The 72089-nt window shown below is 34.4% G+C and overlaps 5 protein-coding genes across 7 annotated transcripts; 3 read left to right on the top strand and 2 right to left on the bottom strand.

Moving 5' to 3' along the window:
• Positions 1-1055: 1055 nt before the first annotated feature.
• Positions 1056-3701, bottom strand: LOC106344163 (alpha/beta hydrolase domain-containing protein 17C-like). Of its 2 annotated transcripts, none has more exons than XM_013783569.1 (5): positions 3192-3701; positions 2517-2553; positions 2093-2329; positions 1902-1949; positions 1056-1808 (listed from the first exon to the last, which is right to left on the bottom strand). In XM_013783569.1, exons 1-5 carry the CDS (start codon positions 3512-3514, stop codon positions 1158-1160), a joined length of 1296 nt encoding a protein of 431 aa, XP_013639023.1. In that variant the 5' UTR covers positions 3515-3701; the 3' UTR covers positions 1056-1157. The 2 variants fall into 2 exon arrangements, with proteins under 2 accessions (XP_013639023.1, XP_013639025.1); XM_013783571.1 differs by having other exon boundaries at positions 2522-2553; positions 3192-3492.
• Positions 3702-12056: 8355 nt separating this feature from the next.
• LOC106344936 lies at positions 12057-18951 on the top strand. The gene is made up of 3 exons (XM_013784227.1): positions 12057-12558; positions 12661-12811; positions 18945-18951. The coding sequence occupies exons 1-3, from the start codon at positions 12057-12059 to the stop codon at positions 18949-18951; spliced, it is 660 nt and encodes a 219-aa protein (XP_013639681.1).
• Positions 18952-26938: 7987 nt separating this feature from the next.
• Positions 26939-30127, bottom strand: LOC106343336 (glycerol-3-phosphate acyltransferase, chloroplastic). 2 transcript variants are annotated; one of them, XM_013782516.1, is made up of 13 exons: positions 29727-30127; positions 29307-29404; positions 29127-29213; positions 28949-29046; positions 28802-28859; positions 28561-28662; positions 28395-28487; positions 28212-28348; positions 28026-28104; positions 27821-27940; positions 27637-27750; positions 27382-27533; positions 26939-27287 (listed from the first exon to the last, which is right to left on the bottom strand). In XM_013782516.1, the coding sequence occupies exons 1-12, from the start codon at positions 30016-30018 to the stop codon at positions 27399-27401; spliced, it is 1413 nt and encodes a 470-aa protein (XP_013637970.1). In that variant the 5' UTR covers positions 30019-30127; the 3' UTR covers positions 26939-27287; positions 27382-27398. The 2 variants fall into 2 exon arrangements, with proteins under 2 accessions (XP_013637970.1, XP_013637971.1); XM_013782517.1 differs by having other exon boundaries at positions 28212-28322; positions 28426-28487; positions 29727-30125.
• A 1912-nt stretch (positions 30128-32039) lies between these two features.
• LOC106344935 (uncharacterized protein At1g32220, chloroplastic) lies at positions 32040-33190 on the top strand. Its single transcript, XM_013784225.1, is given in 8 exon segments — positions 32040-32073; positions 32256-32326; positions 32394-32510; positions 32563-32617; positions 32701-32846; positions 32848-32968; positions 32971-32979; positions 33069-33190. Coding segments are annotated over 8 exon segments (675 nt in total).
• Positions 33191-38307: 5117 nt separating this feature from the next.
• On the top strand, positions 38308-42006 carry LOC106295049 (inactive poly [ADP-ribose] polymerase RCD1). The gene is made up of 8 exons (XM_013730821.1): positions 38308-38561; positions 38803-38933; positions 39134-40322; positions 40431-40678; positions 41010-41089; positions 41173-41337; positions 41416-41511; positions 41611-42006. Exons 3-8 carry the CDS (start codon positions 39244-39246, stop codon positions 41680-41682), a joined length of 1740 nt encoding a protein of 579 aa, XP_013586275.1. The 5' UTR covers positions 38308-38561; positions 38803-38933; positions 39134-39243; the 3' UTR covers positions 41683-42006.
• Positions 42007-72089: the final 30083 nt, after the last annotated feature.

Raw genomic sequence — 72089 nt, 5'->3', positions numbered from 1 at the left:
CTATATGAATCAAAGAAAATTATTTTAATAGTTAAATGATTTGTATCTTATTACAAAGTTACCTCATCTGATCATTAACTATGTGATGATTATCTCCATCCGTTTAATATTAAGCGTCACTTTAGCATTTTTTGTTTTATTACATAAAAAAATGTCGTTCTATAATTTAAATGCAGTTTATAGTTATTTTAGCTCAATATTAATGAGAAAAAGACAAAAATAGCACTAGATCAAGTTTTTGTTCCCAAACTAGCACTCAAGATCAAAAGTCATAAAAATAGCACTTAATGTTTTATCAAAAGTCACAAACTTAGGGTTTAGAGTTAAAAGGTGGGGTTTAGGATTTAGAGTTTATGTTTTAGGGTTTAGAGTTTAGGGTTTAGGGTTTAGAGTTTAGGGTTTAGGGTTTAGAGTTTAGGGTTTAGGGTTTAGAGTTTAGGGTTTAGGGTTTAGAGTTTAGGGTTTAGGGTTTAGAGTTGAGAAATGAAGTTTTGGGGATAAGATTTCAAATTTTGAAAAATAAAAAAATTAAAATTTTCAAAGGATAAACTTAGAAATGTGCTATTTTGATCATTTTAGTTTTTGAGTGTTATTTTTGTGATATAAACTTAGAAATGTGGTATTTTGGAGATTTGTCCAATATTAATTGTAAAATGCATTGATCTTATAAATAAATTTATTTATCCAAAATATTATTGGTTAAATAGATGATATTAATAAAAATATAAATGCATATCAATCAATTTTTAATATATCTGAAAATGTTGAAGTGGCATTCTTTATTCACGAGGGAGTATAATTTTTGTTTGGTTACTATATTTTTAGCAGGGTGAATCAACTGGTTTGTTCTGAAGTTGATACAACTACAAAACAAGAGCGTGTGGAAACCCTGGACTCCTAAAACAGTTTTGAGTATTAAAGTTAGCTACCGGTTTGTATCTCAAGTCGATACAGCTACAGAAATTATAGGTTTCATCTTTAGAGCTGGAAACCATTAGAGACTTAGAGTCACCGGTTTTTTAGTTTCATTTGTGCTGCAGAAAGGGCTAGGTTAGGTGGAGCCAAAGAGGCTTTCTCTTCAAAACTAAGTGTTCCCATGAATCATCGACATCAATCTTTGAACAAAATCTATACAAAAAAATATCAAAGTACCAATATTACCCTTCACTCTTAGCCATCGTAGTCCTTCCTCTCGTCTCGCCCTCCTTCCTCCTCCCTCCGCCACAACAACACAGCCAGCTAAAACAACCAGCACAGCAACAACACTCGGGTTCAGGGCATTTTAGACATTTCCAACAAGAGCATTTCGGACATCTAGGCTTCCCAAAGCAACTGCAGCATTTAACCTTGGGAAAGCAGCAATTACTAACACAGCTCGGTTTCTTCCAGCAAGTGAAACACCCCTTCAACGACAGACACGAGCACTTGCAACAGCTACTAACACAGCTCGGTTTCTTACAGCAAGAGAAACATCCCTTCAACGACGGACATGACCACTTGCAACAACCGCAGCTACAATCGCAACTAGGTTTAGGACACCGAGGGCATTTCGGTCTGCACAGTCTAAAACTACAACATCCTTTGGATTCGTCTCTTCTACGGATTTCTTGCCAAATCTTCTTGAGACGAGATTTAGTGGTTGTATTCTCCATGTCTTGTATAAACCGATAGAGATGTCTAATGTATTCCGGATAAATCTCGAGGTTGCAATGTCCACCACCTTTTATCCAAAGCGGTTCATACGGTTCCTTTGCCATCTTCCATAGTCTGTTTCCGTGTAGCCAATTTACCACATCATCCTCTGTTCCCTGCGTAACCGAAAAATAGTAATAAGATCAGTAAAGTTTCATCAGATAGACTGAGAATTTAAACAAGAGACTTATTTTAAGCTTTTAACTTACGTGTATGACAAGAACCGGACATTTCACCTTCTTGATCTTGTTTATGTTCTGCAATTACACAACACTAATCACTAAAAGGATAGTACTAGTGCCACTTCCTAAACCGAGAGGGACAAGACCGGTTTGCTTCCAGTGCCACTTCCTAAACCGAGAATATAAAGCCCATAAACCAGCAAAACCAAAAACTTTACCGAATAAATGTCGCAACAAAACTTGAACTTGACGTGACAGAGAACACGAAGACCAGAGAGAATGCCACTATGAAGGACCACACCTCTAAGCCGAGGAAGCTTAGAAGCAAGGTGCAAAGTCGGTCCACTGCCAACGGATTGACCATACAAGATCAAATCTTCTTGCCCAACCCCATATTCTGTCTGCAAACACTCGTAAACCGCCTCAATATCCGCATATGTATTGTACTCACTCGGCTGCAAGCAAGCATACAGATTATAAACCACAGTTAGTCAAAAATGTAAGAGACTTTCCAAGGCTCGAGGAGCTCGATGCAGAACATCCCAACAACCTAAGAAGCTAACTAAATCACATTTTACACGGGAATAAATGTTCTCGAGATTAAATCTAACTAATAAGTATAATGAAGTAGACGCTACACACCTTACCGGTAGAAGCTCCGTATCCTGAATAATCATACCTGCATATAACAAAATTAAAATTCTAAGTATCGAAACAACAAATGGACCGTCACAAACTGAAGAAAACGGTTATAAAAGAGTAAATACAAATTGATGGTGGTAGCCTGGTAGGTGAAAAACTTTGAAACTGAATTAAAGGGTAAACAAAACGTCATATTCGCAAATCTAAAATGTCAATAAACCAAGGGAAAAAACATTTTACTAAAATTGTGGAGAATCAGAAAGAGAAAAAAAAAAGAAAAAAGGAAAAAATTTCGGGAACATCACCAAATCTGAGCTTTTGGGGCAAAGACGAGAACTCATTTCCCAAAAGCGTGAGCTTCTCAAAAATTCAGAAAAAAAAAAAAAAAAACAACAAAAAACTTATTGACGGAGTAAAAAACGGAGAAACTTTAATGTTTTTTATAAAAATAAATATATAAATCAAAAGAAAAAACAATCAATATTACGAAACAAGTACGCTTATTTTAATTCTAGTCATAGTCATTTATGAAGCTGTCTATGTGCAGAACTCCCAAGCATTAAAAATATAAACATTTCCAAGAAAATCCAATAAGCCAATGAGATGTTTTGCTCGACATGAAACGACGACGGGTTATGAAGAGTATGAACATCTGAGCGAAAGAGTGAGAGAGACCCCATGAGATTGACTCGGAGATTGACTTTGAGTTGAAGGAAGAGATCGAAGAGTTGTCCCAAGTCTGCGGCGTTCCCATGTGAATACAGAAGCGTGAGTCTCGCGTTATGGTTTCTCAGGTAAAAAGCTGTGACTTTGTTTCCACGTCTCGTCTTCACCACCCTGACGTCGAGCGATGCGTCTCCGGCGGCGGGAAAAGTTGAGGAAGTGGAGGAGGAAACGGCTGTGAGTTTTCCATCAGGTGTTGTTGTGACGTGGTAGGTGGGAGGAGAGGGAGGGAAAAAGGCGAACTTGGCGGCGAGGTGAGAGAACATGCACCCCATTTAATCACGGCGGAGACACCAAAGGGAGAGAGTGCATCAGTCAGCCGTTAAGAGAGAGAGAAGGGAACACAAAGATTGCAGAGGAAAAAATAGAGTGATGGAAATATAAAAAGAGTAAAGAACGGAAAATGTTTTTGATAAAGAGAGAAATTAAGCAGAAGCAAGAGAGAGAAAGAGAGGAAGGCTCTGAGCTATATGAAAGAGACCAGAGGAAGCAGAAAGATAGAGAGAGAGAGAGAGTGAACGTGCGTTTCCTAGGTAATTGGTTTATTCAAGCATTTTGCCAAGCATTTTGCCAATTATGAAAATGTTATGGAATGACAAAACTATGAAGAAAAAATTCATTAAATAGAAAAGTAAGTTTTAGTTGATTATTGACAAAATCAACATTTTTATGTTATCTATATTATTAAAATTAAAGAACATTTTGGTATTGTTTTTTTTTTCTAACGCTGAATAATTATGTTATTACAACTATGAGAAATATTACGGACGATTCTACGGCCGACAATTCTACTTGCGGTATGAGGATTCACATCTGACTGCTTCACCTGAGCTGGTCTATGGGATCCACGCTTGACGGTACTCCTTGCGTCATGCTGCAGATCTATTGTAAGTTTTTTTCTCCCTTAATTTGCATAATTTTGCATTCTCCGGGAATTGAAATTCAGACTTTCTGGTGTAGAAGCATTAATGAACCATTGGTCAAACCACTGGACCAAGGGGATTTCCACGATTTTGGTACTGTTTAGAAACATGAATAACAATATAAAAAAGAAGTATAATGTCTTATAAAAAAGAAGTATAATGTCTTTTTATCAATTTTATTAATATAATTACATTAGTTGTCTTTCTATATTTCAATTAATTCAACAATTTCATTAATTATACTTCATACGTTCCCGAAAGTAAGATTTTCTAGAGTTTTCGAGTTTATTAAGAATATAATAAATGTTTACAATTTAATTTACAATTTATTTGTCAATACACTTTCCAATAACTATCATCCAATAAAATTTAATCAGTTCAAATATTTATAATTAATGTTTCTCAAAAGTATACAAAAGTACATTAAAAATGTAGAAAATCTATTTTTTGCAACAAGAATAAACTCTAAAAAATCTTACTTTTGCAAACGGATGGAGTATTACTTTAACAATACATCACATCATTAATTATATTACCATAATAATAATAGAACATATTTTTATTTATTAGTTAATCAACATTAACTTTGTGCCAATTATAAAATCAAAAATGTAAAATAACTGGTTTTGCATAGGGTTAAACGTTCGGTTTAGTTTATTTACTAATTTTTTTTTTAATTTTAGTTTCAATAGGTGGAAAATTACGTAACCAAAACATAATCTAAATACATGTTTTGTAAATAAAATAATAACTTAAATAAAAATAATAAATATGTATTACATTTATTGTCACTTAATTTTTTACTCCATATAATTATTTTACTAAATTAAAAATTCTTTCTATTTCACTTAATTTAGTCAAACACATAGAAAGAGTCATTCTATTAGTTTATAAAATTAATTAGGCATGAACATTGGCTATCCATTTAGGTATGAGTTGTTCTTTTTGAGTATCGTTTTTTTTTGTTTAGAAATTAGGCTCCGCATAAATATTATAAATTTATGTGTGAGTTTTGAGTTAAGTTCTCCTGGGTCTGGATGAGTTCGGTTCTGATGTATAAGAACCTAAAAATATCTAAATAACAAATGTATCTGAATATTTGTACCAAAAATAATCATATTACCCAATTCGGTCCAAGTCATTTGGATATAATTAGTTATATTACGATCCATCTAAAATATATAACATTAATTATAAAAAAGTTCGATGTATAAAAATATAAGAACCAATTTTCATGCGGATGCACAGATCAATCTCTAGTTAAATTATTATATGATAATACCATTTTAAAATTTAAAATAAATAGCAATAAATTTTGTAATGATAAATAATTTAGTTGTAAATAAAAAGATACTATAATTATTTTATAATATTATAAGATGTTAATCTATTTAAAAATCATAATAAATAGATATTTGTAATACAAAGTAAAATATTGTAAATAGATTTTAATTATTTTCAAAATTTGTAGTAATTTGTTTAATTATTGATATTTATTATTTTCATATAATAAAGCATTTTAATTAATTTAGTATGTATTCCACCATTCCGCAAATTTTAAAATTTTCCGAAGCTTACTTAATTTTTTCCACCGCTTAACTATTTTTCTACGATTCCGTGATTAAGCGATGGTTACCAATCGTAGCCACTGTTTCTTCTTCATTTTTTTACTATTTTTTTCTCTTTCTTAAAATTTATTTTGTTAAGACATCTCCAACCCATTACACTATTTTGGTGTGAAAATTACAATATTTTGGTGTGAAAACTACACTATTTTAGTATAATTTTACCAAAAGTTTTTCCTACTCCAACTATAGCACCAAAAGTTACACCAAAAAATATTTTTTATTTTTTATTATTAAAATAAAATAATAATTATTTAATATATATAAAATTAATAAATTTTGTTATGTAATTATATTGAACAAAAATATATCACACATAATTTATTTTTTAAATAAATATTTACAATTTTAACATATAACAATATTTAATAAATTAAAATAAATTATTTCAATATATTTAATAGCTTAATTTTATATAATTATTTAACTATTTTATATGCATTTATTTTGTTACTAATAATTATTAAATAAATATTTTATTAATAAAAATAAGTAAGGGCTTTTTTTCAAATATAACCCAAAACAAAAAGCCAAACACAAAACTAACCTTTGATTCTTTTGAAACTTTCATTTGCCCTATTCACCCCAAAAGTTGGATTATTCACGGAAATACCCTTACTTTTTTTTTAAATGAGTGTTTTACTCTATCATCCTCATCTTCTTTAAGTATTTACAATATTGTCATTGTCATCAATACACCAACCACCATGAACAACAAATTTGAAGCTTTTAATGCACCTAAAAATCGATTTTCAAACCTCATATCTCATTTCATATGCTCAGAAACCTACATCTCTTTCACTTTCTCTCTATATTCATCCAAAAAACCCAAGATTTTGGTTTTAAACTTTTTAAGGTTCAAGCTCATGATTCGTGGTCATTAACAAGTGGGTCGGTTTCGCAGTGAAGTTATGTGTGCTAGGAAAAGATAATCAAGTTATCTTACTAGTTGAAGGTATGAAATCAATTTTTCCCCAGATCTGTTCGTCAGAAGACTTCCACGTAAGTCTTCTCGACGTAGAAGACTTACATGAAAGTCTTCTAATCAATGCATAGGTTAGTTTTGCAATTGACTTTATCTGTCTTTTATAGAGACGACTTCCCTGGAAAGCTTCCACGTTTTCTTTATTAATAAAAAATAAACCAGAACACTTCCCTGAAAGTTTTCTGGATAAACATGTTAGTTTTAAAATTGACCCGATTGTATCAGAAATTTGACTTTCTATAGAAGACTTACACAGAAGTCTTCCGTCAGAAGACTTCCATGTAAGTCTTCCTAACTATCGACAGAAGTATTCTAACTGGCGGTGCAAAGTCGTCTCAGATTACTTTTGCAATTGATAAAAAAACTTAAATATTTAATTTTAGTTCCGGAAAACGACTTCTATGTAAGTCTTCCGGAAAACGACTTACACGGAAGTCTTCCAAAATTTCATTCAGAGATTCTGGTCAAACCTTGGTTATCACGGAATACTTTCGTGTAAGTCGTCTACTAGAAGACTTACATGTCAGTCGTCTACTTAAAACTTAATATTTAAGTTTTATTTTCAATTGCAAAAGTAGGAAAATCACATATTTAAGTTTTATTTTCTCGTGGAAGACTTCCATGTAAGTCTTCTCGACAAAGTCAAATATCTGACACAATTCGGTCAATTGCAAAACTAACATGTTTCTCGAGAAATTTTTATTTTTCTCTTGGAAGACTTCCCTGAAAATCTTCTGTGGTATTTTCAAAAAAAAAATTCAAAAACAAAAATAATCCAATATTTATAAAGGAAGACTTCCATAGAAGTCTTTTGTAGAGTAGACTTCTTTGGAAGTTCTCCTTTGTAAATTTGCAATTGCAAAAATGACCCATACAGAAGACTTCCTGGAGGTCTTCTGTCAGATGACTTACACGGATGTCTTCTGTCAGATGACTTACACGGATGTCTTCTACCGTACTTGGAGAACTTGTATAAACCCATCAACAGTATAGGACCTTGTCAAATCTTTTTTTCACAGAGTCCATCAGCACCTTACTAATCTGGAACAAGGGTAAAGGCATTGCTGGTCGTCAGTCTGGCTCGGATAATTTGCCGTCAGGAGCTAGACAGCATCATACTAATCTGGCTGACAAGATCATGCCTCTTCTTGCTCCATCTATTCCTCCTGGTTTTGAGCCACACTCTTCAATAGTTGCTCCTGAGGTCTTTGAGCAGATGAGACTTTACATGAATTGTTCTGATCCAGAAGAAAGGATTATCAGCGAAGCAAAGATGAAGAAAACACTCAATGAGTTATCTTAGGACCCCATTGCTCAACGTTCTTGCTTGCGCCTGGAATCTGCTCCAAAAGTAGCACGGATGACATCTGAAGGCAGAGGGAGAATCTTTGATTTCAGCAGAGTGCAGCCAGAACTGCTCATTGACAGTGCAGAATCATCATCTAAGGACACTGCTAACCACATAGACCAAATGTCCAGAGATCAAACAGAAAGATACCAGAGGAAGGAGATAGTAGAAACGAGTGGGATGGTGATATCCAGTGACCACAGACAAGAGTCTGGCCTCCATCGTACAAGCGGCCAATTTGTTACAACACCATCTAATCTCAATGAGCCCGAGGATGTTTTGAAAACACCACACGCTTTGTCTGGTGGTTTTACTGTGGGGGCTGGTGATTTTCAATCAGGAGAACGTAGCAGCAGAAGCAAGAGCTCTCATAGGAGCAGAGCATCGTGGACTAGAAGGAACCAAAACAAGAGAAGAATCTCTTCAGCGGATCACGGCGAAGCTCACGTCGACAGGGAGGACGGAACTGGTAAACGCAAGGCAGATGAAGAGGGAGAAGTCTCCTCAAAAATGTCACGACACAACAAGGGTTTGATGGTTCACCTGAAACCATCCAATCCCCAGTGAGTACGCTCAGTTGGAACTGTCGGGGATTGAGGAGCAACCTGACAGTTCGACGCCTGGAGGAGATGTGTCGTGAACATCTCCCGGATTTTTTGTTTCTCCTAGAGACTAAAAACTCTAGTGATCACGTTCTGAAACTCCGTATTTCGTTGGGTTATGACCATTGCTACTTGGTGGATCCAGTGGGACTTAGTGGAGGTTTGGCGCTATTTTGGAAAGAGAAGTATGATGTCAAGGTTCTTTCTGCTTCAGCGAGAATCATTGATGCTGAAGTTAAACTTGGAGTACAAGTTTTTTATGTCTTTTGTTTATGGTGATCCCATACGTCAACCGCGGGGGGTTGGTGTGGGAGGAGCTTAAACTCATTGGATTGAATAAGAGTGGTGGGTGGTTTCTTGCTGGAGACTTTAATGAGTTGATGAATAACACAGAAAAGGTTGGAGGTCCTCCGAGACAAGAAAGCTCTTTCTTTGACTTCAGAGCTATGGCTAGAAACTGTAGACTTAAAGAAGTTCCAAGTTCAGGGAATCGGCTCTCTTGGGGTGGAGTAAAGGAGATCATGAGTAATGGGCTGAAAGAGAAAGTATGGGTACAATGCCGCTTGGATAGAGCTTTTGGTAACGCTGAATGGTTCAAGCTCTTTCCTCAATCTCACACAGTGTACCTGGAAAAGACCGGGTCTGATTATAGACCTATATTTACAAGTCTAGCTAACGCCGGCCAGAGGAGAACATGAAGATTCATGTTTGACAAGCGCTGGTGCAAGAAACAGGGGGTGACAGAGGTAATTCGACGAGGATGGTATAACAATGCTATCTCAGTGCAAGGCTCGGTATCTGAAAGAATTAAAGCTTACAGACAGGAGTTATGCAAGTGGAAAAGGCATGCGAATGTGAACTCCAATATAAACATAAAGAGGCTAAGGTGGAAACTTGAAATGGAGGAAAGCAAAATATCTCCTAACCTCGCTTCTCTCCCTTCTTTACGTTTGGAATTGGAGAAAGCTTATGATGAGGAAGAGACCTTTTGGAAGCAAAAATGCAAGAATTCTTGGCTGCAAGTTGGAGACAAAAATACAAAGGTATTTCATGGATGGGTGGAATCGAGGAGAATGAAGAACAAGATTCATTATCTCATTGATAACCATGGGACTGAACATTTCTCAGAAGACGCGATGGGAGAGGTGGCTGTGGCTTATTTTAAAGATCTCTTTCACTCGAATGGTTCAGCAGACACATCTGAACTCCTTGACGGCATGGCTCCTAGAGTCACTGAGCGCATGAACAGGAATCTCATCAAACCCATCTCGGATGCTGAAATCAAAAAGGCAGTCAAGGCTATAAAGAGTGACAGCACCCCTGAAGTCGACGGCATGACTGGGCTTTTCTTTCAAAACTTCTGGAACATAGTTGGCAATCATGTCACCCAGGAGGTTCGAAGGTTCTTGATTCTGGACAACTCCCATCTGACTGGAACTACACTGAGCTATGTCTATTACCTAAATTCCAGAACCCGAATCAAATGAAGGATCTGAGACCGATCAGCCTCTGTTCGGTGGTTTATAAAATTGTTTCTAAAGTGTTGTGCGAGCGGTTGAAGGTGGTTCTTCCTCACATTGTCTCACCAACACAAGGACATTTCGTTGAGGGAAGATTGATCTCTGATAATCTCTTGATTGCACATGAGATGGTGCATGGCCTGAGAACGAATCCATTGTGTAAATCAAATTTCATTGCCATCAAAACAGATATGTTCAAGGCTTATGATAGAGTGGAATGGGATTTCTTGGAAGCTTTGTTTCTCAAGTTGGGCTTTCATACGAAATGGGTTTCTTGGATCATGATATGTGTCTGCTCTGTCTCGTACTCCGTCTTGCTCAATGGACAATCTTATGGACATTTCATGCCTAAACGAGGTATCAGACAGGGAGATCCTCTCTCTCCTTTTCTTTTCATCTTGTGTGCTGAGGCCTTAGTGCATACAATGAGTCAGGTAGAGCAAATTGGTTCGATCACAGGAATGAAAATCGCACCAGGCTGTCCATCGGTTCAGCATCTCTTGTTTGCTGACGATAGTTTCTTCATGTGTCGTGCAACATTGACTGAATGTGCGGAGTTTCTGCGTCGGCTGAAACTATATGGAGACTCTTCAGGACAAATGATTAACTTCCAAAAGTCAGCTATTACCTTTGGAGCAGGCATTGATCCAATAATGAGACGTCTCCTGGCTGAATTTTTAAGTATTGACTAGGAAGATGATGATGGCAAATACCTTGGTCTTCCAGAGTGCTTCAGTGGTTCCAAACAACAGCTGCTGGCCTTCATTGGAGAAAAGATGAGTAAGAGACTCAAAGGTTGGTTTGCTAAAAAGCTATCATTTGGAGGCAAGGAAATTCTTTTGAAGTCTATAGCAATGGCTCTCCTTGTCTATGTCATGTTATGTTTCAGACTAGCAAAGCATCATTGTCAAAAACTTATGAGTGCTATGACAAGTTTCTGGTGGGATGAGAATGGTGAGAAGAAAAAAGATTCATTGGGTCTCTTGGAAGAAGCTGTGTATATCTAAAGAGAATGGTGGGTTGGGATTCCGGGATATCGAGGACTTTAATCAGGCTCTCCTTGCTAAGCAGGCGTGGAGAATACTTAACGATCCAAACAGCCTAATATCTCGAATCTATAAAGGAAGATACTTCACAAGGTCAAGCTTTCTGAAATGTGGTAAAGGCTTTAGACCTTCTTACGCGTGGAGAAGCATAATTTTTGGGAGAGAATTGCTCAACTGAGGTCTTGTCAAGTCCATTGGGAATGGAAGCTCAACATACGTATGGTCTCATAACTGGATTATGGATGACGGCCCTAGAAGACCTATCAACAAACAAAGAGACACTGATGTGAACCTACGTGTTGCATCTTTAATGGGGAGTGATGGGCAATGGGAGGAGAACAAGCTCCAGCTTCTGTTTCCGGTCAATGAGGTCAATCGAATCCTTCAAATGCAGATTGGAAACGTTGCTGATAAGGACATATGGGTGTATACACCACAAGGATTTTATACAGTGAAAAGTGGTTATGCCTTGGCGTCGAAGTTGAAAGAGTCTGAAGCTGTACGTGAAATGGAGTCATCACCAGGTGTTCTGGAACTCAAAAGACTCATTTGGAAAGTTCCAACGCTTCCAAAGATACGGAACTTCCTATGGTGAGCTGCGTCTGGTGCTCTCGCAGTGACAAAGAGGCTGAACTCTTGAGGTTTAAATTTAGACACAAGTTGCAAAATCTGCAAGTCTGCAGTAGAAAATATTGAGCTTGTGCTTTTAAATGCACGATGGCACAAGAAGCGTGGTCCATTGCAGGATTCTAGCCTCTCCCTTTTCAAATGCAGCTCTCCTTGCTGGAATTACTTACTGCTTATATTCAGAAGGTGTCCGACGAGACTGTTCCGTTAGCGCAGAGACAAGCCATCCCCTGGATTCTTTGGACGATCTGGAAAAACAGGAACATGATCCTGTATGCTGATACACAGGAGTCTCTGATCATTCAAATTCAAAAGGCGGTTGAAGAGGCCCGTCTTTGGAAGGAGTTGAATATGCAGCAACAAACTCCTGAGATTCTACACGGTCTGAATGAAGAAACGAAGAAATGGGATCCACCTTTACCAGGTTATGTGAAATGCAACATCCATGCAAATTGGAGAAACGCAAAGCTTCATAGTGGAGTGGCTTTCATTGTTCGTGATCAGAGTGGCATTGTCCTCCACCATGCCAGAGACGCTAACACTTTCTCTCCGAACAGAGCAACTGCTGAGCTTCGATGTCTGGTATGGACCTTACAGAGTTTGAAGGATCTGGGCTATCAGGATGTTGTGATTGGTTCAGATTTTTGAGAGATCGTTGAAGCAATAAAGAAGCCCTTAGACTGGCCCCTATTCAGAGTGCTCCTTCAAAAGATAGACACATTATGTGTTCTTTTCCGTTCGATAGCCTTTGAATTAGAGTCGTATTCTTCAAATCAGATTGCAAGAGAGATTGCAAAGAGTGTCCTTCGAGATGGCCGTTTCCAATCTTATTTGGCCTTAGGAGGACCAGCTTGGCTTCACCAAAGGATTTTAAGGGAAGCATTGTTGAACAGCTCGTATATCTTATTTAAGGTTGAGCTTTTTGCTTTGTTTCCTTTTCTACTTTGTAATCGTGAGATTGTTTCCCTCCATGCCTTTACCTTTCTAATGAAGAAGTTAAAAAAAAAAACAGAATATTTGTATTTTATTTATATATTTTAAAATTGATTATTTTGTGGTTTTTATTTTTTATTTATTAGATAATGAGAATATAACTATAGATGTGTAAAAAAATATTATGCTATAAGTTTTTTAAATGAATAAACTAATTCCAAATATTATTGAAATTATGAAAAATGATACTAAAGAAATTATGGACACTCTCTGATTTTATTCACATGTTTTTCGTATATGTTTATTAGATTAATTACAAAACGTTTATAATCAAAGTCTGAAATTGAAAATATATATTTTTATTTATTTTTATGAAAGAATGTAAAAGTTGAAGATATTAAGGGGTAAGCTTAATTAAATTATATAATACAAGATAAGAGCTTGTTGCGTTGCAACGAGTTTTGTTTGATGTTTTAATTTAATAAAACCCATAAAATAATAAATCATTTTATTATAGTATTATGATTGTTTTTTTTTTTGCATATGTTGTTTGAGATTTATTTTATAATTAAAACTCGTTTTCACCTATAAGTTCAAATTAATATTTATATTTTATAATCATGGTGCGTAGATGAGTTGTTATGAACTTTATACCAAGGATAAGAGAAAATACTATACATAAACATTTAAACTGAATACAAACCGAAACAAGAAATGAAAAATAAAAAGAGATGAAAGTTAAATACACCAATCGAATCAATGACAAAATTATACATGTTCTTATGTACTAATTTAATGTTTTCTTAAATAAGTCTCTAAAATTTTATTTTGCTAGGATTTTTTAAAAAAGGAACACATTCTATTTTATAAATCTCCTTTTATTTACAATTAAAAAATTAAAAAAATAATATTATATACTCTTTCACAATTTTGTTTAAAATTAAAAAAAAAATTACTGTCATATAACATATTACAATTATTTTCTCTTTAGAATTTCAGAAAAACAAAATATTGCTATCAAATAATAATTTTTAGTTATTAATAAATAATTTTAAAATTGCTATTTTTACAATTCGTATTAATACTAATTTTACACTTCTTTTGTTAATTAAATAATTCTTAGTATCATGTTCATCATCAAACACTCTCTTAAAAATATGATCAAATAAATTTTTACAATTCTCTTTTGGTTAGGACTTAAAAATATCATACAAATTTCTTCTCTTTAGTTTTTTTTTTATAAAAAATGAAAAGAACTATTAAATATTATTTTACAGTTTTGTTGGATTTTAGAACATTAAATTAATATTACATAATCTTTTACAATTATATTTTATCTAGGATTTTAAAAAATAAAATTTCTATCAAATAACTATTTCCAGTTAATATTAACCATTTCTAAAAGTTGCAATTTTAAAAATTTGTTTTTTCAATATCATTAATATTTTTACAATTTTTCTTGTTAATTAAATAATTTTTACTATCATGTTTATCATTAAATTTTTGAAGTAAAAATTACTATTAAACAAAATTTTAAAATTTTCTCTGGTCACGATTTAAAAAAAAAAAGAAAAATTAAGATTCTTAATTGGTTAAGATTAGAAAAAAAAATTATTTTAGAGATCTCTTTTATTTAAGATTTTAGGAAAAGAACAAGTTATTTTCAAATAATGAAAGTTTTTATTGACACATTCACAATCTAATTTTTTAATTGACACATATCACAATCATATTAGGTGAAATATTTGAAATTAATTTTGGTTTATATTTTTTAACACAAAATTATTAAAAATTAAATTTAGTTAATTATAATATAAATATGATTATTTTCACGTTTTCATTTTATTTAGACTTTTAAAAAGAAAATTAATTATTTATTTCTTTTACATTTTAATACAACTATTTTAGTTTTAATAGAAAATTATGTTTAATTATATATATATTTTGTCTTATACATACAAACATATATTTATCATATTTACACATACTCATGTACGACAATAACATCAAAATTAAAAGTTATTCTACCATCATAAGATGTATAATAAGGATAATAAAAAGTTGAGTTGATGACAAAAAAAAAAAAAAAAGTTGAGTTTTATCAAGAAATTAAAAGAAAATACTCAGGTAAATACTTTTCAGGTAAATACTATTGTGTTTTGTAAAAATAATATGTGCAAGCTTAAACCTAAATAAAGATGTGAAATATTTATAGATATTTTTTGTCATAATTTTTTAATATACAATTATCTATTAAAAAAGGAAAGTTATTTACTTATAAGAAAATAATAAGAGTACTTTTACAATTTTATTTTAATTGTGCTCTTAAAAAGTAATATTATTTATATTCTTTTGTTTTTTGTTTTTTTAACATCGTACGGCTGATCTATTACTCAAGCTTGAGGTGGTATTGGGAACCAGACCGGAATATCAAGTAATATTATTTATTTTAAAGTTAGTTTTTATTCATGTTTTTATTAAAAAAATTATTGTACTTGTAGCATTTTACAATTCGTTTTTGTTTAACATTTTTTCTTAAAAGTTAATGTTTATCTTTTATAATTCTCTATCATTAGTATCTTTTGAAACAAACATTATAATAAAAATAATAATAAAAATAATCATAATAATAATAATAATAATAATAATATTAATCAGACTATTAAATAATATTTATAATTAATTTTTAAGAAAAATCATTTTTATTATTTTAGTATATATATTTTTGATTGTGATATAGTTTAACACATATCATATTTTTAAATATATGACTACCATGTATCACAATCATGTTAATTAGCAATTTTGAAGAACCAAGCTTAATATAATCTTTTATAATTATATTTTTATTAAAAGTTTAGAAAATAAAAATTATATTAAATAAATTGTTTTCAAATCTATTTTTTAGGATTTTGAAAAAGAAAAATTTCTAAAAAGATTACTACTAAATATTTTTAAAAATTGTTTTTACTATTAAATAATTTTTAAAAGTAGTTTTTTCAAAACATGTCATTATTTATTTAAACACATGTCACAATATTAGAAAAAAAATTATTATCAAATAATCTTTTGCAATTATCTTTTGAATAGGATTTAAAAAAAGGAAAATTACTATTAAATAATATATATATATATATATATATATATAATGAGATTTTAATAAAATTCGTTTTTGTTAATATCTTAGTATATATATTTTTAATTATGAGATAGATTAACACATGTCACAATCTTAAATATATAATGTCTATGTATCGCGATCATATTAATTAGCAACTTTGAAGAACCAAACTTTATATAATAAGATCATTTATTGATAAGCTAGATTATAGGAAATTGTTTGGACTAAAAGAGGAATGAATTCAATTTTTTTTTTAAAAGTGATCATTTTTAATCATAATTAAAAAGTATCTGCACACCTTGTTTGGTATATTAATGCTCAAATTATTTTAGAAAATAATTTACTTCTTAAAAAAGACAAACATTAATTAAAGATTGATTTAATTAATTTTTAATGGAATTTAAATATTGTGCAAGTTTAAGGATTAGTTTATATTTGTACTAGTGTTTTAACAGATTAGATATAAAATTAATATATATAAATTATTTTTTCATGGTCTTATAGTTGTTTAACTAATCAATATATCTTTATTGTTTTTTCGGTTTATTAATTAGTTATTTTAGGTTTATGTTTTAACATTAATTATTTTGGAAATAAATTTTGGTATATTTTATGGTTTTTAATTTGAAAATGTAGTAAGTTCTAAAAGTTTGGATTATGTAGTTTTTCATTGATATTTAAAATGTAATTAATTAGTTGTTTTAGTTTAGGATCAAATTAGGAAATGATTTATTAAATTAGGAAAAGACGAAAAAATCTTAAATTTAGGGTTATAAATTATTCAGCGGCATTTACTTGTAAATAAATATTAGTTTTAAAAGTTATTTTTATTGTACTTCAATTTTAATAAGATAGATGATAATTCTGATGATGATTTGTTGTAACTTTCTATAAAATATTTTTGTCATTTTGTATATATATACGGTTAAAATTAGTTAAAATAAATCTTAAAAAGCTGTAAGACCGTTAAAAATGAATACAAAAATACATAACCACTAGTTTTTTTGCCCGTACGTGTGAGCTTAATCGTTTTACAAATATTTATTACTTTATATTTTATTAATTGAAAAACCATCATGATAACTTATTATTTATGTTTTCAAAAAAATTAGATCAAACATCAAATTATATATATATATATATATATATATATATATATATGCATTAAAAAAATTCATTAAAATATATATGTTTATTATTGTGTTGAAATTGTAACAGAAAACATTTACATATTAAAAATATTTTAGAAAATATATTTATACAAAATTTTTTTAGTTGATTAATATTCAATTATAAATTGTTTATATGTTATTTTATAACTTTAATAATTGAAAAAAAAATTTAAGATAACAACACAATGTATAATAATTAGAGAAATTCCCTAGGATAGCTCTTTTTAAGTTTTTGTCACAAAAATAGCATTCTATGAAAAAAATTACCAAAATAAATTTTATTAAAGGGTAAAAATATCTAGGGTTAACTAATCTAGAATTAGGGTTTAGAGTTAAGGGGTGGCGCTTTGGGGATAGGGTTTCAAATGTTAAAAAATAAAAAAAAAATTAAAATTAAAATTTTAAAATAAAAAAGGTCTATTTTGGTCATTTTCTTTCTTGAGAGTTATTTTGTGACAAAAACTTAAAAATAGCTATCTGAAAGAATTTCCCTAATAATTATTCTTATTTATAAAATTCGAATATCATTAATAAAAAATCGTTTTAATTATATAATTAATTATATATATAATTTATTAATGGTAACATTGACTTTAACCACTTAATTATTTTAAATTGTTTTATATCTTATTTTTATCTTTTATAATTGAAAATATGTTTTAATAATATTATTACTAAAAATTTGTTTTTGATTATATAGTTAATTAAAGATCAAAATTCTTTAAGATTATGTGTATAAGATTATATAATTAATTATAGATCAGAGTAATCTTATAAGATTATATAATTAATTATAAGATTACTTTGCAAATAATGGTATAGATAGATAGATTTATTCGAAAAAAAAATTGAATGAAAATAATGATTTGGTGCAAAAATAAATAAGGTTTCGTTATAATTTCCTAAAATTAAATTAACAAGAATCCGATGAAATAGGCTAAACAAATTTTTTGTTGTCAATAATAACTATACTAATTTAAACTAAACTCGATTCATAAAATATAATCGAGAATACAAAATCAACATAAGACACAGAAAAATTTGAAGCACTACCATGCTAATTTTTCCGCATCTGTATTTAGCTAATACATATTTGAATCACAAGGGTAAATTTAACAATGATTCCTAGGTTCGATTTCCCTCAGAAACTAAATTATTATTACTCGGCCCAAGTGGATTACACGGTGGATCGTAACATATGATCGATTCGCTTTCTGGTATTAGTCGGAAGATATTCCAAACTCGGATCAGGTAGTATGGTAGTTAATCCATTATGTAGCATTAAGTGTGTTCTTTCCGGGACCGACCGGATCAGCCAGGTTTATCAAAAAAAATTTTTTAACAATGATAGGTAATTATTAAGGAGTTTATAAATTAAAAAGATACTCGAAAGTGGAAGGCACAATTAATAATCCCAGACAAATTAAGTGGACATATAATAGGACTAAGAAACATCTCGTCACTTAATTGCCGTAGTTTTAATTTGATCAAATCTTGCTTTATATAGTGATTAAAACATATTATCATAATTATGTTTTTAACTGTCTTTACAAATTTTCAAAAACGGTGGCAGAGATTGTGACATTGCTAAACTTTTTGAACATCCTTTGTTCCGCTATATATATTAATCCACCGAAAACATGGCATAAATCGATTAATTGTCAGATAGTTACCCTTTTCCCTTAATACACAAACAGTTTACAAATGGTACCTTCTGATGTCCAAAAGACATTAATTTATTTGAAAAAACAAACTATTACGTTATGCAAATTTTGACTCATATTAAATTGGTGATTTATGTAGGTATTGAATAATCCAAAAATATCAAATACTTGCTTTTTTATTTACATAAATGTATGAGTATTACAGTTTCAAAAAAAAAAGTATCTTTAAATCTGAAATACATAATCTTATTTTTAAAATTAAATGGTGCAGGGGAGAAACCAAAGTTCTGGTTAATAGCAATTGTAAAATTGTTGATAGGCAAATCAAAATGACGGATGAAATAAGCAGTTATTGATTTCAAATCTGAAATACATAATCAGATATTACGATATCTCCTTATTAAAGTAGATATTCTCCAAATATTGTATATTTCCTTTTCTCTGTTATCTAGGTTACTTGACCTAAAACTCTTGTAATATAAAAGACGACTCATGTAAACGTGAATAAACACAAGGTTCATATCAAGTTTGGCATGATATCAGAGCCACACCCTAATTGATCCTAAGACTGCAAATCGTTTCTCTTTGATCTTCTTCTCTAATGGTGACTTCCACCGAATCCTCTCAATCAAACAAAGATGAGATCTCCTCATCACCTTTCTATTTGCATCCATCGGATCATCCTCATCACGTCCTTACTCCAATTCTTTTGAATGGAGACAAATATGAACGATGGGCAAAACTTGCAAGGAACAATCTTCGAGCCAAGCAGAAACTTGGTTTCATAGACGGAACTATTAAACAACCATCAGTTGAGTCGAAAGATTACAACAGATGGGTTACCGTCAACTCTATGTTAATCGGGTGGCTATACGCAAGTATTGAACCCAAAATTCATCATGCTATCTCTGTGGTGGAAAATTCTCAAGTTATGTGGGAGAGCTTCAAAACTCGATTCTCAGCAGGTAATGCTCCTCGAGTGCATGAATTAAAAGCTGACATCATCGCATGCCGTCAAGAAGGACAAGACATTGCATCTTATTTCGGCAAACTCAAAGTTATCTGGGATGACCTTGATGATTATGAACCTGCACTCGGGTGTTGTTGCAACAAAATCGACTGCTCCATCCTTCTCTCTCACAACAAGAGGTGTGATCATGAAACGATACATCAGTTTCTCATGGGTTTAGATGCTTCAAGATTTGGTACCACTCGCACAAATCTGTTGGGACGTCTCACTCGGGAAAAATACCTCACTGTTGATCAAATTTATTCGGAACTCGTCGCAGAAGAAAGACATCTCAGTGTTTCCAGAAGCAAAGAAGAGCGCATCAACGCAGTTAGTTTTGCTGTTCAAACTGGGGTGACTGCGATAAATTCAGTGGGTCGAGGTCGAAATAATCTACTATGCACACATTGCGGTCGCACCAACCACACAGTCGACACATGTTTTGCAAAACATGGATACCCAGACGGCTGGTTTGACTCGCAGAATGAAGGCAGAGGACGTGGTCGTGGCAGAGGAGGCCGCGGCAGAGGACGTTCAGCTCCACCTCGAGCTAATAATGCTCAGGTTACAACCTCAGCAACAGAATATCCAAATATTCCTGGTGTTAGCAAAGAAGCATGGTCAGCGATAGTAAACTTGCTAAAACCTGACAACTCATCTCCCTCCGAAAAACTGTCTGGTAATGTCGATTTTCTCTTAGACTCGGTAGCATCACATCACATGACTGGTGATGAGGATCTCCTAACAAATCTTCGTGATATATCTCGTTGCATTGTTGTGTTACCAAATGGTAAACACTCGTTCGCCACAAAAGAAGGATCAATTCATCTCGGAGGCGATACGATTTTGAGTCGTGTCCTTTATGTTCCTGATTTGGCATGCACACTTATATCACTAGCTCGTTTACTGAAAGAGCTCTCTTGTTTTGCTATATTCACTGACAAGTTTTGCGTTATACATAACCGTTCTTCGAAGATGCCGATTGGAGCAGGTGAAGAAGAGAACGGGGTTTATCATCTTCGCGGGGTTGTTCAGGCACGAGCAAACAAAGCTTCATCAGTGGCAGAAGCAGTTTTGTGGCATCAACGCTTAGGACATCCCAGCAAGAAAGTGTTGTCTCTGTTTTTGTCTACCTTAGAGGGTTTTAATGTTAAAGATTTTGATTTTACGGAGCTTTGTGATGTTTGCATTCAAGCAAAACAAACTCGAGATTCTTTTACCAATAGTACTAATAAAGAAGCCGAGTGTTTTTCTTTAATTTATTGCGACGTTTGGGGACCCTACAGCATTCCATCTTCTTGTGGTGCTTACTATTTTCTTACCATCGTAGACGACCACTCCAGGGCTGTATGGACACACCTCTTACTTGCAAAGAGCGAAGTTGCCTCGGTCCTTAAGAATTTTTTTTCAATGACCGAACGCCAGTTTGGAAAGAAGGTACAAATGGTTCGCAGTGACAATGGAACCGAGTTCACATGCATGAAATTTTATTTCGCTGCTAATGGTATTCTTCATTAAACCTCCTGTGTTGGGACACCTCAACAAAATGGAAGAGCAAAACGCAAACATAGACAAATTTTAAATATGGCAAGGGCTCTTCTCTTTCAAAGTAATTTACCTGCAAAGTTTTGGGGTGAAAGTATTCTTACCGCTGCGTATCTCATTAACCGTACTCCTACACCTCTCCTTGATGTAAAATCACCTTATGAAGTTCTTTACAAGTCCTTACCACATCACTCCAGTCTTCGCATATTTGGGAGCTTATGTTTTGCAAAGCGTCAAACGGCACGGACAAACAAGTTTGATGCACGAAGTAAGCGTTGTGTGTTCCTCGGGTATCCGCAAGGACAAAAAGGGTGAAAGGTCCTTGATCTTGAAACAAACTCTATATTTTTTTCTAGAGATGTTATTTTTAAAGAGACATTTTTTCCGTATGCGTCAAAAGAGTCAGACATGAGTTCGTCATCTCCATCTCCAGAAATTGTTTCTCAACCATCTCCACCGAATCCTATTATAATAGACGAGTTTTCTCACTCGCCACCTTCACCTGATATTGATTTCAGGGGGAGCTCTGCAGACACGACTATTACCTCTCCTCCGATGGCCACTACCACGATGGAAAGTAATGCCCCCACGGAAACATCACCTAATGAATCTCATGTAAATACAGTTCCAGCTGCTCCAGTAGTCCCAGTTGCTCCTATAACAGAAGAACTAGGTCGAGGCATGAGACAAAAGGAACCGTCAACACGTCTTAAGCCTTACGTTACCTACTCTGCCTCCTGCGAAATCAACCATGTTCTCGACGACACAAGCTCTGCATCGGCCTCTTCAGGTACATGTCTTTATCCTATCGCTAACTTTGTCAATTGTGAACGGTTTTCCAGTAAACATGCAGCGTTTTTAGCTAATATTACCCTCAATACGGAACCACTTTATTTCAAAAATGCTGTTCAGTTTGAAGTCTGGCGAAAATCAATGGGCTATGAAGTTGATGCACTTGAGATAAATCACACTTGGTCGCTTACTAAACTTCCTCCTGGAAAGAAAGCTCTTACATCCAAATGGGTTTACAAGATTAAATACAATGCTGACGGAACTATAGAGCGCCATAAATCCAGGCTGGTAGTCATGGGAAATCATCAAGAATAAGGAATCGATTATGATGAAACGTTTGCTCCCGTTGTCAAGATGAATACAATTCGAATTCTTCTTGAAGTTGCTGCTGATAAAAATTGGGAACTTCATCAAATGGATGTCCACAATGCTTTCTTACATGGTGATCTTGAAGAAGAAATTTACATGAAACCTCCACCTGGTTTTCAGCCTTCGGATCCTTCTCTTGTTTGTAAGCTACACAAGTCATTATATGGGTTACGCCAAGCACCTCGCTGTTGGTTTTCCAAACTCTCAACTGCGTTACTTAAATATGGATTTGTTCAGTGCCGGAAAGACTGTTCTTCACATACTCATATATGTTGATGATTTGGTCATCATTGGCAATGACTCTTCAATGATAACTCAGTTCAAAGACTATCTTCATTCTTGTTTCCGTATGAAAGATTTGGGTCAGCTCAAGTATTTTTTGGGCATTGAAGTCGCTCGTGGACCTGATGGCATATATCTCTCGCAAAGGAAATATTGTCTTGACATTATAGCTGAGTGTGGTCTAACGGGTTCTCGTCCATTTGATACACCAATCGAACAAAATCACCGGCTACCATCCGACAAAAGTCCTTTCTATTTAAATCCATCAAGATATAGGCGGTTGGTTGGTCGACTAGTCTACCTTGCTATAACTCGTCCAGAACTAAGTTATTGTGTTAATATCTTAGCTCAGTTCATGCAAGCTCCACGACAGGCTCATTGGGATGCAGCTTTGCGGGTTGTTCGATATCTTAAAGGCTGTTCGGGCCAAGGTGTGCTACTTTCATCTATCTCTGATCTTCAACTCACAGCCTACTGCGACTCTGACTGGGCATCATGTCCTACTTCAAGACAATCTCTCAGCTGCTATATAGTCCTTCTCGGCCACTCACCTGTTTCGTGGAAGACGAAAAAGCAAGATATAGTGTCGCTTTCTTCTGCCGAAGCAGAGTATCGAGCTATGACTGCCGCTGTTCAAGAACTTATGTGGATTAAAGAGCTTCTTGAATCAATCGGCATTTCTCACAAGACTCCCATGAAGCTTAACTGTGATAGTAAATATGCTTTGCATATTGCGGCAAATCCTGTCTTTCATGAGCGTACGAAACATATTGAGAAAGATTGTCATTTCATACGAGATGAAATCAAATCTGGCAACATTGTCACATCTCATGTCAGTACAACGAAACAACTTGCGGATTTACTCACTAAAGCTCTCGGACGACATCAATTTTCTTATTTATTTGGCAAGTTAGGCGTTTGTGACTCCACGCTCCAACTTGAGAGAGAGTATTACGATATCTCCTTATCAAAGTAGATATTCTCCAAATATTGTATATTTCATTTTCTCTGTTATCTAGGTTACTTGACATAAAACTCTTGTAATATAAAAGATGACTCATGTAAACGTGAATAAACACAAGGTTCATAGTTTGGCATCAGAAAACAATAAAACAAATTATTTCATTTTCTTTAGCTATTCACGACTAGCGATTGAATAAGTGAATATTTGCTTAACTTTTTAGCAAAAAGGTCAAATCAGAATCTATATAGAAAGAGGGTGAATTATAGTAGTAGCTTACATTGCGTGTATGTATATTCGAATAAGGCCAACTATGGACAATTTTTTTTAATCTGTGTTCATATTGAATAATAAAATCGTTTGCCTGTGAAGGTTTTGACGTTTTACGTCGTGGATTCCAACATCGATGCATCTGTATATTATTTTTTCAAGAAAAATCTGCGAAGGACACGAACGATTTAAAACCGATCGATAAACGAGTAAATAATTATTCCCAAATTTAAAACTGACAAGAACTAAAAAATAAATAAACATGGTATGTGAATGTGACACTATTCGAGAGGCACGTGCGATGCCAATCGCGTTTAATCAAGAAACTAACAATAAAAGTGTACAGACATTAATATGAGACAAATAGATGGGGTGGGTGGGATTCATTCACAAAATTTCTCATGCCATTCGTGGTTATGATTTCATCGCAAGACTAACTTCTCATAAAACAGCATCAACTACTTAAGTTCACATAAAAACGAAAAAGAGAATCTAGAGTTAAATCTAGTTGTAAATAAATAAGCTAGTTTGTTTTCACAAAAATATAGAGTCCAAATGTTACAAACCTTATCACACCATAGTTAATAGTAACAAAATTTTCTAATATATCTATTTATTTATATGTTTTTGTTACTATTAGGATTCTATATTTATTGTTATGATTTTCTCCAAAAAATTTCTTGGTTTTCTCCAAAAAATTTCTTGCCATCTGCAGTTAGATTTCATGGCAAGACTTAACTTCTCATAAAACAACATCAACTAAGTTACACATGAAAACGAAAAAGAAAAGAAACTCTAAGAGTTAAATCCAATTGTAATGCATATAAATAAATAAACTAGTTTGTTTGCACAGAAATATAGAGTTTGAATATTACAAACTGCATTGCACCATAGTTAGCAGTAATAAAATTTGTTTACCAAAAAAAGAAAAATCTATATATATATATATATATATATATATATATATGTTTATGTTACTATTAATACCACACCGCAACAGTTTTTTCGTATGTTGACATTCGGACTCATGGATTTACATTTTTAGCCAACGGAAATTACTAGCACAGAGCATTTTCTTTACTTATTTAGATGCAATTTACAAACAGTTTCCTTTGGCATTTTTCGAGAATTAAAAAAAAATTTGTAATCTTGCTTACAAAAACTAAAAAGGAAAATAAAAGAACCACTTTTGATTCTTGAGGTTGACGCGAAAGAGGTGATTGTACTCGTGATAACTGTACGTGGATATCAAGCTGAGAAAAGTGAAAACAACAGTAACTTTCACTTACCATCACAATTTAATTGTTCAGGAGAATAGTAGATCAGAACGGTAAAATGATTAGAATCATGGGATTCCTAGACTAATTTAACGAAAGTATTTAGCATAATTTTGTAAGCCGTTGAATGGCAATTTTGATTAGTATATTTAGCATTAAAATGGTAAATTCGCCCATAAATACTATATGTTTCTTTTCTATTTAAATACACACTCATATTACAATATACATAGGTTTTTACATAGATAAAAAAATATTTAATTTGTTTTTTCTAACCTGAGAGTCTGAGACATCATTTAATACTTTTCTTTAAAAATCTAAGTAATATTAATGTTATATAATATAATTGTATTGAAACTAACTAATATTGCATTATAAATTGAAAACATCATCCAAATTTATAAATCAAATTCTCTATAATATCAGTTAATATGCTTCACATAATATACTATTATCTAGTTATTAGTTAACATCTTAAACTAACAAAATATATTGTATAACCCAAATGGTCAAAATAGTAAAATTAATAAGATTTTGTATATAAATATGAAAAATCTAAATAAAACGAATCACTGAACTATCTTATGTAAAGAAACACAGAGAGCACTAGTTAGTTTATAAAAACATCAAACGATCAGCCTGAATATAGCTCCATCTTCGATTTGATAAAGACATATGCGTTTGAGTTTAAATAAAAGAAGAACGACAAAGAAGCAGAATAAGGTACGGTTTCAAATCAAAAAATTTGGCATATCTATATGCAGAAAATAAAGGAAAAGAAGAAACACATTGATCACACACAATTCTATTAAATCCTCATATCATTTTCACACTACAAAAAGATAGCCGAATATCACATCATCTTGAGAGAAAAACGGAATGATTATAATGATGAGGAGTTTGTCAAGTAAGTAAGCTTTGTTTTTGAAGATATATTAAATAATTTGACCACTAATTAACTGTGAAGAAAGTGTTAATTGTTGACTAAAACAGGCAGATGATAAAATTTTGAGTGGTGTTGCTGCCGCTTTTCCTTTTTCTAATCTGTAAATTACTCAGATGAACAGAATCCAATCTTGAATAGTCGTAGTAATATCGCCAGCCACTGCCATAATGTAAACTAATGGTAAAGAATAAGATAATAATAAACTTTAATACCTCACTGATTTTTTTTGCTTTTTTAAGCTTGAATGTTTGTTTCTGAAAATCAGAAAGTGAGAGAGGATAGTGGAAAGAAGAAAACAGAAAACGGACACGTGATACAGAGACAGAAGCTTGAAGGTTATATTGTGACATAAGATCCAAACCAGACCAGACAGTCCCACTCTGTCAACTTGGCAATTCACTGATAGTACAACACACTCCCTCTACGCGGTCTATGAAGTTATTATTAAGATCACAACAAAATAGTGAATGGCAAATATGAATAATAATCAAATTGCAAGAAGTCAATATAGATTTTTTAAGTTGGTTTTGGTCAAGATGGTGGAATAATTGAACAGATAAAGTTCCTTTTGAATAACTGAGTTAGAAAAACTGCAGAAGCATATTTGGCAGTTTACCGATCGATCACTACAAAAGCCCAGATATCTTTTTTTTTTTTTTTTGTTCAAAAGCCCAGATATCTATACCAGAAATTTTAAGTTGGAATAAGATCATAACGCATGAGTAGGAAGGAAGCAAAAAAAAAAAATGAATTATTCATCAGGCTCAATATAGTCGAGAGCAGAAAAAAAAAAGAATATTACATATGAAGAAAGTATATGTGATGATCTAAAATGAGCCTAGGAAGAGTGCATGTCGTCTCTCACTATTCATATGTACACAAACCCAACTTTTGTTCCCACGTTAGAAACCAAGATGGTAACTGTTTCTTTGTTTCATCAGGGAGAGAGGCTTCGTAATATATTTTCTGAAGATAGTGAAGTAACTTCCCTTACGACAACGTGTGATTATATCTGCATTTGTTTGTGTATCCTGCAGATACAGGAACAACCTTGTCTGGGGAACTTTCTTATATGATGTACATAATTACAAACTTTTGAGACGAAAGGTGTTTAGAAAGTGTTACCCGAACAACTTGAGAGCTTAATTCCAGGGTTGTGACAAAGATACTGTTGAAGTTGATGCTTCTATTCCTCTTCTGTGATTGATTGCAGAGTTCAGAGTCTTGTATTGTTCATCCACCGACTTGTACAGAGCTTGGCTGTATGCTTCTTTCGCCTGCCATATACCAAGCAAATATATCCATGAATGATGAGATGCACAATGGACTTGGAGAAACTAGATTAATACATTTGCTGATTTTAAAGTAAACAGACAAAACCTCATTCGGGTTGCTGCAGTCTGCCGTTACATCTGAGAAGCTGATTTCAGGAGCAATTGATAGTCCGGTACCATGGTACCCAACTAATCTTTTCTCTCCAATTTCTTTCTCAACCTGTAGATTCACAGTGAGTTAGGTGATGAGAGGGAAGTAAAGCAGAGAAGAAGAAAAAGAGTAGCAATACTTTGGGTGGAGGAGGCATTATGTCATAGCAAAGCAAAGACATTGGATAGATATGTCCAGGAGCACCAGAATGTTCAACTAGTCTTCTCATGTTGTCCACCGAAGAAGCATCAAAGGGTGCCTGAACAGTTGTTTTTATACATCAGTGTCTCTATGATATTCACCAGACACAGATAAGATCTGTGCATTCCATTAGGTTAACTTACAGGAAACCATTCCCCAGTAGAAGGATCCGGGCGGTCCCTTCCACCGCTTGGTGCAATCCATATTAGTTGGGAGCCAGACCTACAGTGTGGTTCATGCTACATTAGGAGAATAACATCAACCTAATTCCTTTATTTTCTGAGTCTTTACAAAAGTAATAAAAAAATTTCTATTATACTTCCTCTAACCTTAGCAATGTAGCCATCTCCTTTAAGCTTCGTGTGTTTGCTTTTCGTTTCATATCAACAAGCTCAGGATCATCGTTCATGTGCTTTTTCGAGTAGACACATATGAGATTCCTGAAAGCAGAAGGAATCCCGGAAGTCTTACAAGGTTGCTTATATTACAGTTCAGCCCATAAGGTAGCATACCATTGTCAAAAGAAAGGTTGTGATACGGTACCTTCCCATACTAAACGGCTTACAAAGAGGATCAGTGATGACTCGATCACCAGCCACACATTTCTGCAGCCACACACAAAAAAGGGATAAGTACAGAGATAGTAACGTATAGCTCAGAACAAGGCTCGAAGCTTACAATGTTCTCGCCTATGTATGGACATTGCGCTTCAAGTAACAAGGAAATGACAGCTGGATCAGCTTCACTTTGATGATTTGATATTAACACGACATTGTGTCCCTGATATCAACCAGTTAAACGTTATAGTCCTAAAAGAAAAGAAGTCAACTGTTGATGGAAGCAAAAGGCGTTAAAAAACTTCAAGTCTGTACACTAGTGCACAAGAGAGAGAGAGAGAGAGAGAGAGAGGGAAGAGGACCTGCCGAAGCTTATCTTCCAGCTCGGAGAAAATAGAAACATTTCCAACGTAAGAGTTTCTGCACAACAAATACATTTTAAAGGCCGTTGGTAGAAGATCCACTAATCAAACGAATAAGAACAAATAAGAGTGCAGATTCCAGCGTACTTGAAATCAATAAGGGGACTGATGTACATATGGACAAACTGGTAGTAGTCAAATGGTTCTCTCACAGCTTTATGATACGGATTAAAAGTATAAGGATCCTGAAATATTTAACAGCAAAGGAAAATCAAGTAACATAGAAGTCAGATGATTTTCTCCAAGATTGATGGAAAAGAAGTACCTCGACACCAAGAAGCATGCGATCGAAAGCAACAGACATGTTTGATATAACAGTCTTATCTGCCCCTGGAGCTCCGCTACTTAAAACCTATTGACATGAAAAGTTCAGTTCTTCAAACCAAGCAAACCTATCTGCACAGACTAATGAGTGATAAAAAAAAAAAGAAGCAAATTCATTTACGGCATTTTTGTAGTTCCAATACAATTCTTCCATCCCTGATGCAACATTGGGAGGCAACCTTCCAGCTTCTTTTTCCTTGTTTATACCAGAAATAAGATCTGCAAATGAAAATGCAGGCACTGTTACAGATCCAGAGACTCTCCTACGCTATCAAACATTTATTAGGCATTTCTTGGATTGCATAACTCAGTGTCTATGCATCAAGCCATTATATATCAAGAATGGAGCTAGATCAGAAGCACAATTCAAGAAATACGATTTCGATTGTACTTCTGTAAGGTATTGCAATCTGCGATAAGATAAAGGATTCGGATACTCTGAGCACAAGCAATCACCAGAATGTACAACCTCCAAAGCTTTCGATTTCGTATTAAGAACTAAGGAGTACATTCAAGTTCCTCGGAGAAGAAGAAGACTAACCTTCTTCAGTTCGCGCATCCAAGAAGGTACGGGAATGGTTGAGCTCACTCGCCCTCGTATTACTACTCTCAGTGAAAGAAGTGCTAGCCGCGACGACAGATTCCTTATCCTGAACGAGCTCGGACATCGCTCTCACACTCAGCGACGATGCGCCATGTGAACGAAGAGGCAGCTTCTTGGCGGTTAATCTGAAGGACACGAAGCCGCGACGAGCCGGAGAAGCGAGAGGGTGAAACGGAACCCTAGGCGAGGAAGCAACGGTTGCGGCGGAGGAGTAAAATGTGAGAGTCATTAAAACGTGATTTTGGACGAAGCAGTGAGAGAGAGAGAGAGGGCGTGTGTGTGAAGGAGATCGCTTCCTCACTTTTTTTTTTTTTATTTATCCCCCACCAGGACTCCTCTTCCTTCCCCCCTTTTCTTTTCCTCTATTTAGTGTGTATATGAAAATAGAGAAAATTACATTGCGACATACATCTATATACGCTATGACATATTTTGAGCACGTAGAGTACTTTCTTTTGTCAAAATGTCTAATATATCTTTTAACTTGTCGAACAAAAACGTAAAACAATAAACTCTATCCATTTTCATTTTTAACTCCTAAGGTAAATATAAAAAATATTTTAATCAACCTAATTCATCTCTTCTCTTTTCATTTCGTGTCGAACAAAAAATTCTATCCACTTTCATTATCGACGATTTTCAAATAAAAATCACGTCTATTCATCGTGTTCTTTACCATTGTTTTGTCTTAATCTTTTTCTCTACGAGGAACTGAAGAAAAAACCGGTGACGATGAATAGTCAAGCCATGGACACATGTTCCACCATCTATTCTAAACTCATCCATGACCATATCCATTTATTTATCTAAAGACCACATTTTTTTTGTGCACAAGACTTCACATATTTAATACTCTATATTTTATAAAAATAATTTTCAGATATAAACATTGAAATTAATTATAAATGCATTTTTCTTTGATTAACTATTTTCAATAAATTAAATCAAAAAATTATTCAATTTAATTATTTTATACATTTATAAACAATAAACAGTTAGTATTTAAAAGAAAATGCATATAAAATTCTAAAATCTATCTTCTTTAAACACTTCATAAACATTTTAAATGGGAGGGGACACTTAACAATTTTTAAATACTAAAATGTGGATATATGTAGAGTCAAGAAGAATGCATTTGATGTCAAAAAAAAAAAATAATAATAATGTAGAGTCAAGAAGACCAAATTTTCTTTTTTTTCAACATTTTGAAGACCAGATTAAAAGTTCATGTATCTTGTTTTTTCTTCCTTACTTCCTTCGTCCGTACTTGTTTCTAGCCTTTTCTTGGTTTAAAGAAGTCATATTTCATATTTGTGTGTACACACAACAATATCTAAATATAAATCATGTGATGTCAAGAACAAAAAATCACGTAAAGATTTTAGGGAATTTGCACTAGATGACTATGAAAGATTCCAACAGATCGACTCGAGAATCGTAGATCTATAAGCCATCGTAGACTTTTGAGACCTGAAAAATTCCAACAGATCGACTCGAGAATCGTAGATCTATAAGCCATCGTAGATTTATAAGCCATAGATAAGCGTACCTGAATCAAAGCAGTGAAGACGGCGAATACAACATACAAGTCGATGATCTGCAAAAAAAAAGAAAGAAAAGAAAACAAGTTCCATAAAGACGAAGAAGGATGCGCAAAAAGGGAAGGGAAATTCAACAATGGCGATTGGCGAACCTTGAGATTAGTCGGAGTAGCGGAATAAGCGGAGTGAATAGATCGGAACAGATCCTGAGCATCCTTACTTGTCGATTTCACCATTCTTCTCAATGATCGAATACAGATCTCCTAATCTTCTTCTTCTTCTGTCCTACTACTGCTTTCGTCTTCGTCTTCACGAGACTTGACACTCTTAACGAACCTCTCGTAATGGCTTCGCTTTACAAACGGGCCGATTTAAATATTTTGGGCCTTATTAATGAACACCCATCTGAACTAGCCAATAGATCCTTTAAACCAAATAAAAAATAAATATATTTTTCTCGCTTCATTTCCACCGCGTAGTTCTTCTTGCTTCTACAGTCTTCTCCGGCGATTTTCAGATACAACTTTCTGTTCAAATAAGTTCAGTTGTTACTTTTGTCAGAACAATGACTTCATTTTTCATTTTTCCGGCTATTTCACTTCTCCCATCTGCTTTATTTCGTCCTCGTTCTCTCTCATCACTCTCTCTGTAAACTACATTTGTTCATTGAGTTTCATTAACTCTATGCAATAATTGATAATTTTGGACAATGGGAGGCTTGACAGTTACCATCCTTTGTAGTAGTATGTAATTAAATTCACAAAACTAGCTAGAGACTCTGAATCCCTCAAATCAAAAAGATGAGAAATTGATCAAATTTCTCTTTAGAAAGCTATTAAGGATGTACTAAAGAGACGTCACACTTTCATTATATTGTGAAATAAAGCTCTTTTTTTGTGCTTGTTGTGTTTATATGTTATTTAAGTCTTGTCTTGTGTTAAGTGCAGTTATGATGAAGCTTCGATTGATATTGTGGCGGATATCAAATCTGAAAGGGTACTAAGGGAGAAGACATTATAACATTTCATGTCTTAGTTAAGATGGCATTTCTTGTCTTGTTTAGGTTGTACTTCTTGGAGGAAATGGTTTCGTTGGCTCAGCTATCTGCAAAGCAGCAATCTCCAACAGAATCGAGGTTTTAAGTGTCAGCAAGTAAAAGAAAGAGAGTATCAACACTAGTGTGTAACAAAATCTTCACTTTTTGAGCTATCAACCTCTGTTGATTCTTTAAGTCTGGTCATCCCAACTTCCAAGATTCATGGTTGGATCAGGTTACATGGGTTACTGGTAACCACTTCTCTTTCATTATACTATTCATATAAACGAATCCAAGTTTGGTTTCTTAATGTGTCTGAGTTTTTTTTTGTTAGGTGATGTTTTCTATTTGAATTGGAATGAAGTACTTCTCGGTGCTACTGTTATAGTTTCCACCATTGGTGGTTTTGGAAATGGAGAACAAGCTAAAAACTTCTAGTCATCATCTTCGTTGTGTTTCATTTCAGACATCTCTTATCGTGTGTGCATGGGTTCTTAAGTTTGTCTTGCTCACTGTTCACGACTACAATCTTTCGCCAGTTGTTCTATCCAGCGGTTATTTCACCGAAAAACGTAATGCAGAGGCAGAACTTCTATCCAAATACATAACTCCGGTAAATCAATAGATTCAAGCCACCTTCTTATCAGAAACCCACCTTGTGTTTTTTTATGATCTCTTAACTCCTTGTTCTTGTTCTTGTAGGAGTTGTGTTGAGATCAGGTTTCATATACCGGAAACGAAAAGTGAATGGATTCGAGGTTCCGCTTGATCTGGTAGGGGAACCACTAGACAAGATTGGTTTAGATGACGTCAACTGTGTTTAACAGAAGTGAAAACGATGTTACCTTTCACTTAAAATTCTTAAAAATCCTCTCATATAGATTATATTGTTAGCTTTCTTGTCCGTTATGCTTCCATAGTGTAAATTAATTTTAATTGACTCATTATCATTGCAATCAAAGTGAAGAATAAAAATCAGAAACGCATAACATTAAACTAATTCCAAAACCAGAAAATCGTTTGGAAATTACCTCATTTTCGTCCTTTTTCACGATATGGAAATCGACTACACTTCGAAACGATATAAAGGAAAATCAAAGTGAAGAAGAAGAAGAAAGAACATTTGGAGAATAAGAGAAGTTAATACATATTAGGGTTCCTAACTCGCATTGAAACTAACTTGAATTATAAATTGAATTACAGCTCAATTGATTTGATTTTTTTGGCTGAGGGTGAGCGTGCTTTTCATAGTTTATATGTGTTTAATTAAACACTAATGTTGTCTTCGCTTAAACACAGTTGATGTCGTCTAAATCACTGTGTAAAATCTGTAAATTTTAAAAGTTTGTGTATTTAGTGGATACAAAAATTAAACACTAATATCATCTTCACTTCTGTTAAACATAGTTGATGTCATCTAAATCAATGTGTAAAATCTGTAAATTTCAAAAATTTGTATATTTAATGGATACAAAAATTAGTTTGTGCATTAAATGGAGATCCAAAATAGTTCATATATTTTATGAGAAAATGAAAATTAGTTCATGTATTTTTAACCACATGTTTGGTTAAACATTAAATTCATCATCACTTCTGTTAAACAGGGCGTCTAAAGCGACGTATAAAATTTACAAATTTTAAAATTTTGTGTATTTAATAGAAAACAAAAATGAGTTCATGTATTAAACGAGGATCCAAAATAATTGTGTATTTTATTAGGAAATGAAAATTAGTTTGTGTGTTTTTAAGGAATTTTTCCTATTTAAAAAGGTTGTGCAACATTATCTAGTCTCGTCATTGTCCTCCTTAATGAATAGATGGAGCTTGAATCTAGTGGACAAAATAAAATATCTAAAAATGTAAATGAAAAGTTTTGAAAAAAGATATTTATGTTTACTTAATACTTATTTTGGTGCAACATTGGTGACATTAGAATGGCAATAATCACGAACCACAAAGTTTGACTGAATCATTTAAATTCAGATTTTTCTTTGTTATTTTCGTAACCTTCTTATTGTTGCAAGACATACATGCAATATAATACCAACCCTAATTACCGTTTACTCTACAAATGGTTGTCTTAATAATGCATTTCTCTTTTTATAGACATTATAGATCCTAAAATCTACACTAAGTATTTAATAGTGATCAAAAGTTTAATCTGGAGAAGAGAGGATGATGTGGGAAACAATATGTAATCAGATTTCAGTAGGCAAAGATGAATTTTATTGATGAATAAGACTGAATACAATAAGAGAAACGAGATCCAATATTACAAATGAAATCCATAAGAGAAAAGACTTAAAGCGAAGTGAAATGAGGTCGATGTGTGTTAAGCTCTCTCTAGGGTTTTCTCTCCGTCCCTTTCCTTGTTTCTGACGATCTCCTTTTATAACCAATCGATCTCGAATTTCTCTCAACTTCCCCGCGATCTTCGGCTCTTCAAATCGATCAGGACTCACTAGCATGGATTGGGCTTTTTCGTAGGTCGCACTGCCTGAATCATCCAGGCCCGATCAAAGTGTTGACCGAAATTGAGTCCAACATACATAATATTCTAGTAAAAAAATTTTGGCCCTCTTTTTTGTAAAGGGCTAAGGCTTTTTGGAAATATATATAAAAAGATGGACTTGCACTAAAACAAATCTTGGTAAATTTTTTGAAAGATGTCTAAGTATTATATGTGTTTATCACTAAATGTTTTAAAATATTTTATTAGTCATTAGGATTTTTGATATTGATATTTCTGGACAATGCCTCTAGTGGTCTTTTTTGTATCTCTTAACAATTTTCAAATCTTCGTCACTCAAACTTGTTAGAGCCAAATTATTACTAGATGGTCTGTAATATTTCAGATGACAAAATCAGTATCACTTAAAACTAACAAACAACATTTGCAATACAAAATTTATTAACTTATATTTTGAGAAACTCTTCAACATCAGATCCTTGAGGGTTTATGATCACATTGGATATGTCAAATGCATTTGTTATTTGGAATTTCCCTGCAAATATTTATAAACGACATCATTTATAGATGAATGATCACATAATTAATTATTTAGCCTAATTAATTATAGCTCACATACAAAATTCTTTTACTTTTGTAAACATTTATTTTAGCAAATCTCACCAAAGTCATGAATTTAGTTTCTTTAGATTTTTGGTAATCAATTAAGACTTTTTTTTAGCAAAATGACTCTATGGACAACATGACACATTTTGATCACTGCAGATATCCATATCCAACAATAATAAGATGGATTTTCAAAAAGATATATACGACTTCAAAATAGATAAGGATTTAATATTACTTTTGTCTCTTAAAGATAGCTGATTTTTTTTTTACTTTCTTTACCATGTACGTGAAAAATTTGAAGATCTCCAATATTAATAGCTTCACTGATAACATATATAATTGCCAAATGTTAGAGATTAGCAAAACATATATGTTTTACAATGATTATGCTATAAAATATATTGCTAATTAGAAAAATTGCTTTCAAACTTCCACTAAAAATAGATTCAAATGGTGTATGATAAAAAATTATCATCAAGTTTGACAGATGAATCGGTGACTGTAGTATTGTTGGTGAAGTTAAGCTTATAATTATGGCTTGTAGGTCTGTAGTTTCCGAATAGCTGATGCAGCTGATAATTCATCAATAATCTTCCATATGCCAACCTGAAGATGCTTCTTTACGTGAGGTATAAAGATTTTTTTGCATGAGCAGTATATCTTAACACCCTAATAAACTCATTATGGTTAATAACAGATAAACAATATACAAAAAAACTTAGATACGTTTTATAGGAAATATTTAACTTGGAATAAGAACAATACATAAAAAACTAATAATGAAACTTACACTTTGATCTGCTAAAGTTCCAAAGAATCGCTACCGAAAGTTGTGTGTTTGAACCCATGAATAGATAACTTTAATCTCTATTCACCATGCAGTTTTGTATGGTTTGAGATCTTTCAAAAAAATTATCTCGTTAGGAGAAACCATTGTCATTTTTAATGTTTTGATCTTTTAAAGTCATATGAGAGCTTTTGGTGAAGTTATAATCCGAGAAGCTGTATTTATTTTATTGCCTTTAAGAACAAAATATGTTGCTTGTTATTTGTTAGATTGTTCGATGATATACATATTCATTATACTTTTTAGGGACAAAATATATTGTTTGTTAGCTTGTTCCGGATGATTAGTTATTTTTAGATATACTATGGTGAAAGAAAGAATCAAATTATTCTTTAATCATATATTGTTTATAAGTTTGGTAATTGTTTGAAAGATATGTTGTTTTGATTTGTTAGCTTAAAGATTTTTATATCGTTTAAAATAAGTTGTTTTGATTTGTTAGTTTTAAAATTTGTATATCGTCTTAAAATCAAGTGTACAATATTATCATAAGTTCATCAACTAATCATCCGGAATATTGTACCAATACTAGTTTGGTTAGGGTTTATATTTTTATATTGTTTAGAAATCGATTATAAAATATTAATATAATTGAGATATTTAAGGAACATTTATGACATACCGCATGTAGATTTGTAGTTCCCGCCTATTATATTAAATAAACATAAAAAAATCGATTTGTTTGCGATTTTGGTTAATGGAAGTTATAAACGATGGTATAATTATAAGTTTTTTTAGTTTAAGTATATTGACTACCATATAAACTTGTATATAAAGTGCATTTTTATGTTAAGTCACAACATGTTTAATTAATATTAAACATACAACAATAAATTTTAAATACGACTTTAAATTAATAGATTAAATATCCAACATAAAAAAAGTTAAATAGAAATAGAAATAATATTTTATTTCCTTTTATTTATGATAATCCATATATATAAATTAAATAATAAAAATGTTACAAAATATACTATTTATGATATAGGAAAACAACAACCGTTAAAAACCCCGACAAAATTTTGAATAACCGTTATAATAAATGTACTGTTGGAATACACAATCTATATATTTTGCCGCCAAAATATTTTACATTAGAAATTTATTTTAAATATTTTTATTGTTTAAATATTTTCAATTTTTTATATTTACTATTTAAAAATCATCTAAAAATCTCCCAACTAGTAAACAAAATCATTTGCAAAATCACTAAAACTTCATTCATTAATAATCAGTAAATACAATGTAGATCTCTATGCAATTTAAAATACTGTTATTTATTTCTATAGTTATCCCCTTCGCTTCACAATCTAATCATGGTCCTTATCAGTCTACACACGTTATTTTATTATGTTTGTCCCGTTACATTACAAATTTACAATTAAATAATTCAGCAAGGCCAAATATCCAAAATAGGACATTTCTAAATTTATGTCACAAAAACAATCTTCAATAACTAAAATGACCAAAATAGCGTTTTATCTTTTGAAAATTTTAATTTTTTTTTATTTTTCAAAATTTGAAATCTTATCCCAAAATTCCACTCCCCAACTCTAAACCTTAAAACCTAAATCTTAAGCCTTAAACTCTAAACCCTAAACCCTAAATCCTAAATTCTAAACTCCACCCCTTAACTCTAAACCCTAAATCCTAAACTCTAAATCCTAAACTCCACCCCTTAACTCTAAACCGTAATGTCTAAATTAATTTACCTTTGGGGTATAAGTGTATATTTATCTCTTTTAATAAAATATTAAATGTTATTTTAGTTATTTTTATTTTTAAAGACTATATTTGTGACAAAAACTTTTTTAGTGCTATCCTATTCCGCGAGGGTTTGTATATTTTTCTACTCAATGATGATATATTATTCCATTTATTTATTCGACCATATCTTTTCTCCGTGTATTGACCGACTTATAAACATATCACCGTCCAATCAAATATCGACTTTGACTTTAAAATAGGTGAACGACATGTGATATTAAAATACCTACTTGATTTGCTTTCCATCCAAGCAAATTTTTGGTCAGGAGAGGAGGAAAGATCAGGAATCGCCGACTTAACTCTTTTTTTTTTTCTTCTTCGTCCTCAGAATCGCCGAATATAAATGATTCGAAACAGTTTCTTCTTCGTTATCGCCGGCTTAGGGTTTTCTCCTCTATAAGCATATCTATCTTCTCTAGTCGTCTTATCTCCCTCCGTGATTTGTCGTTTAGCTTTCGAAGAAAAACCCTTGCCTGAGCGATCGATCCGAATATTTCATCAGGTTAATTTTTGTTTTCTCGTCAATTGTTTCTGGTAGATCGGCTTAGATTCGTGTGATTCAGAGACGTGTTTGAGTCGTTTGGGTTTAAATTGATGGATCCTTCGTGTCCACGATCTGAGTTTTCACGAAAGAGAATCTATGAAACTGCGATTTGACTTGTTTTTGGTTTATTGATTCTCTGAAGAAGCCACATGTTAAAAAAAGATGATGACTAAGTTTTTTTGTTTGGCTTGTATTGCAGGAACTTTCTTGCCGACGGGTGTAGAAACTTACTAAGACGGTGGCGTTTCTTCTCTGATTGTGTTTATTTTATATGACAAAGAAGATGAACACACTTGTCTCTATCTATCAGACTCTAACTGTTTCCGTTGGGTGAGTTTCAAGCTCATTATTCTTGGCTTTACTGTTCTATCTTCGCTAAGTTTGCAGCTTTTCATGTTTTTGATTGTGTGTGTGCATCCGAATGTTATGTAAACTGTGGGGAGTTTTTTCTTGGACTCTATTTTCCTACTTATAACTTATATAATATTGTTATCTAACACTCCTTGAACGTTTCCATTTCTTTTATGCAGTGTTTTTTAATGCTGTCGGCAAGGCACTATCTTTAGGACTTACAGCGAGTTAGAGCTACAGTTGACTTTTTCTTTCAAGGTTATAGGTTTAGCGTTGTTAACAACTAGATATGGAAGTCAAGATCGTCAAGGGGTTGGATAGTAGATGTGAAAATGGTTTCGGTAAGAAGAGGAAGCGCCCACCAAGCTATGCTGCTTATGTTAATGGAGTATCGTGTGCCAAGCTGCAAGATGTTCCCCCACCGAACCCGCAGAGCCAACTTCCTGACAAAAGAAGGAAATTGGAAGGTGAAAACAAGATTTGTTCTTCTGAGAATCGCTCTGGGAAGTCGCTTGTCAGATACTACACTTACTTTAAGAAGTCAGGGATCGCAAAGCGTGTTATGATCTACGAGAAGGGTGAATGGAATGATGTTCCCGCTCATATTATCTGTGCCATCCAGAAGGATTTAGATGAAAAGAGAGCAGCAATTGAGTTTGAGTGGTGTGGTCATCGTTTTCTCTTGGATTTCTTGCACATGTATAAGCTAGATTTGGAAACAGGGTCAAAAACTCCGCTTGCATGGATTGACATTGGAGGCAAATGTTTTTTCCCTGAAATTTACGAGAGCGATGAAAGGAACTATTGCTGCCGTCGTAACTGCACTGAAGATTTGAAACGGTCTTCTTCGCATGAGATCAACTTGCGCCTTGAGATTGATGTTAACGGTGGGGAGTCACCGAGGTTGAATTTGGAGGAGTGCAGTGATGAAGCTGGTGACGGTATGGATGATGTTCCAGCAGAGGATAGCTGCAGCCGTAAGATTGGAGCTGCTGTTTCGAAATGGGATGAGACGGATGCTGTTGCAGTCTCTGGTCCTAAGCCTGCTGGAGCCGAAGGACTTGATAAAGATGCTGTTCAAAAGATGTTTGCCATAGGTACAGCTTCTCTAGGGCCTGTAGCCGTGCTTGATGTTGGCCGCTTTTCCAGTGAGATTGCTGAAGCTCGTCTAGCTCTTTTCGAGAAGCAGGTTGAAATCACTAAGAAACGTCGAGGGGATGCAAACGTTAGATACGCATGGCTTCCTGCAAAGAGGGAAGTCTTATCTGCGGTTATGATGCAGGGACTTGGAGTTGGAGGAACATTTATTAGAAAGTCCATGTACGGTGTTGGAATACATCTAACTGCTGCGGACTGCCCTTATTTCAGGTTTACCCTTGCTATGTTCACTGATTCTTCCTCATACTAGTTTAGCTCTACTTATATTTTAAGCTCCGACCTTCAATATATATACGTTACTGAAAAACTTGTTTCCAGTGCTAGGTACTGTGATATTGACGAAAACGGAGTACGATACATGGTTTTATGCCGTGTAATAATGGGGAACATGGAGCCTCTTCGTGGTGACAAAGCGCAGTTCTTCTCTGGTGGAGAAGAATATGACAATGGAGTGGATGATGTCGAGAAACCAAAGAATTACGTTGTGTGGAACATCAATATGAACACCCATGTATTCCCGGAATTTGTTGTTAGGTTCAAGCTGTCTGTTCCCACCAATGCTGAAGGTGATTAGTTTGTTTTCTTTTCATGAAATCTTCTCACAAATTAAAATCATAACTGATGACGCATTGAAAGGGAGACGGCTTAGAGATCTGGCTGAAGCTCAGGTCTCGACTTTGTAATTTGAGAAAGAAAAAATAAATAATCCATTGTCTGTCCCTTAAATTCTAACGACCTCCGGTGTTATTGAACACATTTGGTTTTCAAGAGACACGTCTGTGATTTTCATCATCCGGGGGTCGGATGGAGATACTCACGGGCTTAATGGGTATTCCGTTCCATCACATACTGTTTTGTGATGTATAAGAAATCGATGACATACACTGGTTTCTGCAGGTAATTTGGTTGCTAGGAATGATAACTCGGGTGTAACTTTGGAAGGACCAAAGGATGTTTCTCCACAGTTGGTGTCACACGTGAGTTTGGTTCTTTTTCTGCTTTCTATGATGTTATCAAAGGGATTGAACAACTATACTTTGGTTTGTTTGTTTAAATACAGGGACCTGAAGGAGGTTCAGGGAGCGGGAGCGCAAACAGTGTTGGTTCGAGCACTACGAAACCCAACTCTCCACGGATGCCTTTTCCTGTTGTGTTTGCAGCAATCTCACATAAGATTTCAGAGAAAGACATGTCTTTAATCAATGCTGACTACCAACAACTGAGGGTAGAAACTGATTTGGGAGAGTTTTTGCTATATACATCTTGAGAATTGCCTGAAAGCTGGAGTTTCTCTGTTTTGCAGGGGAAAAAGATGACGCGAGCAGAGTTTGTGAGGAAACTGCGTGGGATCGTAGGAGATGATCTCCTTAGGTCCACCATAACAGCTCTTGAAAACCAGGCAAGTTTGTTAGTAGTAGTGGAGATTTCGTTTATAGGATAAGGGAAATCATAAGCTAACAAGACGGCTCTCTATTTTTTTGGGTGTGTTTGACTTCAGCCAAAGTTGACGAATGATATTCCGGGAAGCATGAGAGAGGTTGAACAAGGTGCAGGCGGGATGATGATATGATGATGATGACGAATATCAAAAGGAAGCCGCTTTTTATCTTACCCCTCCCTTTGTGGTTGTTAGTTATCCTTTCGACTTCTTTATATAATGTCTTTTCTCTAACTTTTAGTAGACTTTTGGTTCTTACGTCTGTGTTTGGGTCGGGGGGTTATGAGTTGAATGTGCCGACTATTCTGTCGTGAAAAAAAAAACGTACTTGTCATATTGATGTCGTTGGGTCTTTCTTTTATTAGTTGCAAAACCTTGTTGTGGAAGTCGTTGACTGTTGAGTCTATTGTCCAAGTTCTCTTTACTGTTATTTATAATTCTTCGGTTTACCTTATACTTAGTTGGTCCGCTCTATTGGCCGGGTGTATAAATTTAGGAAAATATTTTATGAAGCATTTTTAAGAAAATATTCGAAATCGAAAAAGTATTTTTTAAATTTTATGAAGCAGTTAAAAAATAAAAATAAAAAATATATATATATATATATTCTAGATTGAAAACAATATTATAAACTAACAAATATTCTTTCTGCTTCATATTAAGTGTCAGTTTAGCTCATTTTTTTTGTTTCACAAAAAGTGTCATTCTATAATATCAATGCAATTTATACAATTTTTCAGCTCAAAATTAATTGTAAAATGCATTGATTTTATAAATAAATCGATTTATCTAAAATACTATTGGTTAGATATGTGTTATTAATGAAAACATAAATACATTTTAATGAGTTCTTTAATATGCGTGAAAAATGTCTAAGTGACAATCTTTGTGACACGGAGGGAGTATAATAAACAGAGTAGAATATATGTTTGTTTCAGTTCATAATTATTTTTATATGATATTATCAGGTGTGGCATTTTGATGTTCTTTATTTTATTGTGAGGAACACGTTTAGTTCATATCATTGTGTTATGTAGTAAAAGATGGTTTATTTATTTCTGGTTTCGTGGTTGAAAAATGAGAGATTATGTGTAAAGTAGAACACGTAAAAGTCTATTCGAAAAAGTAAATTAGTATTTTGTTTTTGTTTTATGAAAGATTTTGTCCTACAACTATTACGTTATTTCTGTTGTTATGTATTCAGTTAAGTTACTTTTCAGTAGTATTTGTAATGCTGAATTTCTGATATCACATTTATATGTTTGTTAGTCGGTGTGGTCCGAACGTAGTTTTATATTTACAGGATTCTGAGAGTTTGAACAGAGGGATCCTTTTTGAACTGTGTAGTTGTAAATGCATTGCAGAAATTTTTATTGTTTTCGAGCTAAATGTGGTGGTATTACAAATGAAGAACATTGGATATTGATGAAGCCATAGCCTTGAAATCATATAATGTTTTTATACAGATGGCATTTTGGATATTAGGTGTAGTAGTGACATGATCCATATTATTTCATAAGTTTCCCTTCATGTAGGAGGTAGAAATAGGTGACCCTTGACGTAATATTAAATAATGGTCTTTGCTGCTGATGAGTGATTAGTAGGGCTGCTAGTCTGGTCTGAATCGGTGGCTTATTTGTCCGTCCTACGGGTAGGATATACTTTACTTGTGATCTAAATTATTATTTTTTGCATGATTTTATGGTTTGTGTTTTAGGTTTGCATTTGCAAGTGATATGTATGATAATGATTTTTGTCTTTTGAAAAGTTTTAGGTGAGTAAGAATTATATATGATAAGATATATTTTGCTTGGTTACAATAGTTGTTTCTATATTAAAAAATTGTAGCATTGATATGTTGTTAGGGCTTCAAATGGTCTTCATGTTATTTTTTTTTACAAAAAAATTGATCTCATATTTGGTGCGTTTATTTGTGGTTTAAATATTTTGCTTCATGAAGGATTATGTTGAAATCATAGTCTTTGGGCATATTATTAGGGTGGAAGTATTGATTATTTGAAGTTGCATTTCTTATTAAAGTAGAATGTTATATTGAATGCAAAGAAGGTAGTCAAACAAAGCTAATCAAAATCAGAAAACGTTGAAACTGGAAAGTATGAAAATTTAGTAGTGGTCAATGAGTGTAGGCACTTGTTAGTCACCGTAAAACCAACTCCAAGAACTTCTCCATTTGCTTAAAGTAATAATCACTACATCGATTTCACTGATTATTGAGATAACACTTTTTTGATGGCATTATAAAAGATCATATATAGTTCCATAACACTTCTTTTTCCTTATAAAGACATTTTTCAGCTCCAAACATATCAGTTGCCACCGTTCATAGAAATCCATAAATTTCATGCATTCCTCGTGCTCTCTTGTGCATAGCAAAATTGTAGTATAGATATAATTACCTATACCACAATTGATGTTTTCCAATATGCGAAGATGTTTTAGTACTTGTTGCGGGTTTGTTACAATGTCAATTTTTTTTTTCTAATAATAATTCTTGTATAGATTAAGTAAATATTTTCTTACTTAATCTCGTACAGTGAGTTTTACAGTCATCGATCTGAACTGAATGGTTTTGGGATATTTTAAATCCTCTATGTTACAATTAAAATAAGAAAGCGAAGAAAAATACTCTGACTAAATATTTAATCATATGTTTAAATAGAATCTTAGACGGCGGTCTTTCGTGGAACTAAGTTCTCTTTTAACTTTTCTATAATATCACCTTTGTATACTTTATAATATTTAATTTCTGCGTTTTGGTAGCTCCCACGCATTGCCGCTACCTCCTCCGAGAATCCCAATAGCTGATGAGTTAATCACGCTTCAAATCGACTTCAGATTCTGCCATACTTATAATCAGATAGTGAGCCCAAGTACCGCTCCGGATAGGCCTGAGTGAAAATAACATGCAAATTTATAAAACTTGCAAAAATAGCTTCAAAACTTGAAAAATAGATTTAGATTTGTTAAATATATTTTAAGCTAGAATATTAGCAAAGCAAAAAAATAAAGTTTGAATTTATAAATTTATTTTAAATAAACACAAAATGCACATTCATATTTGACACATGTAAATTTTACATTTACTGGGAAGGATTTGAAAACCATGGAATAAATATCTGTAAAATAATATAAAATCATAAGAAAAAAACATAAAACAAAAAAAGTTAAAATCATATTTAGTAGACTTTTAATAAAGTCTGTTTACAATTTATGGCTTATGAAGTCTACTATCTTTAAATTTTAAGCAAACTTCATTATAAGTCTATTTTATCGAATATTTTTTAGATCTGAAAATTCTATACATTTGGAAATGAGAAAATAGCTTTAAATATGAAAGAATCAAAATAGCATTTATAAGATAAAATAGTAGTAAAATAAAAACATAGAGTTTGAATCAATAACTTTATTTGAATATAATCATAAAAATATAAATTTTAAATATATAGATCTAAATTGTATATTTTTAGATTACTTGTAGTCGGAATCCAGTACTGAGACTTCTTCGTCAATCCTTACCTTCTCTAATCCCAACATTACTTCCACAGTGGTTGATTATTATATGGTGAGGAATTCGGTAGACGATCCTCTTTCTTTGTGATATAGGGGATTGTCCAAAACAATATAATTGAAAAATAATGATTAAACATCCAAAACGATATAATTGAAAAATAATTTAAGATTGCTTATTATAGTTTTTGATAATGATAAGACATCCTAAACAATACAATTTAAAGATTAATTTATGTAACCCAATGTATTATATATAAGTATAATTAATTTTCTATGTATTTTTATAGATTGTTAAAGATAAATTTATGTAGCTTGGATATATTATATATAAGGTTATCGTTATATATGACAAAAATGTTTATAAGATATTTTTTTTTTTTGACAAATTTTATAAGATATTGTTCAATAAAAAAGTTTTTACTTGAGAGTTTGGCTAAGTAACTAATATTACATACAGTTTATAGTACTACTTCGTAACATACTTTTAGTAATTGTTATTTTAGTTTAACAATTTGTGTTAGCTATTGTAGGTTTTGTTGTAAAAAAGAAGCTATCGTAGGTTGTTTGTTTGGTTACCAATTGATCTGTTAACAATATATATCCATTAGGTTAAATATATTTTTTAAATACGTAAACTGCTAGCTAGATGGTAAAGATCAGTAAGCCCCAAAATTTGTGACCGACGAATTCTAGATAAGTCGGCTAATTTAATAAGTGAGCTCATTATTAATTTAGTAGATTTTATAGGCCGTAGAGAAATGTCTCTGATCAATTGGGCTATACAAGCCCTGTTCTTTTGATAAACACTGCATTTAGCGTCAGCGTCTCCAAATATTCACATCAACTGCTTTGTAAAAAAAACGCGGACAGTGACGACGAAAAAAAAAATGTAGCCGTAACAGTAAAAAGAGTCGCCGCGGTGAGTCGTGATTGACGCTAGAATTTCAAGCGATCAAATATCATAGGAAATTTGACGCTGCGTCTCGTTTATTTAACACCGGCTTCAGTGGTCTCTGCAATCATGCTTTTAAAGCAACAAAAATTATAGGGCTTTTGGAGACGCTGACGCTAGACGCAGCGTTTATCAAAAGAACAAGGCTAACTCTCCCACAGATATATAAGTAGAGAGGTCCACGTAGTTGTAAGATATTTACCCGAACGAATCTAGAACCTGTTTATTTCAGATCACAATAGCGATAACTATGAATATTTATTTCAGATTCAAGAAATCATATATGGAATATTTACTTTTTATAAAAAATTAAAACGAAGATCACAAAAGAGTATAATGAAAGGTCCTACTTTATGCAGAAACCTCCGCCCACTCTCCATTGATACTATCTTCTATCCTTTTCACCATCATCGCTTCCTTTATCCTCCACTGCCTTCACCCTCTTCCTCTCCGTCATCGCCGCCGCTTTCCTCCTCCTATCGTGCCGCACTTGTTTCAGATGATTGTCTTCCTCTCATAGGCGAGAGCTCATAAGCAAGGGGAGTTTATCTGTCAAAGTTTTTAGAGTAAATATAATTGTGACAAATGAAATGATGAGGTTTAGTGAATCAAGTCTCACCTATTTATATCTATAGATTCACCGACTGGAAGCAAGTTGAGAGCATTGAATGAGAATCGTGCAGGGAGTGGGAGAGATAAACTTAAAAATAACTTTAATGACACAGACTGAATCCGGTTGAATTCCGTAACGTTGCTAATTTTCCAATGCAAGAGGGAAGAAATCTAGTCGATTCGACACGACGACAACTTAGACCGGGGATTGGTCAGACATAGTTTTCCTCCGTAACGTAATTTAGGCTCCATTATCGGTTCAAAAATGATTAGTCACGGTGTTGAAAATAAAGACAAAAAATGTTGGGCATCAAATATTTTTGTTGCAGTCCAAGTGACTAAATTGTCCAAGCCCAAAATCAATTGTTTCGCCAAACAAAAAAACAATTCAGAAACTTGGACACGTATCGCTCTCAGGGCCATCGACTTACTGACGTGGATGCTGACGTGTCCTCACCAGAAGAGAGTTAACTCTTCTTTATATTGTTTTTTGTGCTGAGCGAAAGACATCCTAATTTTGGGAGTTTTTCAAAACCAACCCACTTTTTCAAGTCAAACCTAAAACCAACTTTTTTTGTCATTACTATTCATCAATGAATTTTTCATATTATCTTTATGTTTTTGAATTATTTACAAAATTGTCATTATTATTTAATTTTTTATTAATTTCGAAATTAGCAAAAAACCAAATACACCCTAACCATTTCTTCTTATTTACAATAATGCAATCATCATCAATTTTTCCAATCACCATGAACCACCATTTTTGAGCTCTTAAAGCTCTAGAATTCAATTTTCAACCACTTTTTTCTCATTCTAAACCAACAAATCTTCATTTCCTCTTATTTCCTCTACATTTCCATCTAAAAAACTCTCATAACTTTCATTTTCATAATCACAAACTTCATATTTTCGAGTTTCTTCATTAGTGAATCGTCAAAGGTGTTTCTTTTTGCTCATATTTAGAGTTTGGAGGGCTGAAATGGTTGGAAACTAGCTTTACACCGGAAAAAGGTAACTATTTACATGATTTTCGTCAATTTTCAGATCTATGCCGCGATAGTAGACTGTTTTCTATGTCTACGGCTCTGTGTAGACCTACGATGCAGTCTACTTGTCAACACACATGTCAGTTTTGCAATTGACCAAACAGTTTTTTTTTGAAACGCAGACTTTCCCAACAGTCTTCGTCTTTATCTTTGACAACAAAAACAAAAATTTCAGTAGACTTCCCAAAACGTCTACGTAAAAGAGGTTAGTTTTGCATTTGACCGAACTTTTGTTAGTTTTTCAAAGTAGACTTCATCGGATGTCTACAAAATGAAGACTGTACGAGAAGTCTACAAAATGTTAGTTTTGCATTTGACAGAAACTTTGACTTCGTTGAATAGGTTCGTTTTGTGTTTGACTAAAAAGTTTAAAAAGTAATCAAAAATTTATTAAATTGTAGACTTCATATGCAATCTTTTTATCTTAGAAAAAAAAATGTAGACTGCGTGTAAAGTCTACTTATTTATTTTGGTCAAATGCAAAACTAACCCATCGGATTTGAAAGATACTTCACGTGAAGTCTACACACTTGTAGACATTCATTTCAATCTACTCGTTGAAAGTCGTCAATTGCAAAACTAATCTCTTTTAAAAAAAATCAAACATGTAGACTGCATATGAAGTCTACTTCTGAAAGTCAAATCCTGGGTGAATTCTTGTCAATAGCAAAAACTGACATTTTTAAAATGTAGACTGAAATGGAAGTCTATTTGTATAAAATCATAACCTTTTTTTCAAATATAAAAAGCAACCCGTAAAATTTGCAATTGCAAAAACCAACCCAAAGAGCAGACCTATTTGACAGTCTACATTAGTAAACTGAAAAGAACGTCTACATCTTTGTAGACTGAATATTAAGTCTAGATAGAAAAATCTATAAAAATGTGAATTTGTGTATTATTCATTAAGTTTTTTCAAGATTTTTTTTGTTGACAGGGAATGTAAGTTAATCCTACTGGTCTTGGGTGATTTTGAGAAAATAATATGTTATAATTATGAAATTATCAACTTTTTGGTTTAAATATGTAGTTACCTACTGGTCTTGGGTGATTTTGAGAAAATAATATGTTATAATTATGAAATTATCAACTTTTTGGTTTAAATATGTAGTTACCTACTGGTCTTGGGTGATTTTGAGAAAATAATATGTTATAATTATGAAATTATCAACTTTTTGGTTTAATTATGTAGTTAAGTAATAAGTGTAGACGTCTTTGTAAGTCTAGTTGCGTAATTGGAGGTTATGTGAAACTTATGTTGAATTTGTAATCGTAGGTTATGTGAAATTTATGTTGAATTTGTGGATCTTGAGTCGCTGTTATGTGCGACTCTTGTATTATATTGTTTTAGAGTTGTGTGAACTGATGAACCTATGTTAAACTTGGAGATCTTAATTTTTTTTTTGTATTTTTTTGAAGTTATTTAAACAAGTCTGCTTTATAAAGGGTAGTTTGATACAAAAGCCAATACAATGTAGTTTGGTACAGAAGAACAATACATATGTCTATTTCAGTATTAGTCGTTTGAAATCTACTCCAAGTAAATTACATAATACATCAGTTTGATACAAAGAGAACAATATAATGTAGTCTGGTACAAAACTACAACACCCATGCCTATTACAAACATCTACATATATTCTCTCTGAGGATAATTATCAACAACTTCATCTATCTTCCAATTCTAGCCAAAAAGTGGTTGCACAATCACTGAATCTGTAACTTGTGGACATGCATGCTTGATTCTTATAATAAGCATGCTTGATTCTTATAATAAGCATGCTTTAAGACAATCTCGTTTATCTACAAAAGTACATTAAACACACATATTTAGAGAATATTGATCTGGAAAGTCAAGGTAACACCCATATACGTAAATAGAAGAGGCCTAGCAGAAGCATTTTTTTCTTCTTACCCACATGATGGTTGTTAACCGTGTGAATTCATCAGGAAAAGAAGCTCTTCGCACTAGTATTTCAGACCTGCGACCATAATATACAGCCTGTTGTAAACGAGACAAACAAGGGTATTGGTGCATCAATGCCAATAAACACTCATAGGCTAAACAAAAAAACAACATGGATACAGTTACAACCTTTTACCTTTGAGCAGCTTAGAATGAAGCACATCCCCTATGCTTGTGATAAAGAGAATGAAGCACATCCCAAATTTTCCTGAATGAATATACAAATCAGCTGAGATACAATCACTAAGAAACCATTGTCCAGACACAACGAAGTAACAATAGATCGAGAAAATGTATACACTTACAACGATGTCCTCAGTCCTCAGCTGGTTTGTGGCAGTTATTCTCGCCTAAACGTACCTGAAACTGTGGTTACAGATTTTGAAACTGTCAGTTTTCTCCATAATCAATACATTAAATCAGAAATAAAACTGATTCTGAGAAAGAGGGTAAGAGACTTATGTTTGAATCCAACTCCATCTCCTCCCTCGTCTCTGAGCCAAATCCATCTCCTCCCTTCTCTTCTCACTAGACTCCATCTCATCCCTCAAGTTTGAAGCTCGAACACACAGCAAAACTCCATGGAAGTCAAAGTTAAGCTATGTCTCCTCACCGCCGCTGCTCATCTCCGACTCACCACTCTCGTCTCTCCTGAGACTTGATGTAAAGTAATCAGACAAAAGGTGCTTACATTGGATTTTAAGGAAAAACCCGAGCTTGATACTGTCTAAGAAAATAGAGAGAGAGAGATAAAGAAAGAGAGATTACGACTGGAGAAGACAAGGAGAGGGGTGACTAGGTGGACGGAGACAACATGGATATAGCTGACGGATGGGAGAGGATAGTGGTGATGGTAATGATGGTGATTCAGAGAGGACGGCGAGTGGGAGAAGAAGGAAGAGAGACTCGATAGGGTCAGACCGCCGAAAATCGCCCATTCTAGAGAGAGAGAGACCAACGGCGCTAGGTTTTATGTTTCTTACCAAACTCCAAAAAAAAGTATTTATATGTCGGATACTTGATTCGGTTAGGTTAAAACGTTTATGGTTTAATTTTGGTTAAGTTTAATTATTTTGGTTAAAATCTGGTTAGCTAAATTATTTTCGGTTTGGTAGACTTATTTATAAGTAGACTATAATTATTTTTTTTCTTTCCCTTATCTTTTATTATTTAAACAAATATGTAAATTATTTTTAAAAATGTTATTCATTCGTCTAGTAATTTATTGTTTTAATAATGTAAATATATGATTTACTATTTTTTTTAAAATAGTTATAATATATGATTTCACATTTTTGTTCATAAAAAACTATATTTAATTTTAAAATAATATTTTTTGTAATCAACTAAAGTAGACTGAAAACAACGTCTACAGTGAAGTAGACTTTATTGTGAGTCTACGAAACTCTAAACCACAAATCTCAAATCTTAAATGTTTTGCTTGATAATTGAAAAAATCTCAATTACTGTATCAAATATCACAAATATCAAACACTAATTTTCAAATTCATGTCAGTAAAACAAAAAAAATCTCAATCTAAAATCTAACCCTAAGAAATCTACCACTAAAAGACATAACATGTTATAACTTTTTGTTTCTAAACTATGAACATTGTCTAACACATGATAACCAAATTAGTATATATTCTTCAAAATTGTTTAATTATATGAAATTTTAATTTATTTACTTCATTTTTTTTACAACAAAAACATTTACAGACTCAACTTGACTCTGTAAACCAAATCGGTAACTCCGCATCCATGTGAACGACGAAAGACGGTTGTTTCCTAGCACTGCATGCTAAGCTATCCGCCCGTAGGTTCTCCGTCCGTGGTACATGAACGATGTTTGAGTTGAAGAAACTTCTTTTTAAGAGCTTAATGTTTTCCAGATAGCTTTCAAATGCTGGCCATTCTTCTGGTTCCGAAACCATCTTCACCAATTGAGAACAATCCGTTGCAAACGTCACCTGAGACTGTCTTAAATCTTTCATACATTCCATTGCCCAAATTAAGGCTTCCACCTCCGAATGAAGAGGTGAGAGACATGCCCTTACATTCCTTTCCCCTAATAAACCATCGAAACCCGGTAAAGTGATATACCATCCTTGCCCTGAAAATAAATCCTTATCTTTCCATGATCCATCTATGAAACATCATCTTCCTGACGTCGCTAATGTGGAAGTGGTATGTACCTTATGCCCCCTCATTGGATCATTTACTACTTGTGCCTCAGCCCAGAGTGATGATTCTAATTCTGCCAATCTAAGTGTTTCCCTCGGATCAATATCCAGGTTGCTAAAAACTTTATTATTCTGACCTTTCCATATATACTATAATATCCATGCAAATTGATGGTCATCCATCTTTGGATTAACACTCCAAAAAAGATGGTCCATATTAGCAAAAAACGAATTGATAGGAAAAATATTGGGATGCGATGGTATCTTAGATAGAGCCCATACTTGACGTGCTCGAGGACATTCAAAAACACACAAGATTTATTAATTCCTCGGGATCTCCGCATCGGGCACAGCATATATCCCCTTGTATCCCTCTTGATTTTAGATTTTTCATTACCGCTATACATCCTGAAAGGAATTGCCATAAGAAGTGTTTTATTTTCGGGGGACATCGTACTTTCCAGCAGAAAGCTTTTAATGTATCCTCCGTGGGCCCATAAAATTCTGGTGGTTTTTCTTTATCAGGGTAGACCCTTTCTACTTAGTAACCTGATTGGACCGAATATTTCCCATTGTTGTTAAAATGCCATCCATTTCTATCCTCCATCTGATTTCGACTTAATGGGATACTTTCAATAATTTTTACATCATGAGGATCCACCAAAACTCTGATTGCCTGTAAATTCCATGTTCGGGATTCCTGATTAATGAGGGAATCCACTGTGAGATCCGGGTAACTGTGTTGAAGGTTTTTGTTTGCTGGTCTCGGGCGAGTGGCTGGGATCCAAGGATCATTCCATACTGATATAGATGAACATGTGCCCACCCTTTTAATTAGTCCTTTACAAACCAGAGATCTAGCAGAAATAATACTCCTCCAGCCATATGACGGGGAGTATGAGCGAATCGGTTCCAGGGGTGAAGCATTCCTATAGTACCGTCCTTTGAAAACTCTTGAAAAAAGAGTATTTGGCTTCTCAATCAGCCTCCACAATTGCTTACCAAGCATTGCTGTGTTAAAATCAACAAGATCCTTAAAGCCCAGTCCACCATAATCTTTAGACACACATACATAATTCATTCCATGATTTCCAATGCATACCTTTTGTACTTCCTCCTGGACTCCACCAAAACTGAGCTACAACACTCGTTAACTTTTTTACTGTAGCCTTCGGCAACCGATAAACAAACATAACATGGTTTGGCAGGGCCGTAACCACCGACTTAATAATTACCTCTTTTCCTCCTTTAGTAAAAAATCTAAACGTCCATCCATTAACCCTATTATTCAAGCGTTCTTGTACAAAACCAAACACTTGTACCTTAGATCTTCCAAGACTTTCTGGTAACCCTAAGTAAGATCCCATACCTCCTATATTTTGAATTCCCAAAATATCTCTCAATTCTTGACGACTAGCTTCTTCAATCTTATGTCAAAACTGAATTGAAGATTTCTAGAAATTAATTTGTTGCCCTGAGACAGCCTCATATTCCTTCAAAATCCTGAGAATGGTTTGACACTCCTCCTTATTTGCCTTACAGAAGAAAAGACTATCATCTGCAAATAGCAAATGAGATATTGCTGGACAAGCTCTTGTTACCTTTAGACCAGTTAATTGTTTCACTCTCTCCGCCTTCTTAATATTCACGATTAGTGCCTCAGTGCACGTAATAAATAAATACGAAGAAAAAGGATCCCCTTGCCGTAAACCCCGCTGTGGGATGATAAGACCTCTTGGTTGACCATTGAGAAGGACCCTATATTGAACCGAAGAAATACACTCCAACATTAAGATGATCCAACGAGGATCAAATCCCATCTTATGAAGAAGAGCCTCAATAAAGCTCCACTCTATCCTATCATACGCCTTACTCATATCCGTTTTGATCGCCATAAACTTATTTTGACAAGACTTATTGGTTATCAGTCCATGAAACATTTCCTGTGCTATAAGAATATTATCTGATATTAACCTGTCCACCACAAAAGCCGATTGTGTCTCCGAAATTTGCCGTGGTAGGCAAATTTTCAATCTTTGACACAAAACTTTCGAGATAATCTTGTAACCAACATTACATAGACTAATCGGCCTTAGATCCGTCATCCTTGTGGGCCTCTCTATTTTCGGAATCATATAGATATTAGTAATATTTAAACGTGGATCCATATTTCCTGTGAGGAGAAAATTATTCACCATCTCAACCACATCCTTCTTAATAACATGCCAGGAATGTTGAAAAAAAAAAGATGTCATCCCATCCGGACCTGGCGCTTTCTCTGGGTGCATCATGAATAAAGCTAGTCGAACCTCTTCTTCTGTTCCCATTCTCAATAAAATTTGATTCATTTGGGGGGAAATAAATGGAACTATCTCTTCCAAGAAGCTATCAAATTCCATTGGGTCCGTGGAACTAAACAAACTTTCAAAATAATCGACGGCCACCTTCTCAACTTCGTTCTCTTCGGTTATCCAATTACCCAATTCATCATGGAGCTCCACTATTTTATTACGAACCCTAAGCTGCTTTGTCAAAGCATGGTAAAACTTAGTATTGCGATCTCCAGACGAGTGCCACATATTCCGGCTTTTCTGATGCCAATATTCCTCCTCATCCTTATAGGCCTCTTGTAACTTCCTGGAAACCTCAAGAATCTCTTCTTGTGATTTGCTATTATCCATTTGAACTTCTTCTAGAGCCTGTTGAAGATCTTTAATTTTGTCCTTCCCATATGGCTGATTATCTTTTCGCCATGAAGATATCTCATGACGACAATTACTGATTTTTGTAACAAAATCCCCTGTTTGTCCTCCCTGACTTTCCGTCCAGCCTGCCACAATTGATTCCATAAGATCCTCTTGTCCAATCCATCTCTTATCAAACCTGAACTGTCCCTTTTTTTCCTTGATAGATTATCCTCCAAAAAAGCAACCACGGGGAGATGATCAGAACCCACCATCTTCAAATATTCTGTGTAAGAACATGAGAAAAGCGTATGCCATTCCTCATTTGCCAAAGCCCGATCCAAACGACATCTGACCATCACTGCTCCTTTTCCTTTGCCCTTTCTTCCTTGCCAAGACAGTATATTACCTCGAGCCGGAAACTCCAGAAGTCCACTATTCCTTATCATGTTGTTAAAAGGAATGAAAGAAGTTGTACATCGTAGGGAACCCCCATCCTTTTCATGATTCCCAGTGATTTCATTTTGATCTCCAATAATAAACCAAGGTTCCGATCGTGACAATCCAAATCTAGTTAATCTCTCCCAAACCTGCTCTCTTAGCTCTTGTACCGGTTCCCCATAGACAAAAGTAAGGAACACTTGTTTTCCTTTGACCACCGCCTCGATATCTATCATTATGTTGCTAGAATATAAAATTTTAACTTGAAATTCATTGTTATAAAAAAGAGCCAAACCACCGCTTCTCCCATTTGGATCCACAGTAACCAACCTATCATATCCAAAATGAGATTGAAACCTTTGTACGAAATCGAAATCCTGTTTCGTTTCAGATAAAAATAAAAAATCTGGTTTATTTTGTGCCATATTTCCCGGAGATAACTTATGGTCCAATAACTTCTTAGTCCTCTACAATTCCAGCTTAGTATTTTCATATATAATAATATATGTATTGCTTCATGGAGCCAGAAGATGCAGGTTTAATGAGACCCATAAATATTTTAACATCAATTCCCCACTGCCACCATAGCCTAACTGCATCCAAGTATTCGTCAATCCCATATAAAACAAGCACCCACTTATTTTCGCACCACTCCTCCACTTGGATAATAACTTTTACTAAATGTGGATAACATAAACCAAGAAATGTTTTCTGAATCTCACTGTAACAGCAAGAACCTAAACGCACTTGGGACATGATGAACCTTAACTTATTCCTTAAATTATTCCACATGAGACATCTTGTGACATCCATTGAGACATGAGACATAATTAACCTCAAAGTATTCCTTAAATTATTCCACATGAGACATCTTGCGACTTTCTTTGAGCCATGATACGTCCTTTCCATATTCCCTAAATTATTGAACCTTAAAAAAAAAACAAAGCTTGTTTGTATCTTGAACAATGTAAAGCTGATATGCAATGATCCAAAATAGTGACCAGAGCCTTTCCGTTCTTAACCGATTAAGCATAAACCTGCTATCCTTACAACCATATCCCGCAAAAGCAACCATCTCCAGACACTTGTATGATCTTTGTGTTTGGTTTAAAGGGACCAAACACATTAGCTGCTGTACAGTAAACCCATTTTGTAGCACTTGATAGAAACGCAGAGGTGCAAGATCTGACCAAAGAAGACCAAATAACCATAATTCAAATCCAGAACAATACCAAAAACCAAGAAGACCAGTCTTATTCCAACTCAAGATCTTATAACATGATCTAATAAAACATGGAATATAATAGAAACTCAAATAAAAGGAACTCAACGAAAAGCCAAAACCAAAACTAACAAAGTTGCTCCTAGAGCTTATTATGCCAAATAAAAAGAAAAGACTGGAAAGCACCCCTTGCTTGCATAACTCCACCATGGCTTGTACCTCCATAAAACTCCTAAGGTTTGGAAGAGGTTGGATTGGGGTTTGAGGAACCCTTTTCCTCCTGCTGTTTAGCTCCCTCTCCTTGACGGGTTGCAGGTTTAGTAACCGTATGTTTACGAGTAGCTATGAGGGCCTGGACCATTCGTGCCTTTGTAGAGCCCCCTGCAACAACAGTGGACTTAAACAGACGTTTGCGCACCACCTTTTTCTTCTCCGCTTCACTAACAGCGGGTTCCTTGTCCTCTTGTAAGTCATTAACCACATCCCCAATCGCTAGATTCAGACCCTCCGTGGCCTGATCGCTGTTCACTTCCACTTCCCCATCAGATAAATTTTGAAACCCATCACCACTACCCTCACCACTACCCTCATCATTCCCCACTCTAGTAACCCGTTCCTCATCTAACTCCATTACATCATTCTCAACATCATTATTCTCATCCCCCAGTAATTCATTTACCACATCTAAACCATTTTCCTCACACTCAGGAGCCAAGGTTACCTTTTGGACATCCGCTAGGATGATTGAACTAGCAAGGTTTTCTTGCAATGGAATCATAGGAGGCGCCTCCTGTTCCCTACGGGAAGACCTCGCCCGCTCCTGCTGCTGTATATCTCCCTCTTCCCGAGCCTCCTTTGGTGCCCCCGCTCTTGGGCTTGTGCCTCGTCTCAACCCTCGAGCAGCCCTAGTATCTTCCTCTGGATTGAAACCTCTAGGGCGAGCACTGCGAGAACTCCTTAGTCTTGAACCTCCTTCCTCTCCTCTGTAACTGTTACGGTATGAGTGATGTCTGTTGCTCCCTTTCTCCGGAATTTTAACCCATTTTGTATCTTGCTCGTCGTACATCTTCCCCTTACCCTTGCCATCATACTCTATGTGGTCTCTCCCCTTACTCTGCTGGCCCATCTCTCCGTTAATCACCACCCCCTTATAGCTCCTGGCGCGATCATCCTGCGGTATCTCTCGAGTCTCCTTCTTATTCTGAGGACTCGTTGTGGTTAATGGGCAGTGATCAGCGTCATGGGAGAGAGACTGAAACACGTTTCGCAAAAACCGAACAACTTCTCGTATTTTAACGAAATAAAAGCTTTATCCCCTTCATGAAATTCTCCCCCAACAAAATCCACCGTTGTGTCGAAGCTCAGCTCTTTGCACCCGTCAATGACCACCTTGATTCTGCCATAGTCGAGATCCACCTCCACGGTTTCCCCAAGGGCATCACCAATACTCTGAAACGTTGGAGCATCCCAGAATTCCAGGGGAATTCCCATAGGTTTGATCCAAAATGGTATTGTGGAGGGATAGCTCTGTGGCATCCTCGGCTGCCACCGAGCCAATGCAACCATCCAGTAGTCAAAGTGGAAGGGCTGAGACCTGAGAACAGTCTCAATATCTTCCTCCTCCACAAAGTCGAACTGGAACCTCCCAAGCCCCAGATCTGTACCCGCCACACGATCTTCCACCTTCCAAATCTTTGGTAGCATCACAATGAGCGCCTTCACATCCTGAACTGCAGGATTCATACACCTTCCGATAAGAGTCTTGTCATACTGCTTGATCAGTTCGGTGTTGTCAAAATTAGGAACCGAGATCTTCAGCCTCTTCCGAGTACCCTCAGCACCCCTAACATCACCAGACTTTCCAATGAGTTGACTCTGAGACATTTCAACCAGAAGACCAATAGCACCAAAATCACCGTTAAGATTGAAGCGCTTGAAGAGAGAAGAGTATAAAAATATGTTTGATTCCTCTGCGGCCCTCTTCCTTTTATAGCAAACCTGGAGATCCACCTTCCCACGCAACCGCATTAAACCTGTTAAAGCCGATAATATCTGATTGATTCTGCAAATCCCTTCACCGATAGCCCCCTACCCAGCGGTGATATGGAGATATCGTAATATATATCAACACTCCAATAAAAACTTTCCAAACTTGAGCCCAAAAGGATCCATAGATATCTTCTTTGATCTCCAAAACAACCAATTTCCTTAGCAAATCGATGAACAAAGCGTGAGATATGATAATCCGTACTTCCCTTGTATACATCGGAGAATAAACTCCCAATAAAATCCCAGATCCTTCGATTCCCGACTTTCCTGCTTGCCTTAGATCTCCCCGCACAATCGCATAGTAAATCCCAGATCCTTCGATTCCCTTGTGATGATGTAAAATCCCATAAGAAAATCCTGTGACCCCTTGATTCCCTGGATCCCAATTTCGAAAATCCATCAAACCCTAGAAACTTGTCGTCGTCGCCTTTGCCATGAGAGAGAGTAAGTAAGTAATTTATTTACTTCATATTATCCATTATATCGATGATTAGTTAAAAATATCACAATAATTATTTTTATATATTTTCAAAATTAAATTATTAGATCAAATTAGAGTGTAGACTACAAAATAAATTTATAAGATAGACTTCGTAGGACATCTATATATATGTAGATTTTTTTATTACGTGTAGACTTACGAAGAATAGAAACGTAAAATACATTTCTGTTTTTTTGTTTGGTCATAAGGGTTAAATAGTACTTTCACTACCTTTAGGTGGGTTTTGCATTTGACTGTAAGTGGAATACACTTTTAGGTTTGACTTGAATATTTGGGTTGGTTTTAGCAAATATCCCCCTAATTTTGTTATATTACTGCTCACCTGGCTTACTTGTGAGTGGTGGTGGTTCTTTGTTGGTAATTTTTGTTGTAGTGCTTAAGAAGTGGTTGCGCGATGTGTTATTGTTGGCTTTCTAGAATTGACTTATAAGGATAGTATGTTTTTCTTCTCCTTTGGTTTTATTTGATCCAGAAAGAAGATAAAGCTGTGAAAGAATTATTCGAGGCATTGGAAAAAAACAAAAGAAGAGATTGAATCTGTCTAAGCCTCTCCAAGAATCCTTTTTTTTCTGTCCTTGAAAATGATCTCTTTTCAGTACCAATGCAACAACTGAGATTTTAAGCACAGAGTCAATAACGGGAATACATTGAAGTCTATGAAACTTCTATTATTCTTAGTCCAACCACACGCTATAAGTCACATGATTGATCTTATCGCTACGTGAGTTTTCAACATTTGAACTTTCGAGACTTTTCTTGCTTTGATTATCTTAGCCTTGGAGGTGTTTGCTCATTTGGCGTAGTTGCATTGTTCTCTGTTTTAAATTCTCGTCCTCTGAGTTTAGGTCTGCACTTCTTCCCTCGGGGCGATCTATGCGGTTGGTCGTTTAATGCAACCATTTTTTTTATTAAAAGCTTTTCTCTTGGATCTAGGAGCATCTATGTAAGTCATTCTTCCCATCCTCTTGAATAGAGTTACTCTTACTATGCACAAACATCTGCTTTGATATGTATTCATGCACAGAGTGGTTCAGACATCATCTTTGCCATAATTAAAGCAGAGGTAGTTAGGCATATGTTCTTCCCTTGTTTGCACAGGAGCGTTTCATCAAATGTTTCTAGGATAATTTGGTTTCGTCCTCTGTATTCTCAGCATGATAACGGTTAAGGAGGTGGCAGATTCACTGACATTGGATGAGGAGTTTGTGAGAATCTTCGTTGAAGCGCATCAGCTGAGGAAGATAACGATCACCAACATTGTTAGAGTATCAAGCGCCAATCAAGTGGCTCTGTTTCTTGAAGTCGTACGCGAGTTTCTTGCAGGGTTCAGACCATCAGGTTATTATCTTATACTTTGAGTCTCTTCAGTTAACACTTTGTTTTTTGTTAATATGGGTCTTATATCTTTATTGCTTAATGATAATAATTGTAAACGTTTAAGCAAGACTGCTCTGGGACAAATTGTAATGTAACTCCTTAGGTATATACCTTGTTCGGAAACTCGTTAGGCGCTACGCGTGCGGTACACTCTGGCCTAGCGATTTATTGAAAAAACAGGAAAAACACGAGGAATACGCGGGGAGGAATTTTTTGTACTTTTATACGTATAAATACCATACTTTATTCATATACACTACATTTTAGTTGTAGTCCCTATATATCTATGATTTCATACTTTTACAAAGAATTTACATATAAACTACTCCTTATTATTGTAATTATATATATTTAGAACAAAACATTAAACGTTTAAATAGTATATTGGCTCGTGTTTTTTACATATTATGCTGTGGCCCTTTGTTTAAAGCCCAAGCTCTGTACATTTTTTTTTCATTTTTAATAAAGGGTATAATTGTAAATATGAATTCATCTTCTTCCCTGCCAATTTTGAAACCTAAAAAATGGCAATCGACTGTGTTTCAGTTTTGTTTATTGATTTAACATCTTTTTCATCAATCTGTCACTTTAAAACTCAAATGATTCACATATTTTTTTGTATTTACTCTTGAATAAGGTTCAAGAACAACAATACGGAAAGAATTACGGATTTTGAACAACACCGTTCAAGTAAATAATCGGCCACGTTTTGAAAAGCGATGCTCTAGGCGGTTAGAAATTGGATTACTGTATAACACAACCGAATCAATGCAATTCGCCACGGTGACCTAACGTATTACGATTTCTCGGACGATAAATCGCCTACGCGGGGGATTTTTAGAACAAGGAGTATATATGATTGAAAGGAAAGAGTCTTGCCAACACATCAATTTATAAAGAAAACAAAGTAAGAATCAGGCGTTTTTATTATAGCGAAAGCAAAAATAAACATCAGCATGACAACCAGCCTCATCATTTATCTCCTGCAATATGGTTAGAGAGCTTCGGAATAAGACACTTGATCGTGTCACACAATAACAGTGTCTAAATGTGTATGGAAGAAATCGGTTTAGATTTGATGAGTGGTAGACATTGGTTTGATCACCTGGAAACCATGACAGAGGCAATAAAAAAAAAAATTTCAATTTGACAAAAGTTTGTTTTGTGAAATCTACTTGTCTAAGTTAAGAAACTAAATCATGAGGATTTATCTCTATATGTATTTAACTGGTTGTACCGGATCTCAGATAACAACAGTAAATTGGCTGCAGTAAAGAGCAATAATTTTTTTTTATAAGAAACCACTGCTGGGACAAAGTCTTTTTGAGATAAGAATGCAAGTAGAAGAAAAGTGAAAAAAAAAACCCAAAAACAAACGGAATCTAATACGTAGCAAAACCTTAAACAATTTATTCAAACTCAAGTGAAGACAAAATCCTAAGTAGTAGCAGTGGTGGACGTTGGAGTTGGCTCACGATGCTGGGACTTAAGCTCTACGGGATTTGTTCCCTGCTGGATCATCCTTTGGAAGTGGTGGACCAGCAGAAGATAAGTCAATATGAATAGGTTCATCATGCAAGGTATCTATAGCGCCCGAGGCTCCATCCATCGACACACAAGCATTCATTGCAGGATTTGTAGGACGGGCACCCCTAGTCACACCATTACAGAGCTAATTTGTAACGACTCCTGCTCCAGGCTAATCTTCCTGCGAATGAATCATAAAAGAGTGATCACCTAGAACAAAAACATGATAATAGAATTAGCTAATGATAAGCCATAATACGCTGAATTTTCTAAGTTTAATGGCCATGACTTCCCCAATGATATCTAATACAGATCAGTGAAAATTAACAAATAAACATTGCGAATCAACCTAATCTAATCAAACCTGTATGGAGGCAAAGTTTTGTAACAGGGCTGGTAAGTGGGTGTTTGTATTTGCAAGCAACATATGTCTGCTCATGATTTTGGAACATGAACAGCTCTGTAGGAATATGATTGATGGCTTGTGCAATCTCTACAAAGGTGGTATACTCCGTGAAACTATTGAGATGGGTTGCTGTTCGTAACATAGAACAAACAGCCTCCCTATCTCTCTGAGTAAGTGTGGGAATATGTTCAGGTTGTGAACGCTAATAGATCCCTGAATCAAGCGGTGGCTGCCATTCATTTAAAAGAATCAAGCTTTAGCAAAGAACGGAATTTCCTAAACCGTATAACATATATGATAAATACAATGGAGAGCAATACCTACTCATCTACCAGAACCCTATCAACCTCATAAGTTCTTCACATGCCTAACTTCCTAAAAACGAAAAAGCCGTGTGACAACAGCCGCCCTACACCAACCAGCCTTCAACTGAGAGAGAAGAAGTTGAGAATTCACCATAATCGTAGCTGTTTCTAGATAGAGCATGGAAAGAGAGATGACAAGGTTCTCGGGGTCCTCACTTTTGGTTTACTGAAAGAAATTGATCAGAAAACGCAGGGCTGCTGAATGGTTATGGATGGTGCAGACATTATGTAAATCGAAACGTCGCTTTAAGCTGCTGTGGGATTTCATCGTGGAGGTCGAGGCGCAAGACGAAGACGGATAAGGAAAACCTTATCCCATGTGGGTTTCTAACATGTATGCTAAATTTTGGGCTTAATTTGAAAAAGTAATAAAAGCCCAGGGGATTACGAGATCCGGCAGGAAACAAAATCGAAAGTAGCTTGGTATTCTGACACGTGTCGCAAAATGCCTCACCTATGTGGTGACGTGGCAGCATGAGAAAGGAGAAAAGTCTCATTTATTGTTATATATATAGATGCCACATTCTTAGCGTAGCATCCCAAAACTGACCGTAAAATTTTCTAAGGAAAACTAGCTTTTTCACAGCCCATTAGGATAAATGATTTGGGTCCTCTTCCTTGTCATTATAAATACAGAGTTTTTTTTTGTCTTATTAGAAACTTGAAACGGAATTTTGCAGAGAACTATCGGAGAACTAAAGCTCTAGCCGCTTCTCTCTCTCTCTCTCTCCTCTCTTTGTCTCTATCTCTGTCCTCGCGTCTCTCTCTCTTTCTCTCCTCGCCGTCTTTCTTTCTCTTTCTTCATCGGCGCCGAGTGGTGGTGCTCGTTGTTGTGAGCAGCTTAAATCGGAGTTTTTGGATTCTCACCGATCCATATTCTTGTTTTCAGATCCAGATCTATTCTAAGGTGAGGTGATTCGAACCAGATCTCTCTCTTTCTCTTTCTCTTTCTCTTGCTCTCTATTCTTTTTATATTGGAATTAGAGTTTGGATACTGTTTAAAAGTTAGGATACTAGATCATAATGAATGTTAGAGTGTTAGATGAAGGGATCATGATGCATAAGAATCTTCACACTGTTTTAAAGGATTTAACGGACTGCCTTGTGTTAATGTGGATGAATATAAATAAATGTTTGTGTGATGGGTTGTTATGATTCTAAGTGATGATTGTATGACGGAAAGCTGGGTTGCTAGAAAGAAATGCACGCCTAGGTTGATAATGGATGCACAATTGATATCAGAAGTGAATGAAATTAAAATTGGTATTTGATGAGCGAATGTTGAATGTTATGAATGGGAATTAGAATGTGAAGTGAATTGTATGCAACACCGAGAACAGATGGCATCTAATGAATGAGTTAATGAGAATAATGAGTTAATGAGAAATGATATGATGTGTTAAGACACCGAGAACGGGTGGCATCTTGAAGGTGATGTGATTGAGTTAAGTGAAGGGTCGTGAACGGACGGTGACCGTGAAATGATGGGATCTATGTGAAAGGCCATGTAAATTCGGTGACTGCGATAGGCGGGATAGAAAATGTGAAAGGCAAATTTAGTGACCGCAAAATGCGGGATATAAAATGTTAAGGGTGCCGTAGGATCGAGTCATGCCGAGTCGTGGCAGGGATGACCATTAGACCGTGTACGGACGGGAACCACGGGGTAGACAATGTCATACGGGGCCAACGAGCTGTGTGTGGGTGGTCATGTAGGAAGCTGGGAGACTGTTATTTAACGTAAGATCTCTTGGGTTTGGCCGACACAAAGAGGACGATTGTTAGTGAGTCGTAGGTCCTTACGTCTAGGTTGCTTGGAGTTGATTATGTCGAGCCAGTCGAGTTCATGTGTAGCAATGATTGATCGCTAGGTTGATAGTAATGCTGATGAGATGTTATGTTATGTTATGTTGCATTTGGTTGATTGTAGTGGCCAGCCAGCTCTCTTTTCCGTATCGAGTAGTGTAGAGTGTCATGCAGGGAGACTGTCTAGAACCACTTCACTAAGTAGCCCATTTACTCATGCCCCCTCCTCTCCATTTCCCATGTGTGGAGGACTGTACGTAGAAGTATATGGATATGGGTGGAAAGTATTTCACATAAGACAGTGTGTCTGATAGCTCATGGGACCAGTAACAAGACAGGTTGGGCTGTCTAAAGTGAGTAGACGTGTGTCCATAACATCCTCTCGAAAACCTGGTTCGGACGTCGCGGAGCAGGGCATTACAGTTAGCTCACGAATCTAGCTGTCAGAATTGTGGTCTCATATGCAACCCCACTTGTTAGGCTCTAACGTTAGGGCATTTCCAGGCCCAGTGCGCTGCTAGCAAGCCTAGGTACATGGATGGAGCAGCATGCACATGATCACAAATTGAACTTGAAACAAGTATTACCCTATGTGATAATGTGTAAACAACGAATTGGATATAAAACATTAAGAAAGATGGCCAAACGACAGTCTCAAGTCATAAAGTTCTAGTTATAGAAGACTTTTTTATGTCTCTCTCAGTGTTTCAAGATATTAGATACACACTCAATTATCTTTGAACGCCTTTAGTTTTCGATATCAAACTCTAGTTTTTGTGTTTACTAGATAACATTCCGCGATATCGCAGGATTATATCATTTAAATATTATCTGAGATAAGTAAGTTTTGTATATATTTGAAATTTATAATAATTTATAATTAAATTTATTGATAAAAATCGATTGAGAAATTTTGATTGGTTAATAATGTAAAAATAACTTAACTTTTACTACATTATATTAATCATCTTAACACATACATCTCATAATTATGAAAAGGTAAAAATTATAAATAGAAACTTGAGTTGTGATATATATCTAGTATTTATGTCAAATTTAAAAAATAGTAAATTTGAAAAGATTATGTTGTATTATTTGGAAAAGCAGCTAGTACGGGGTTTCAAATTTTAAAAATTCAAAAATTCAAATTCAAAATAAAATGAAGCTATTTTGGTCATTTTTTTAGGGTTATTCTGTTGACAGAAACTTAAAAAATACTATATCACAACATTATCCTATATATATATTGGGCAATTCTCTTAAATAGACTTATTTAAGTTTCTGTCTCAAAAATAGTCATTCAAATTAGAAATCAGATTAATAGCGCCTTCATTAATAGATCAAAAGTCTAAACTACCCTCTTAATAAAGCTTAAAAAAACAGAAAAGAACTCGACGAATGTCTAGGACGACGAAGATCGACGTCTCCACCATCATCGCCTTCTTCTCTCGACGACGCCGGAGATAAATCACGGCGAATCTACAACCGTCGACACTTTTATCGGTCGAAATCGAACTAAGCCATGTAAGTATTAAACATTTCCAATTCAAAAACAAAATTAGGGTTCTTAATTGAAAAATTGGATGTTTCGCAAATGGATGTTTAATGTTACCTTATTTAATTTGAATTTTTGAACAGATAAACACATATCTCAAAGATATTAGTAACTAAGCAACTCTCGTCTCTCTCGAAACGTTTTTTCGTTCTCTTTGCTAAGCGTAAGCTTCCATTTCCCTCCAAGGTACTCGCTTTTCCTAGTCTCTCAAAAGATTGCTCTTTTTGTGTGTTTATGTATTTTATTTGATCTTGTCTAGTAGTTTTATGCTAAGCTTGTTTGTGGGATATGTCTCAGATAGGCTAGTTTAATACTAATGATAGCAGCTCATCTGCAAGGTCTTAATCCTGTTTAGTCTCACGTCTAAGAATTTGATACGATTTCATGTTAACTTTTGGCATTTGAAAATTGCAGCCTAGTCGTAGTAGGCTAGTAGCTGCAACACTGTGGTGAAAGGCCTATTTAACAAGGAAAGATCTTTAGATACTAATTTCTTTGAGAAAAGTGTTTATTCATTTCTCTGAGAAGTTGTTCTTTATTTTACTTGTTTGATTTCAGGAAGGATCTACAAACAAGTATTGGAGTTTAAATCACCTACAAAAATCTCGTGACCTCTACAAAATTTGGTAAGAAATGTTGAACACCCAATGACGCATAGAAATTTTGGTAAAAATGTTCTTTATTTTACATATTTGGCTTAAGCATGTTGATCTGTTTGGTAGGCTCATGAATTTGTTTACGACACTGTTAGTCTCTTGCTTGTGCTTGTGAAAATGTGTAGTTTTTTTTAAAAATTTTAGGAAGGATTTGAGTAGTTTCAGGAAAGCTTTCCAGAAAATTCGATGTTGACAAATTTTAATATTTTTTTTGCTTGGTGTTTTGTTTTGCTTACGCATGTTGATATGTTTGGTAGGCTCGTGAATTTGCTTATGACATTTCTAGTCGATTGCTTGTGCTTGTGAAACTTTGTGGTTTTTTTTTATGAAAGATTTGTATAGTTTCAGGAAGGCTTTCCATAAACTCTGATGTTAACAAATTTTAGATTTTTTGTTTGTTTGGTTAAGTAGGATAGTAACACGATGAGAGATTCATTACCTCTCAAACTAGCACTACCTGAGCCGAAGTACCCTATTAGTTCAGAGCCAGAGGAAAGAGTGTCAATAAACCAACATTCAAGCGCTGCTTATATCAAGACTGTTAAGAAGATTCTCACAGAAAAAGTGTTCAACAAAATCCGAGAGCTTTAGGGAAGGGGAATATCGTATTTTGGCCGCTATGCTGAAGAGAATCATTGTGGTTCGCATTCTTATGTGTTATGTCACATGTATGCTCATGCACATATTTCTTAATCACAAAAAAAAAATCTGAACAAGACAGCTAAGTAGCACGCAGAGACACCTTGAAAAGGCAAAATCTGCAAAATTCAAGTTGTTTAGGAAGGATTAGTACATGATTAGGAAGGCTGTCATGAATAGTCCAAAGAAGAATAAAATCATACAAACACAAAAAGAGATTTGAAACAATGTACATATTGTTCTCTCTGCATAGTCGAACCAAAATTTGGAATATAATTCAAAGGAACTAGAGAAGCACAGCAGGAGTAAAGTTGTTTTGGAAGGTTTAGTACATAATTAGGAAAGTTATCCTGATTAGTGCTTTGTTGATATAAAGCAACAAAACTTTATACCACAACCGACAGATTCCTTCAAATACTCTAATCTTGCCGATGAAAATTCTTAATTGACGAGTGTTTCCAATGGAAATTGGGGGAACATCTTCAACTGTGCTTTTAAACTCCAAATAAATCTCATAGCTCAAAGTTATGTCTTCCAATTGAATATGGAAATCTTTGGAATACATCTTCAGCAAATCTTCATATTGAAGATCTTCTTCTAAGTTAATAAACGATGCAGTCATGTTCTTATCCACAACAAACTCCCACTGGAATGCTTCCTTTGAACTCCATTCTCACAAACACAAAAACTTCAACCATATTTTGAAAACTTGTTAAAAAAATCAACCAACTGTGTATCAGAGAAATTTGAACTAAAAATTCCAAAAAACTCAAAAAAATTGTCTTCCTGATTTTTTAAAAGCTTTTGTATATAATCATGATAGGCTTCTTGATTTTTGCAGAATGAGACAAAGCCATCGAATGAGATAACTGCCTCTCCATTTTCTCCACAGACTGGGCTCAAGTTTTCCCCCCTAATGTGACACAAATCGTATATGCTCAAATCTTGTTTTACACTTTGAGTTTTCAAGTATTTTTGGAAGGTTTTGTACATAATCATGATATGCTTCCTGATTTTTTTCAGAATGAGACAGAGCCATCGAATGAGACAATCCAAATCAAACAGAAGAAAAACTTGACGATGAGGTAAGATTTATTCTGAAAAAATTCCTACAGACTTCTTTTCCCTTATAAGCTCACACATATATTGGGACTCAATATTTTTTACCTAATGTGACACAACACGTATATGCTCATTCTTGTTTTATTTTTGGAGTTTTCATATAATTTTGGAAGCTTTTGTACATAATCATGATAGCCTTCCTGATTTTGACATATTGACACAAAACCATCGAATGAGACGCCATCCAAACCGAATCAAGCAGAAGAAAGATTTCAAGTAAGGATAAAGAAAGTGAACATGTCACACTCATTTTCTGTTTAGCTGTGACTATGTTTTTGAACTTTGTTTGCTATTAATGTTGACTTTGGCAAGTATGGAATGTTCCTAAGAAGTTTGTTATGAATTATGAAGACTTTTATTTCATTTAGGTTGTTACTGAAGAAGTTTCAGAATATCTTGAAACATTTTCAGTAATTCAATCAGGAAAGTGTTAAATGTGGTATCATTATAAAATACATATGCTATCTAGGAAAGCTTGTGGTACTTTTAGAATGAGTTTCCAAAAAATAAAATGAGTGTACTTTCTTACACAAGTCTTTACCTAAAACTAAGGATGTAAATATATTAGTTGCCGAGTATTTTCTATGGAGATTGAGGGAACATCTTCAACCATAATTTTCACCTCCTAAGAAATTCCATCGCTCAAAGTTATAGCTTGCTCTTGTATACGAAACCATGTTTAGCAAATCTTCATATTTAAGTTCTTCTTCCAAGTGAATAAAACATGCAGTCATATTCTTATCCACATAGAACTCCCACTGGAAAGTTTCCTTTGAACTTCATTCTCCACAAACACAAAAACTTCAACCACATTTCAAAAACCTGTTACAAAATCAAAAACAAGTCTCAAAAAGATCAACCGGCTGTGAATCAAAGACATTTGAACTAAATATTTCAAAACAAAAAGCGTGTAAGGTAATCTTAAGGTAATCTTGGTTCTGGATGACTATCCTAAATTTGAAATAAATCTTCCAAAACAGTTTAAAAAACATGCAAGGAAATGTAAGGCATTCCTTGTTCCGATGGCTATCCTAAACTGGAACTAAATCTTCTAAAACAAGCAAAGAAAAACATACATAATCAAAATCAATAGGAAAATTTGGTGGCTATAGAGGTCACTAAATAGAGTTCATTGCCTGCAAAACAGAGAACACATGTCAAACATAGAACATTAATCTACAAACAAACAGAGTAACTTGGCTACAGTCAAACTCTACGAGTGAATTCACTGGGTACAAAAGTCACTAAATAGACTTCATTTGCTACAAGTAGAGAACATTGATCTACAAACAAACATATGTAATTAGCTACAAACAAACACATGTCATTGGCTACAAAGAGAGACTGTTCCTAATAGTTTTCCTAGTAACATAATCACTGTAAATTGAAACAAAAATCACAATTCATTCAAGTTGATTTATCGTTATACTAATCCGTAAACAACATAATCAATCTATTTGAAAACCTTCCAAAATAATTTGAAAAGCAATTCAAAACAAAATAATCAATCGAAGAGGACAATGGATATGATATACCTTGACAACGATTATAATAAGATACAACGGAACTGAGAGAGATAGCCGACAGCGGAGCTGAGGGAGATCGTATGGCGGAGCTGAGGGAGATCATCGGCAGCAGAGCTGAGAGATCGTCGACGGCAGAGCTGAGGGAGACCGTCGTAACTGACTTTCGACAAAGCTGAAGGAGATTGCCGCGAAGCTAAAGAACGACAGTGATGGCAGAGTTGAGGGACGACGACGACGGATCTGAGGGACAATGACGGCATATTTGAGGGACGACGACGACTGAGGGACGATGAAGCAGAGTAAAGCCGAAGGTGATGACGGTGAGAAGTGAAGACGATGACGCCGATGATTGAATCAATGATCGTTTCAAGTTAATAAATATAATTGGAGAATTAGTGAATGGGGTAAAAAGGTAATTTATTCTATTAAATGAAACATTTTTGTGACTTTTGGCCCTTGGAGTCTATAATGAGAAGTAATGTTGCTACAAGGCTATCTAAGGCCATTATATATATATATATATTTACCGCTTTATAACAAGATACACTATAATTATATAAAAAAATTAAAACTTAAACAAAAATGAAAATATAATCAAACCTCACAAATTTTTACATAAGAAAAAGTTAAAATTTAATCGAAAAAGTTAAAATAGCCTATTTTTGTAGTATAATATATGTTTTCTATATGTACTAACCCAATAGACATCATATATATGGATGAGTTTTAAGTTGTAAGATGATATTGAAAATATATGCCAACATGGACTATCTATTCTGGAGGAAGAACATCATTAAAGAACCAGAATTGGACAGAAATACTTATCCTTAGATAATCAGGTATATATGAAAGGTTCGGAATGATATATTCTTTAGGGAGATATATAGGGATCTTTTGGAGCTTGTCAGATATGCGGAAAGTAAATGTCAAACTTGGCTTAATGAAAATGAGACGGTACCATCATCTCCACATGAACATAAGATTGAGGAACCACAAGTCTTAAGCTTGTGTAATATTTGTATGGTAGATGGTTCATGGACCTCGACATCTCAGTTCAATCGATGCGGATGGGTTTGGATGGATAACTTGGGAAAGATCCAACTTGCACACAGAATTGGAAGCACTAAGATGGGCTATGAAAAATATGCTCCAACATTATGCTAGAACTTTAGGACAGATTGTAAAGACCTGATTGCAATGATAAATGAACCCATAGATTGGCCAAGTTTCGTAACAGAACTGGAGGCGATTCAGACTCTTCAGCTATGCTTTTCGAAGTTTAAAATCTCGTACATCTCAAGAGCGAAAAATGGAATAACTGATTCTTTAGCTAGAAATGCATGTTCTACTCATAAAAAGCTTTGTTACATTGATTGTTCTATTCCAGTCTGGTTAACTAGAACACCTCAAGTTTGAGTAATAAAATAACTGTTTGCTGTAGAGAAAAAGAAAAGATGATATTGAAAATAATAAAAGAAATCTATAATTGTTAAACAGTGCGCTACATCCGTGGTAATTTTTTTTAATCAGCAGTGTGTCTTCCTTATGGTTGGTTCAAGGCTTTCGGATCTAAAAGTTTGGTTTACTCCTTGACAGAGTTATAGACACTTCCATTCTACTGTCGTTTATGGCGTTAGTTTTGATTTCAGTTAGTTTATCAGTTCTAATTTCTATATATCATTGTTTTGTTGAAATGTAATATGTATTAATCAACAAAGGAAAAAAATTGGCTTATCTATACATTAATTTAGATGATCAATTTTACGAAATAACTACAATCAGAGCAAGCTGGAAAAAACTTAATGCAAAAAAAAAAACAGTTTGAAATTGTTTTTTTTTTATAAAAAAAAGGTTAAACCCGAATCTATTAAAAACACGGATCTAACTTCCGGGTAGGAGTCTATTAAAAATACAGATCTAATTTCCAGGTGGGAGGTACACCCCACGAATAGACCATCTCCCGGGTATTCAAATGGATCGAAAAGCAATAGCCCATATCCTTGTAGGGTGGCCAAGAAAATGTGACTTAGTTTCGCACGGCAGGTGAATCGAACATGAAATTCCTTAACTTGTTCTCTATATCGTTCGTCAAACATAAACATTCGGAAATAAATTTAACATGTGTACAAAAAATGATATTGAAAAATTAGTCATCTACAAAAATAGAACAAAACGTATAATTGTGCTTCTGTGTGTGTTTTCTCTCATTTCGCAAACTGAACCGCAGAGCTCCGGGCTCCGATTCAACCCCGTGGGCCTCATGTTTGCTCTTGAGTTTGATATGGTCATGGACCTAGTTCTAATCATGGGCTTGTAAAATTTGGGATGAATTTTCACGTATGTTAGCCATTTGAAAGGCTCCAAAGAAT

The sequence above is a fragment of the Brassica oleracea genome, chromosome C5, assembly GCF_000695525.1.
Source record: "Brassica oleracea var. oleracea cultivar TO1000 chromosome C5, BOL, whole genome shotgun sequence".
NCBI lineage: Eukaryota > Viridiplantae > Streptophyta > Magnoliopsida > Brassicales > Brassicaceae > Brassica > Brassica oleracea.
The sequence above is the reverse complement of the archived record's forward strand: the minus strand, read 5'-3'. Positions and strand labels throughout refer to the sequence as shown.

What these genes read in the sequence shown, in the direction of transcription:
- LOC106295049 (XM_013730821.1), top strand. Translation starts at nt 39,244, where the DNA reads ATGGAAGTCAAGATCGTCAAGGGGTTGGATAGTAGATGTGAAAATGGT. An exon ending in CTCCACAGTTGGTGTCACAC is followed by an intron (nt 41,090 to 41,172) that starts GTGAGTTTGGTT and finishes GTTTAAATACAG; the next exon opens with GGACCTGAAGGAGGTTCAGG. An exon ending in TAACAGCTCTTGAAAACCAG is followed by an intron (nt 41,512 to 41,610) that starts GCAAGTTTGTTA and finishes GTTTGACTTCAG; the next exon opens with CCAAAGTTGACGAATGATAT.
- LOC106344163 (XM_013783569.1), bottom strand. Translation starts at nt 3,514, where the DNA reads ATGGGGTGCATGTTCTCTCACCTCGCCGCCAAGTTCGCCTTTTTCCCT. An exon ending in CTCCGAGTCAATCTCATGGG is followed by an intron (nt 2,554 to 3,191) that starts GTCTCTCTCACT and finishes TGTTATATGCAG; the next exon opens with GTATGATTATTCAGGATACG. An exon ending in ACGGAGCTTCTACCGGTAAG is followed by an intron (nt 2,330 to 2,516) that starts GTGTGTAGCGTC and finishes GCTTGCTTGCAG; the next exon opens with CCGAGTGAGTACAATACATA.
- LOC106343336 (XM_013782516.1), bottom strand. Translation starts at nt 30,018, where the DNA reads ATGACTCTCACATTTTACTCCTCCGCCGCAACCGTTGCTTCCTCGCCT. An exon ending in ATTGGAACTACAAAAATGCC is followed by an intron (nt 29,214 to 29,306) that starts GTAAATGAATTT and finishes TCATGTCAATAG; the next exon opens with GTTTTAAGTAGCGGAGCTCC. An exon ending in AGTCCCCTTATTGATTTCAA is followed by an intron (nt 28,860 to 28,948) that starts GTACGCTGGAAT and finishes TTTGTTGTGCAG; the next exon opens with AAACTCTTACGTTGGAAATG.
- LOC106344936 (XM_013784227.1), top strand. Translation starts at nt 12,057, where the DNA reads ATGCAGCTCTCCTTGCTGGAATTACTTACTGCTTATATTCAGAAGGTG. An exon ending in TGTTGTGATTGGTTCAGATT is followed by an intron (nt 12,559 to 12,660) that starts TTTGAGAGATCG and finishes TCCGTTCGATAG; the next exon opens with CCTTTGAATTAGAGTCGTAT.